Below are 72,089 nucleotides of genomic sequence, written 5' to 3'. Positions count from 1 at the left end.
AAAAAAGTTAGCACATTAAAATGTAAGGCATTCTACAAATCAATCCAACATCTTTCACATCTATACTAATATATTAAAAGGCGTGCATAACTCAGGAACGGTGCCACGTGACGCTCTCCCTAAGGAGTTTAGTTCATGTAATGAATGTACAATAAAAAAAAATAGAACAAAATTGCATAGTATAGGTTTTGATCCCGTGACCTCAAGTTCGTGTACTAAGTTTTAACCACTAGACCAAGTTGTATTTAGTGTTATCATATCAAAATACAATATTAATAAATGAAATTGTTTCTTACCCGGGGCATAGCCCGGGCCTAATAACTAGTTTTATGTTATTTTATGGGTTTTTTTTTTTTTGGGAAAATTTGATTTAATTAGTTCAAACATGGTCATTCACATTAAAGGTGATCATTTTGGCCCGGCCTGTTTTTGGGCCGGGTTTTGGGCAGAATTTTTCGACTCGCGAGACGGGCCTGGTCTGTCCATTTTTTTTTTTTTGCTTTGGGCGGGTTTTGGGCAAGCCAAATACGACTTTTTAGTCTATTTTTTGGCCCGGCCCATTTTGGCCCGCAAAAGTCTGCTAATTTAGGCCCGAAATAGCGGGCTTTAGGTACAAAAATTCGACCCGATTTGAGGCCCGGCCTGGCCCGACCAATGGGCAAAAAAAATTTCCCGGGGCCCGACCCATGACCACCTCTAATTCACATAAACAGTAGTCTCAATTATTGTTAGAGCTTTCCTCCCAATTTAAGATGATCCTAGATTGATTCTCATATCTGTTCTTGTGGCTCATTTGCACCAAAAAGAATTATTTTTTATCAACTTTAACTTCCTTTTATCCGCACGTGATGGTCCGATTACATTATTTACTATTGATTTTTATGAAGTTATTACTGATGTGTTATTAAGTAAAATTTTAATGCGTAAAAGGAATTTACATGTTGTATGCCTAAGTTTTTAACACTAATAAAAGTAGCTTACAAATTTGCAAGTTTGCATCCATCAGATTGCAGTTGTAGATCAAGAACTTTAACAACATAAGAATATAAGATAATTCCATTGGCGGCCCTTATGGAGTTATGGTACATTTTTTGACGAGAAGATGCATGTCCCTCGGCCACATATATGGATGAGGATGACTAGCTAATTCCATCAGCCTAAAAACTTTAGGGTAGCTCCCAAGTCCCAAGTAACAAGGATACTCTATTTGTTATGGAAGGACGAGAGGGGGCCATATATGTGTAAGAAAGAGGTGTACTTACAAAGTTGAAAATCAATGTAATATGTTGCCATTTTATATGCATTATATAAAGGAAAATTTTAAGATGATCATACTTGAAATATGATTATTAAAAATGTGGATCCTTAATGAATATGAGTCTTAAATTTAACATGGCCTATTTTCATTTTCTTTTCCTCAAAAACATTTCTAATATTTATAAAAATACCTTAAATTAATTTCTGAAAATCTCAAAAATTTTAAAAATTCCAAAATAAAAAAAAAATTTGAAAATTTATTTTTCTGAATATTTTTTAACTTTTAGGGTACTTTATTTCTCTTCTTCCTCCTACTTCATGCGGTTCCTCTTTCACAATTGTGAAATCCTCCTATCCCCCATGGAAATAGTCTCTTAGCTTTGTGCCGGCGTCGAAGAATGATGTTAGGCCGACGACAATCACTGCTCGGTCGGCGTCGATGATATTCGTGGAAAAGATTTCTCTGGGTCGTTTTGTAGTATGCCTTTAACTTCTCGTATCCCTATATGCCCGGAATCAAACCCTTGCGCCGTCAACGCTGGCCTCCACCTAAATTTGTATTTTTACACCAGATATTTTAGATTGTAGCTCGAAATATGTTATCGACGACGAACTAATATCAAAATTTTTCGACAGAATAAGAAAGAAAATATCAGGACATGACCCCAAACTTTATGTCCGCCAAAATATTTCACGTCAAGACCCAACATTTAGCACTCGATTGATTTCTAAGACATACCCATAATTTAGTATTAGCGCATGCCCTAACCTTCATGTCATGCAGTATATTTTGGGTGACGACGCAAATATTTTGCGTCGGTCGATCTACTCGATTTCTAGGAAAGCCATTTAGGATAGGACCTAGCTAGCTATAGCAATGTAAGACCCGACCAAGCTTTAGCTATTTAGGACACGACTCAGCTTTAGTCATTTAGGACACAACCTAGCTTTAGTCGTTTAAGACATAAGCACCGGTGATTCGGGAACACAACCAATCTCTGACACCAAATGGTCCACATGGCCTAATCTTTTCAATCGTATATCATGGAAGGGACTCAAAACATGTAGCTTATCATTTGGCTAAGCAAGGAGTATAAGTTTGTGTTTTATGGTTGGTTTTTTCTTATTGTGTATGGTGTTTGACTTTGAATGACTCTTTGTTGTAACTCTTTGAAGAGCTCTCTCAAACAACTCTTTGGAATTTTTTGGCTCTTTACCTCTAATGCTAAATTCAATTATTAAAAAAATTATATAAGCTTGAATATATATCTTATTAGACTTCCAATATACTTTCATTATTAATGTCTCCTACCTGATGATAAGCAAGTTGATAGAATAGAATAAAATATTATCTATTTATGCCTAGAAAATGTCATAGATGAGTGTAGTGTTAAGGATTATGAAATCCCGAGAAGGTTTGAAGATCCGAGGAAGAGGTTTCCGGCAATTCTGCATAATACAATGAAAAACTAGCTCGAGGGTGTTACCGGAAAAGCCCCTCTAACACTCAAGTCAGTTGAGATTGAGGTAGAGAAGTGAATAAATGTAGAGAGAGATGCTCTGGTTTTGTAGGTCATAATTCCATACCTTTGTCTAATGAGACAACTCTTATTTATAAAGGATGAGACCTCTAATAAATGAAGGTATTTTATTAGTCAGCTTCAATTGGTGGAGGATTATGTTCCCTGGAGGTAGGGGTATTTTATTAATTTCACCATAGATGGATTGGTCCAGAAAATGGACCCAAACATTGGCCATGTGTGGCAAATAAAGTTTAGCTATTAGAGTTTAGAGTTTGCTGTTAGAGTTTTAACTTTTTGTTCAACAGATTTGACTGCTGATTTGACAAATTTTTTTATAAATGTGTGGTAAAAATTAACTGATTATTAAAAGCTTATTGCTATTTGTTTGTGTAAAATGACATTTATAAACATTTTAATACAATGTGTAGTAGTATTATTAAGGGCAAAAAAGTCAATAAACATATTTCTACCTAATCCTCTAAAGAAAAAGCTCCTAATAGGAGCTTTTTCATTTCGACAGTTTTCATTCCAAAACTCTCTAAAACTCTCTTTTACCAAACACCCCTTTTAGACTAGTCAAAACTCTAAGTCCAAACCTCTCTTTTTGCTCCAAAACTCTAATTGCCAAAGACCCCATTATGTGTATATATTTTGTAAATGAATAGTCCTAAACTCCTAACACAAAGCAATCTAGTTGGAGGAAAATCCATCCTCCATTTTCCTCATCTTCGTTTCCCTCTATTTCTTTCAATCCAAACAAGTTGTTAACTTTTGAAGTACCTCGGTCTAATAGTTGGCGAACCTAACCACATCACGTAAGCCATTTTTGTTCAATAGCTTCACTCATATGATAAACTAACCCAAGGTACTTTAATGCTCATGATAAGGTTTCTAATACACACATTTTACGATTAACAAATAAATAATTTCTTGTAACATATAAAAATGATTCAAATTAAATCCATTGTGATAATATCATACTATGTCAGCTTTAAAATTTGAAACTCCTTCCATAAACTTATAATTTAAGGTGGACGATGATGATCAAGGTAAGATAATAAAACACTTGCTAAACCAATAACTCATTTCGACAATAATTTAACAAAAATTTGTTCTAACATAAAAAAAAAATCCTTCGTTTTATAATACTCGCTACATTTTCTATTATGTAAAGTTTCATATTACTTGCTACACTTCTTTTTTGGGCAATTAACTCTCCTCTCACATGGGTCCATTTTCTTTTTACTTTGTATCTTTTTATTCTCTAAAAAATACCTAAGGGCCTGTTCTCTTCGACATAAAACAGCTGAATTGAACTGAACTGAATTGAACTGAACTGAATTGAACTGGTCTGAACTGAACTGAACTGAAATGAATAGTGATATGTGAGAGTAAAAGTATTGTCAAGAGCTGAACTGAACTGAACTAAATCGAACTGGTCTGAACTGATCTGAACTGAACTGAACTAAACTGAATTGAACTGAACTGAACTGAACTGAAAATAAGCTGGGGAGAACAAACCCTAAGAGTCCGTAAGTTAAAAAGTGTCACGAGAAATATAGAACGGAGAAAGTATTTGTTCTCAACAGGAGTAATAACATACCCCAAATTCAACTTTTTTTTTTCTAAATAAATAAACAATATTTGAAAAAAAAAATCAATTAAATTTTGACACAAATAAGTCAGAAAAAGTATAGCGGGTTTTTCGGTGCAAGGACGAATAAGACCCTCAAAAGCTGATTCCTTGACACGTGGAAACCCTCTAACCATCCGATAAACCATCCAACGGTTGAAATCTTATATTTCAGTGACGAGATTCATGGCACTCCAAGATCAACTGTAGAGAAGTGGCAGTAGAAAGCTAGTAGTAACCAGTAACAGTAACCAGTGAGTGATAAAGAGGAGAGAGAAAATAACACAACCAAAAAACCAAACCCAAAACATAAAAACCCACAAATTTCAGAAAATTAAACGAAGAAGAATACTCCTATGTAAGTAAGAGAGAGAAAAAAAAGAAGAAAGTTTTTAATTTGCTGGTAATTTTGCTGTTTTCATGTTGCTGTTTTTGTCTTAAATTCAGAATTTACATTTCTTCAGCAAACAAAGAAAGAAGCTGCTAATGGCGGCGTTGCAGTCTTTGCTTTTATTACACTTCTACTACTTCTTCATCATCTCATAAAATTCTTATATTAAGAGAGAGAAAATCAAAATCAACACCAAAAACAAAAACCAAAAAAACCCTTTTTTTCAAATTTACCCTATTTTTCATTTTGAAGAAAAAATGAGTGAAAGATTACAATGGCTGCTTTCTTCTCATTAGGAACACCGGGGAGCAACAGTTCACAAAACCCGCAAAATAATTCTTCAAGTAATAATTCTGAAAATCAAATTCAAAATTCTTGGGTTCAAAATAATAATAATAATAATAATAATAATAATTCTCCAGGATTGATATTTTATTCAAGAAATAACAATAGTAATAATAATATTAATAATAATAATAGTGAGGAGATCTACCCAAAAGGAAGTTTTGAGATATGGCAACAATACGTGCAGGTCCACCATCATCACCATGCTCCAAAACTTCACCTCCATCAAGATTACCATCATCATCATCATCATCAAAATCAACAGCATGTTTTTCTAGGAGAATCACATCCGTCTATGGTGGTAGGTCCCCCTACTACTAGTACTAGTAGTAGGAGGATCTTTGGCATTGATGATTATCATCATCACAACGACAACAGTAGTAATAATAATAATCACAATAACAACAACAATAATAATAATAATAATAATACGATATCTAGTAGTAGTACTAGATCAGGGTTTCGACAATTCGAAGTCGGAGTCGGATTCGGAGTCGGAACTACTAGTAGTGGTGGTATGAATTGTCAAGATTGTGGTAACCAAGCTAAAAAAGATTGTATTCATTTTAGGTGTAGGACTTGTTGTAAGAGCAGAGGTTTTGAGTGTCCTACACACGTTAAAAGCACGTGGGTACCTGCCGCTAAGCGCCGCGAGCGTCAACAACAGCTAACTGCTCTTCAATTACAACAACAACAACAACAACAACAACAAAATCAACAACAACAACAACAAAATCCACAAATTATGAGATCGGCTAGATTTGGGGCGGAGAAAAGAACTAGACAAAATCGAACTACCTCTTCTCACATCCTTACTACTACTACTAATGCTCCAACTTCAGGTAATTTTTATTGTTTGCTTAAAACTTCACTTTCAAAGTTTTTTTTTTTTTGGGTTTTGTTTTAGGAAGTAAAACATTTATCCGAAATTTGTGATATTATATATAGTTGATTGTACATGTTTTGTGATGGACTGATGGTAAGTCATTTGCATGTTTACTAGTCTACTTCAATAGTGCTAACTCATCTAAAACATTTGCTTTACTCTTTTTTTTTTTTTTCTTTTTTTCACTGTTCATCTTTAAGAAAGAAAGTTGATAAGTATCATCTTAAAAAAAATTCACCGTTGTTGATGAAAATTTATGTTGTTAATTTGTTTTGTTTTTGTAATGTATGTATTAGGGTTAGAGGTGGGTAATTTTCCACCGGAGGTGAATTCTCCAGCGGTGTTTCGATGTGTTCGTGTGAGTGCAATGGATGATCCAGATGAACAATTTGCTTATCAAACAGGTGTTAATATTGGGGGTCATTTCTTCAAGGGTATTCTTTATGATCAAGGCCCTGAAGCTCGCTACGGCGGTAGTGGTAGTGGTGGTGGTGGAGGTGGTGGTGAGAGTTCTTCCGGGGGTAGGCCGCAACGACACAATCTTATGTTAACCAGGGCTACCACCACCAGCGACCTAATGGGTACAGTTGGTGGTGGTAGTATTGATCATACTACGCCTACAACAGCTACTGCAACCGCTAGTTTACTCGATCCAATGGGTGCAGGTGGCAATTCCATTTATCCAACTCCAATCAATGCTTTCCTGGCTGGTACGCAATTTTTCCCACCCCCAAGATCTTGAATATCGATATTCCTACACACATTCTCTAGCTAACTAATCAAATCCATCATTTGCTGATGAGAAAAAGAGGGAGAAAAGAAAAAAAAAGAAAGGAGTTGTAGCTAGCTCTATGGGAGATGTTCTAGGTGATTTCATTTGTCACTTTGGTCATTGGGAACTTGGAAATCTCACAAAAGAAATGTTTCTTTTCTTTTCTTTAGGTGATTTAATTTGCTAATATTATTGGATATTGTTAAAGATCATATGATGATGATCATTATCATCTTATTATTCTCCAAGACTTTATTTGGTTTTTGTTTATGTTAGATTATTGTTTCATACTTCCTCTGTTTCTAAATAAGTGCAACATTTCTTGTTTGCACGTTTGCCAATGCATTATTTTAACCATTAATATCTTCAATTATCAATAAGTAAAAATTATAAAAAGTTGATATTAAAAAAATTCACATCCGGACGAATCTAACAAGATCCCACATGACTATGTTTTTCCTAAAATGTAAATCACCAAAGCTAATTAAAGTTTAAACTGTGAATAGTAAACACTATGCAAATGTTGCACTTATTTTGAAACGGAGGTAGTATTTGGAATCAGTTTTAATTTCCTTAGCTTCCATTAATTACTACCTCTGTTTTTTTAGTTGCAACGATTAGACAATTTCTACTCACACTTTATATCTAGTCGTTGCAACTAAAAAAAATAGTATTACTCTAATGAGTCTAATCTCAATTAGATTAGACAATATAATTAGTCTAATATTGGTTGAAATTTAACTGATCTAGTAGTAGTTTAAATTATGGCAGCATGTGGATATGTGCAAAATCTATGAGTTTATTTTTTTGCTTTTTGTTTCATATTCATGTTTTTTTTCTTTTCAAAAATATACTACACATAAATAAATCCCTCTTTCTCTGAGTCTTTGGTATTGATTTCTTCTTTGCTTTCTGCTCTGGGTTTTGAACTCGAGGCAGCCACTTTTTCCAGCTTATCCGTCTGCTTGCCGGACATATAAATCCTACTACTGCACTCTTTCTTTACTACACTTTCTTCCATCACATTTAATTGTTGACAAGACCCTTAAAATTCCTTCATTCATTTGAAAACTCATTGTGCATTAAATTTGAAAACAAAACAAATGACTTACATGTAAATGTAACTCAACTAACCCTTTTATGTGAAGATCATGTATTGATGTATGTACTAATACTTAATCAACACACAAGATTAACTTAAACTCAATTGCGAAACCTAAATCTTCGCGTTGAACTTGTTACTAAAGTAGTACTCCTTGATAATTGATGTGATTAGTTGGTGGTTTATCATACTTAGGGCATGCGTAATCACATCTTTAGGATGTAGATAAACCAGCACTAAAGCACTTGATCCCATTATAATTATGTAGTATTAGTTAAACACATTATGATTAATTTAAGCGATTGAGGATTAGCTTAACTAAACCGATTGATATACTTATATCTACACGTCGTGTTTATAATTTAAACTTCCACACAATTAAACTAAAGGTTAGATGGTAGGTTATCATGAATTAGCGCATGCATGTATATAGAGTAAGAATAATACAAGAGAACGAGAGCAACTAGATATATTTAGAATCCGATTACACCAGCACTAATGCACTTGATTCCATCAGAACTACATATTTAATAGTGCATTGCTATTATTTTATGATAGCATTGTTATATGTATACCAATAAAAGAAATTAAATGATGGGTTGAAAATTATTGAAATAGAAATGCAAGGATGTGACCTCATGAAAAAGGGTAGCTTAGCTTTGAGGTGTGTTATGTGTAGAAGCATTAAACTTTTCTGTGAGTATTGCATGTGATTGTTTTAGTTGTAGTAGAAAGTGAGAGATTATAATTGGGTTTGTAATGTATAATGTCAACTACAAATAATTATTAGGGTACATGCTGCATGCAGCAATTAAACTAGTTAAGGTACAAAAATAATAACTAGATGATAGGAAGTGTAATAAAAGGAAAAGATGCTTTTATTTATATAGATTACTAGATTTAGTAACTTATGTTATAAAAATATTGAAGGTATATATATAAAGTGGACAAATTTTTTTATTTCCTTACTCATGAAAAACCCTTCTGACCTATATCATGTGCTCTCCTTTGATCATATCTTTTATTTCCCATCTAAATTTCTCTCTTTATATTGTCATATGCTGCTTATATATGTTTACATTTCATCTTCAACTTTCCTCTTTTCTTTGTTCTGTTTAATCTTCTCTCTCTTTTTGCATGCCCTCTTATTCTGGTTTATACCCTTTATCTTCTGACATCCTTTTGATTGCTAACACAGAAAACTCAAAGTGTTTTCTGATGGGTTCTTTCTGAAATTAGTTGTATATGTCAAATGGGTAGTTGTTTTCAGACAGAACTTGCAGTGGTATGAAAGAAAAGGACTGGGATGGATTATTTTTGGAGATAGTATTTATATGAAAATAAAATATATTATTGTAGGGTTCAGTAAAATTTTAAAACTCCATATACAATTATATATATGTGTGAAAATAGGGTTGAAGTTCATTGGTTATCATATGTGTTGAAAATGAATGATTGATAAAATTAGTAATTTCTAATAAGAACTTTCAAGGATCTTTTGGTGAAAGATTGGTAGCTACTTTTCCAGGGTTCATGCTTGTTGGCTCATGATTGAAGGCTGAATAATCTTTCCATTTTTCATTAGCTGTTTGCCTGTTTCTTCCTTTTTTTTTTTCATGGTCGAACTTTAATTTGAAAATTTTGATTGTAAGATCGCAAATTTTTACTAATATATAATAAAAATATCATCATGTGTTAACTTGTTGTTTCATGTGCATGTTTTACTTCTTTTTTATGGTTGAACTCAAAAATTATAAATGCAAGATTTGCAAATCTTTACTGATATAATCATGTGTGATTTTGTTTACTTCGTTTAATTATGTGCATGTTTTCAAAATATTAACTTCTAATCATAGTTCATTTTAAAGTTCACCCCTTTGCTTTTTGAAAATAAGATAGAAGTTCAAATTAACCATTTTTTTTAGTTAATCATGTCATTTCATTAATCAAACAAGGAGAATCAAAACCTCTAACTCAAGCAGGATATTCCTTCCGGGAAAGGAAACTTTCATAGTGCTTGGCACATCCTGAATTATTGAGGAGGTAATTATTCACCTTCAGAAAACAAAGTTAAAATTAACCTTAATCGCATATTAACACTAATATATTTTTTTTTTTGAAAGAAAGAAAAGGGATTTCATTAATATTTCGCCAAACGGCACTTACAAGTCATTTCTGAAAAACATAAAATTCTAAAAGAAATACATATCACCCTAGAAATGTAAACATCGCAGATTTGATTAATTTGCCTTAATAAAAATCTTCATCTGAAGCAATGCAATCTGTGAGTCGCTCTGATTCGGCATACGATCTGCAGATGGGAAATTTGGGATGAACGTACTCCAATAGTCTTCCTATTTTACAGAAGTTGTGAAACCCTAATTCTTCAGGCTGAATCTCGAACTTCAACCAATGAGAATAATTCTCATACCTAAAAACAAAAGAACTATACTCACAACTCCCATAGGGAGAAGGGATTTCCAAAACAGAACTAAAAACCCATAAAAGGGTTTGAGAAAATCTATAAAGAGATACTAATTTATTGAACAAAACAAGAAAATGAACTAAAAACTGAAAATAAAAGGAAAAAAGGGCTTACCATGGATGAAAACATCCATGGCAGCCCCCTAATTGATGAAGAAGGTAAGGGAGGCTAGGGTTTTAGAGAGAGAAAAGGAGAGGGGAGGCTAGTTTTAAAAAACTATTCTTCAAAAAATACTTCTATTAACACTAATATATAAATATTATCATATAGGAAGTTGGACCTTGTTAAATTAGTTTCGTTAGAATATGTAGATTTAAATTATCAGCTTTTTTATAATTTTATTACACCACAATTGAAAATGTTAACAAAAATGTAAAGAGGTAAAACTAATAACAAATCGAGGAAGTACTTTTATAAAGGATGTATACATATTGCAGACCACAAAAAAGCAAATAGGGCAAAAAATGGATAGAGTTATTTTATCACTAAAGGATAACACTACTTACTCACAAATTACTTGAAGTTTAAGTTCTGCTTAACTTTTTTCTTTAGGCCGGATGCCACCAGCTATGTGAACTAAATTTGTAGTTTTATTTGGTGTATATATATTTGCAGATATATAGCTAATATGGCTTGCTAGGAAGCAAGGTAGTAATAATACAAGCATATAGCTTTTTAGGTGATAGATCACTACAAGATACTTGCACTAAGTTTTCGTGTTGCAGTAGGAATTGGGGTTGGTTCAAATGATGAGTTTCCATTTTTTCTAACAAAATTTAAGGATCAATTCGTACCCCAAGCATTTTGCTTGGGATTTGGGGAGGGGATTTCGAGGGTTTGGCTTATAATGGCCTCTAGGTGGAGGCACTGTACAAGAACAATTCAAATGATTTCTTCTTACCCTATAGAAAAGATTTCATGTTACATTGCATGACATATATGATGTGGCGTTACTATAGAAGTTTCAATCAATAAACATAAAGGTTTTCTTATTATTGTAAGGAAGATTTGACTTGTGAGGAAAAATTGTCATGTGGTGTTATAGTAACAGGAAACAAGCTTTTAGAAGTACTTTTAGTATTAGATCAAAGAGCAGCTTATGAAAGAAATTTGCATAAAAATGTGATTAGGACCATTAGGTAACTAGTAACTACTAACTCCTCAAATTAGAAGGGTTGATGAATAATTTGTGAACCTAATGACATGTGATGTTTACGGCTTCACAAGTAAGCTAAGGTTTATGATTGACAGTATTTTAAACTTTCATAATTAATCTCTAGACTAGTAGACTATATTAATTAGTAGAGCTTGTTATGATTTGTTTGTTAGGTCTTCTAATTTCTAGAAAAGAAACGTGCAAATAAAAAGTTGATTGTTTCTTTGCCATGATTTAGGAGGCAAATAAAAAGAGACACTTGCATTCATGCTTTATAGTAGAAAATCAGAAATGGTGCATCAATTAACTAGATGAAGTTAATGTGTTGTCTGGTCTTTTCCTCCCAATTTTGGGTATGGATTAAAATTTATGATTTGATACTGAAAACTTGGATTTTATTTTGTTTTGTTTGAATTTATTAGCAATAATTACTTATATTTATAATAAAGTAATTAAGCTCTACTGCTCTACACATTATGATTTATGAATATAATATGATTTTGTGAATTTTAAGTAAGATATGAAGCATGAAACCAGTTTTTGGACAATACTGCCTCTATCTCAATCTAAGAGAATACTAACTTTTGTAGGTTAACTTATTAAAATTTCTGGACATATAAGGAATCGCTATTTATTTAGGGTTTATCTTTCAATATTCTATATCATTTTATATATACGTTATATTGTTTTATTGAAAGAATCGACTATCAAATTTGATAAGTCTGATCTTAAAAACCAAAATGCGCTTTTTTATATTTAGACAGGGAGATATATTTTATTGAAGATCTAATAAATACTAGTATGAAAGATAAAACCTCATAGTAGAAATGCAGAATACTCGTTACCAATATTTAGAAAACTAACACTCGAGCAAAACCCTATTTTCATTTTCTGGTAACGACTGGAACTATTGAGCTGCTTGCATAAGTTTTAGTGCGTTAGAGGTTGAAGAATGTTTACATTGACATCAAACATGAAACATGTTAGAAATGACTACTAATACAATACTATGGTGCTTTTTTCCCCTACATTGTTGTCCTGAAGGATATTTTGTGTGTAGTGGACAAACATGCATGGAAACTTGACGTTTAATAATCAATGGTACGTGTTTCACAGGTCATGCGTGTATGTCCGCAAGTCAAGGGATGTGTTTAACTGTTGATTTTCTTGACAACCTCCTGTTTCCTTTATCAAATTCTTTTGCCATGCATAACACCAACGATATTTTTTCTTTGTAAAGGTTGAGATAGTCATTGATTGTGTTGTGAGATGGTCAATATTATTTTATTTTTCGATTTCTAGAGAGATTTTGTTATTGGTACAAATTCAAAAGTAGTTTTAGTATAATTAAGTTGCACAAATTTTAGATCAGATGAGTGGTATTAGGTGCTTGTTTGGTTCAAGTTATAGAAACGAAAAAATGGAATCTAATAGAGGAGGAAATAATGTTGACAAAAATTGTTACTTATTAGGTGTTTAATTTGGTTCAAGTCATAGAATGAAAAAAGAATTGTAACCATTATCACAAAAAAAAAGATTTTGTTACTTAAAGGGAAAGGGAATATAACTAACTAAGGGATGAGTCTACTACCACCAATTACAAATAATGGTAATGAATTGAGGAGGGGTTGAACCAAATTAAACAAGAAGAAAGAGAATAGGTAATTGATTTTGATTTTCAGAGCCCACAAATGTTGAACCGTGATGCTCTAAATATTTTGCATCTATAAAAATATATTTAATGTGTGCTTGACAAAGTTTATGTACCATGTGGAACCTTCATCTTGTACTAGAATTATGCCACTTGTGCAATTAACCTACAGTAGCCAGGTCATCAAGATTTTTTTTAAAAATATGTTGATGTTTTGAATTGAACCCCTGACCTTTTAAGTAGTAAGAATTAAGATACATTATTTACCATCAAATATAATTTTTTTGTTGATTCTTATGTCCACAAAATTCCTTACATGTCTTTACAATGGTCGTAATCATTTCCTCTAGCCATGAAATTGGAGTGTTGTTCTCATTATTGCAATTAACATATATCTACTGTTCCAAAAGTATAAATAATGCTGAAATTTGGTCACGATTAGTTGTTTTGTATCGCAATTACATAATACATGGTATGAAAAAAGAAATAAAATGAACAATATGTTTTGCATAAATTATATAAACAAAAATTCAACTATGCAAAAAATAAAATAATAACACCGCGGGAAAAGCCGGATCACACACTAGTTTTTTTTATAAGTAATTAGTAACTATTTCACTTTGTAAGACATAACTTTTAACCTTTAGACCTATCTATACAAATATATTAAAAGGCGTGCATAAACAAGAAACTGTGCCACGTGGTGCTCTCCCTATGGATTTTAGTTCGTGTATTTCATGTACACTAAATTTTTTTAGAAATTGTGTAGTATAGAGATTTGATCCCGAGACCTCAAGTACATATACTCAAGTCTTAACCACTAGACTAAGTTGTATTTAGTGTTGTTATTATAAAATATTATATTAATAAATGAATTTTTTCCTTATCCGGGGCATAGCCCGAACCTAATAACTAGTCTATCTCTATTACATAAGGGAAGGGGAGAGCAATGGTGTCCTCCTTTGAAATGCCTATTTTGCCCCCCTTCCCTTTTTAAATTACAAAAGAAATGTCAAAATCAAAATCGGCACTCAAAGAAAACTACTGAAAATTAATTTACAACACTCACTCACAAATCACTTAAAAGAAGAAACTTTACAAATCACTCATATAATTGAGAAAATTACGTTATAAAAATCACGCAAATCACTCAAATAATCAGGTTATTTTAGTAAAACTTAAAATTAACATACAAACTAAAACTAATAACCTAGAAAGTCAATACATACAAAAACATTTACAAAAATTTACTTACAAATCACTATTCTCAAGAACCATTCACAATTAATGGTGGATCATGATAAAAATAGAGGTGTATTTGTAATGAAATCAGAATTTAGAAGTTAGACAAGGAAGAAAATTATTTACTTTTTTTATAGTGTTAGAATTTAGAAGTTAGTATTACTTAATTCAAAAATCAACTAAAAAATTATAATATTAGAAATCATATCATAGAATTCAACTTTGAAAAGAAAAAAAAAAGACAAAAATAATGGTGACAGACTTAAGTGACAGAAACTAAACCAATCAAAATTTACAACTAAAAACAATTATACTTCATATGTCTAATGTTCAAATTTTGACTTTTATGCCGAAGAAAATCGAGTTTCTGTTTCGAAAAAAATTCAAGCACGCATCGCGTGCAAAAAATTCTAGTACTAATATATTAGAAGGCGTGCATAAACCAGGAACGGTGCCACGTGGCGCTCTCCCTAAGGAGTTTTAGTTCATGTAATCCATGTACAATAAAAAAAAATTAGAAATTGCATAGTATAGGTTTTGATCCCGTAACCTCAAGTTCATGTACTAAAACTTTAACCACTAGACCAAGTTGTATTTAGTGTTATTATATCAAAGTACAATATTAATAAATGAAATTTTTTTTCTTACCCGGGGCATAGCCCGGGCCTAATAACTAGTTACAATTTTCAAAAGATAAAAGGTTGTTTGTGGACATGGAAATGTAAGGTAAACGAGTGATGTGGTTGCTGCAAACGTTATCTTTATGATCTGATTACATTGTAGAATTATTTAGAAGTGTGCATGTTGGATGAATGAAACTTAGGTATAAAACTAGAACGCTTCTGGTTGCTTCTTAGACCTTAGTATAGGGTAGCATCCAACGACCCAAGTTGAGTTTTAGCTTGAAGTAAGATTTAAGATTAATAAGAGTAATTGGTGTTTAAGCATGGCTCAAAGTCAAATAAGTTGTTAGTACATGTGATTTTTATGGAGAAAAAGGTCATAATGTTATAAAAAAAAAACACTATGTATAAAAGATGAGTAGTTATAGATCATTAGATTGTAATGGTTATTATGTGAGGAAAAAGATTACTATGTTATAAAGTGTAATTTTCATTATAATAAACTAGTGTAAGAAAGAATGACGATATGAAAAAGAATTCTCACGATATTAGATAAAGGTAAATTTGTGCAACTTTATATTGTAAAATATGGCTATATCTCTATATTTAGTCCACATTAATATTTATGTGAACCAGGTTCACGTAAAACTAGCTCAAATTTATGACATCATTTATATTTACGTGTATATATGTAGAAAAATCTATTGATTGAACAATGTCTCCATCATTTTTTAAATTAATTCGATTTAATTATCACGTATTCATGTGAATGAGGGTATGTTATTTAAGTATATATGTAGAAAAATCTATTGATTGAACAATGTCTCCATCATTTTTTAAATTAATTCGATTTAATTATCACGTATTCATGTGAATGAGGGTATGTTATTTAAATATCTTGTTCGAATTTTTCTTATTGAACATTTGTCTTACTCAGGCTTGATTCGCGAGCCTGCTCATTTTATTTGAGCTCAAGCTCAAACGAGTATGAGGTGGCTAGGTAAAGTTTATCATTCGATTAATTGTAATACTTGTGATGAATATTGGTAGCTACTTGTCAGGTTTCACTTATGCAATATTGTATTGGCTGATACACTTGTTGATGTACAAGTTTGACCATCAATATCTCGATTATATTATAAAAAATATATATTGAAATTAACCCAACAATAATTAAGGTATATAATGGCATTTATCGTTATACAATAGTAGTAATTAATTATGGCAAAGTTGAATTCTAAATATTGTAAAAAGTCAATGTGATGCATCTATTAAACGGAGAAAGTAGTACATAAAAGGTATAGCAAACACCTAAAGAAAACAATTGCATATAAAAGACTACAAAACAAGTTAAATTTACGATTAATTAGAGCTGATCAACTCCAGCCCGGCCCGATTCGATTTTTGGACGGGTTTGGGCAGAATTTTTTGGGCCGCGATTGGACCCGACCCGATTTTTTAAATTTTGGACAAGCCAAAAATGACTTTTTAGTCTCATTTTTGGCCCGGTCTGATTTGACCCGAAAAGCCCACTCATTTTCGCCTAAAATAACGGGCTTTGGGCACAAAATTTTGATCATACCGGTCAATGGGCATTTTTTAGACGCGGTCCGGCCCAAACCCGGCCTGACTCATGATCACATCTACGATTGACTACTAATTGAGTATTTATTCACAATACATCCTGGTGTACATATAGCATATATCAATTTACCCCCTATATTTTGAAGAGAAGGTATATATTGGGTCAGACGCGTCCGACCATAATATGTGGTCGGACGACTTTCAGTTGGTTTTAATTTTTTTCAGTTGGTTTCAAAAAAATTCAGTTGGTTTCAAATTTTGTTCAGAAGACCAAATGAAAGAAAAACAACACAAGTTGAAAGAATTTATACACCAACTGAAAGAACACAGAACACCAAATGAAAGAAAAACAACACAAGCTGAAAGAATTTACACACCAACTCAAAGAACACAGAAGACCAAATGAAAGAAAAATCATATCACAAGAAAGAAAGCATTATCTTCTTCTTCTGATTACTCATTCTCTCTCTCCTCCTTCCAAAAATTGCAAAAAAAAAAACACCAATTTCATACGTTTAATAATTGCTTTCTTTTTGTCCTTTGGTCATTGGTGGTACCTGGAAAATCATATCAGTTAATGGCAGAAAGACGATTCGATTGGTCCGATTCTTGACTCATTGAGGAAGATGATGACGTGGCGACAGTGTGAGTGGAGGAAGAAGACGTGGTAATTGAAGAAGAAGATGAAGAGTCATCTTTGGCGAGAGCAATGGAGAGAAGAGCTGTGAGTTGCTGTTGTTGATGGTGAATTCCTTGCATCTTCTTCGTCTTCTTCCTTGCGCTTGCTCAGCCCGTCCGACGGAAAGTATTGGGTCAGACGGTCTGACCCAATACTTTCACTATTTTGAATCATGTGTTGTGTACTCTGAGCACATGTAGATGGAGAATGTGAAAGGGTGTACGCGTGCACTCAAGTGTAGAATGTAAATGGTAATTGACATATTTTACGCTTTGGTTACCTTTAATAAAACTAGTTTTACATGCATGCTATGTATGCGGAATTATAAGCAAAGTTGAATTCGCAATAGAAGTAACTGATATGCAATATTAAGATCTCTTTTCCTATTTTTTAAGTTAATAATTGGTATATTTTGTAATTAATTTTATTGTTTGGAAGTAATATAGGTAAAATAGATGAACACCAAAGTTCTCAAAAGTTCTCATATTAATAAAAATTTCATCACTGTTAGAATGGTTAAGAAAATAGTTAAGTTTAATAGTGCAGTTGACCATTTATGAACACTCCGATCCTAGAAGGGAGCATGTGTAATAAAGTTGAGGGAAGTGGACCAGTAAAACGTTGTAGTCAAATATTATTTTCAATAATTATATATTTAGGTTACAATAAGTTATAAGTTGAGAAAATGGAGTTTGAGAAGTACAATAAAACTTTTTTTTAGTTAGGTGTACAATGGACACCTTGAGCTCGTCCCAAGCCTGAAGCCCACGACTTAAAGATACCCTGCCAAGTACCAATAGTACCATAGCGGTCTCTCGTGTGAGATATGGCAAGCGCACCACTGGAGCCATGGACCTTTTGTGAAAAAAATAATATTGCTTCTAATAATGGTCAATCCATGAGCTGATATTAGATAACGCCTATTACGAATTCATTTAATCAACTTATTTTGTCTTATCTTATTTTATATGATCTTATTATATTTTATATTATCTTATTTTATAAGATAGTTTATTGTGTGTGTCTAACCTATTATCTTATTTTGTTTTATCTAATCTGATATGATTTTATAAGATCTTATTTTTTCTGGAATAATTTAAAATAGTTGAAGAGAGCAGAGCCTAAATCATCAATTATATATCGAAATCCCTTTTAAAATTTATCCCATAAATGTTTAATGCTAGTTTGATTTAACACATTAAGCTGAATTTTTTTTTTTTTTTTTGAAGAAAACTAGCTTTCATGAAAATAAAATGGGAAATTCTACATGATAGCCTCCTACTTTAGCTTTTTCTACTTGGTGACAGGCCGAAAAAAAAGTTTATACAAAGTGACCTCCTATTTTGGCTAATTATACTTAGCTGGCCTTAATTCACTTACAACCTAGCTAACTTGTCATTTAAAGTAAATTTACTAACCTATCTCCTAATTAATTATCCTAATTAAAACCCTCCATCCCTCCTCCCTCAACTAAAATAAATTTAACAATTTGTAGTATAAGCTTATGACAATGTTTGAATTTCTTCGATAATAAGTGTATAGAGCTTAAACAAGGGAAGTTTAAGCTCAACTAAATAAAACATAATCCAAATTCCTCTTGAATTGAATGGACGCACCGCGCATGTATATGAAGTAATACCCCAATACTCAACTCGCCTGCAGCCCTATGCCAAGATGTAGAATTGTCGCCATCCACTGATTTCCCAGTAACGTCCTAATGTATTTATATAATTGCATAATTGCATTTCTTTTCTCTCTCGTTCCCTTGACTCACTCCCCTAACCCCTCCTCCTCCAATTTCAAAAACGGACTTCCCGCCCCCACACCATTATTACCACCACCACCATCTTCTTATCCATTTTCAAAAACTCCTCATCAAACCAAACAAAACCATCACAGACAAGGCGACTGATTTTTTTTTTAAAAAAAAAGGGGCGTCCACCAAAGACTCCCCACCACCGGTGTAGGCGCCTCATCCTATGGGACGTCCATGGTGGACGCCTCCTTTGTTTTCTATTGTTTTAAAAAAGAAAGGCAGGCGCCTCACCATGTGGTGGAGTACCTGCCATGGACGCCTCCACCGATAATGGAAACGGCAGTGGTGTGTTACACCGTTGCCCAATGTTATGTGGAAGAAGAGGGAGGAAAAGTGAATGAAGAAGAGAGAAAATCTAAAAATGAAAAAATACATTATATTATACGTATTTAGGGCATTATTAGGAAATCTTAGAATGTCGTTTAGCAATCTAGATAATTAATGAAAACTAATAGTCTCACCTTTCACACTTCTTCTTAAAACAATCCCACACTTTCGAAATCTGAAAACAAATAGAAAAAAGACTTTTTTTTTTTAGGGGAAATAGAAAAAAGACTAGTAGCAGCAACACACGAGCCATTCATAGATGCTCCTCCTCGTGCGACACCAAAATTTCTTCAACCTCCAACATTCTACTTCTTTTTAATAACTTGATTCTGTTGGAGTTTATAATAAATGTTTGTGAAGGAAACTCAAGAGTTGCTTCAAAAGAGAATGTGAAGAGTCCCACATTGATAGAATAATAGGTAGTGTAAGGGGTTTATATACATTACACTTTCTATACCCTTTGAGTTGTGTGACAAAAGGACTTTTAGTGGGCATGTGGTGAGTGGAGTCACCACACGCGCCCGCCCGGTCCGGTCCGGGGCTATGGGCCTTGGGCCTTGGGGAATAAACTTAACTTAACTAAAGTTTTGGGTTAAAAATCTGTTGTTTTAGCCAGTAACTAGGTTACCATTTTTCCCGGATTTCCTCCCTTAATGAGCCGTTATTTCCTAATTACGGGCCATTATCTCCTCCACTAAGTCGGCTGGTAACCACGTTTTAACCCTATTATCCTTTATAAATACGTAGGTTACTGTTCTCTTTAACACACAGAAAATCAAAACACCTTCTTCTTCCTCTCTCGAAAATATCTTTCTGGGCAATATTCAAGATCGTTCTCAATCTGTTTTTCCATCTACACTGGAAATCAGAGACCGTGTACCCCTGGAGGTTGATTGCTAAGAGGCCGTGTGTTGTAGCGGGGCAAATTCAACTTTAGGGCAGTGAATTCTTCACGCCACGGTTTTCCAGATAAGTTAAATTTATATTGTTAGCGGTTTTAGTTCCTACATTCTAAAGTTGAATTTTTCAAAATATTTTTTTATCCCGGAACTATGGCTGCTGATATTCCTAATGAAGGTACCCGTATTTTAAATGTTGTTCCTATAACCAATCCCTTTGTCCCTGATATGTCGAAGTTAGAACCTTTTGATGGGAAAAACTATAGGATGTGGTCTGATAAAATGGAATTTTTCTTGGGACAGATTGGTGTTGATTATTGTTTGTCTGTTGATGTTGCTCCTGAAAATTCTGTTAGGGATTTCGTAAAAGATAATAAGACCTGTCGTGGGATGTTATTGCATTATATGACTGCTTCCCTTTATCTGATTTATAGTAAGTCTAAAAATGCTAAGGAGATTTGGGATGGTTTGAATGCGAAGTATGGGACTGATGATTTTGGGACTAAAAAAATGCGTGTAGTCGTGTGAAATTTTCTATGGAATGATGAGAAACCTGTCCTTGATCAAGTTCATGAGTATGAACATTTATGTGCTGATATTGTTGCCGAGGGTATGGCTATTCCTGACCTTTTCCAAGCCAATTGCCTTCTAGAAAAATTGCCTGCTTCTTGGGAGAATTTTGTTCATTCCTTAAAACATAGGCAGAAAGATTTTACCCTTCAAGAGTTAGTGTCCCATATAAAAATTGAGGAGCAGAACCGTATCCAAATAAAGGGAAAATCAGTTGATCATTCTTCTAGTTCTGCTAATCTTGTGGAAACTAAGACTGCTGCAGGTAAAGGACCAAAAGGCAAAGGTCAAAATCAGTTTCATGGTACCAGGCAGAATAACAACAACTTCAAGGGAAAAGGCAAATTTAAGGGTAACTGTTTTGTGTGTGGTAAGTATGGGCATGCTGCCAAGGAGTGCCGTCAAAGGAAGGAAACCCAGTCAAATCCAAAGATGGCAAACCTCAAGCTAACCTTGCTGAAGATGATGATGTCATTGCTGCTGTGGTGTCCGAGGTAAATCTGGTAAGCAATGTTTCAGAATGGATCGTGGATACTGGTGCAACCCGTCATATCTGTGCCAACAAAGAAGCGTTCAGGAATACCAGAAAGTTCCAGAATCAGAGTGCATCTTCATGGGAAACTCAAGCACTGTGAGTGTTTTAGGCAAAGGAAAGGTTTTCCTGAAATTAACATCCGGGAAAACCATTGCTTTGCAGAATGTCCTGCATGCTCCTGATATCCGCAGAAATCTCATTTCTGGTTCACTTTTAAACAAAGCTGGGATTAAGTTATCTTTTGAATCTGATAAACTTGTATTAACCAGAAATGGTATTTTTGTGGGTAAAGGCTTTTGTAATGCTGGACTTTTTGTTTTGGATGTTGTTATTGATAATAAAAATCTGCTGCTTCTGTTTATATTGCTGAGTCTGTTTCTTTATGGCATTCTAGACTAGGTCATGTGAATGTTGCCTCTATTAAAAGGCTAAAACAACTTAGTCTTATTTCTGACTTTAGCAATACTTCTTTTGATAAATGTGAAGTGTGTGTAGAAGCTAAGCACCCTAAGAAAGCATTCAACAAAAATGTGTCCCGTTCCTCTACTTTATTAGAGTTAGTCCATAGTGACTTAGGTGACTTTAAGAATTCCATGAGTAGGGGAGGAAAGAAATACTATATTACTTTTGTTGATGACTTTTCTCGTTATACTAAGGTTTATTTATTGAGTTCTAAGGATGAGGCAGAAGAAAAATTTCTTATTTATAAAGCCGAAGTAGAGAACCAATTGGACCTTAAGATTAAAAGGGTGAGATCAGATAGGGGTGGAGAATATGATGGTACTTCCCTTAAGAAATTTTGTGAGTCTAATGGGATTATTCATGAGGTTACAGCCCCTTATATCCAGAACAGAATGGAATAGCTGAGCGGAAAAATAGAACACTTAAAGATATGATGAATGCTATGCTTATTAGTTCAGGTATGCCTACTAATATGTGGGGTGAAGCTATCCTTTCTGCTTGTTATGTCCTTAATCGAGTTCCCCATAAGAAGTTAGATAAAATCCCTATGAATTGTGGAAAGGCTTCAAGCCGAATTTGGGATACCTCAAAGTGTGGGGGTGTTTGGGAAAGATAGGACTTCCTGACTTTCAAAGGAGTAAAATTGGACCTAAGACTGTAGATGGTATTTTTATTGGTTATGCGTCTAACAGTGCTGCATATAGACTCATTCTTAAGGATGCATCTGGTTTTGGTCCGATTAGAGAGTCAAGAGATGTTGAATTTTTTGAGCATATATTTCCTATGAAAGTTAGTTTGCAATCATGCTTGCCTGCTGCATCTTCTTCTGTTTTGCATCGTGACATTGCATCATCTAGTGAGACCTTAGAACCTAGAAGGAGTAAGAGAGCTAGAACTGAGTCTAGTTTCGGACCTGATTTTATTCTACCTTTCTAGCTGAAAAAGAGTGCTTAGATGAGCAAGATATCAATGCTTTTGTGTTAGAAGAGAACCCGAGAACCTATGCTGAGGCCATGAGATCGGTAGACTCAAGTTTTTGGTTAGAGGCTATTAACAGTGAAATAGAGTCTATTATGAGTAATAACACTTGGGTTTTGACAGACCTTCCTAGAGGTTGTAAGCCATTAAGCAGTAGGTGGATTTTTCAAAGAAATGCAAGCCTGATGGGTCTTTGGATAAGTATAAGGCTAGACTTGTAGTTGGAGGGCATCGCCAAAAACAAGGGTTAGACTTCTTTGATACTTATTCTCCTGTGACCAAGGTAGCCACCATTAGAGCTTTAATTGCACTTGCATCTATTCATGATTTAATTGTGCATCAAATGGATGTGAAAACTGCATTTTTGAATGGTGAGTTAAACGAGGAGATCTATATGAAGCAACCTGAAGGATGTGAGGTTCCTGGTCAAGAGGACAAGGTATGCAAGCTTATTAGATCTTTGTATGGTTTAAAACAAGCACCAAAACAATGGTATGATAAATTCCATCAAACTATTACTTCAAATGGTTTTTTGGTAAATGATTCTGATGCTTGTGTTTATTCCAAAATTGATGAACTTGGTTGTGTTTTCATATGTCTATATGTGGATGATATGTTGATCTTTGGGACCAATATAGACGTAGTAAATACAACTAAGTGCTTCCTAAATTCTGCTTTGAGATGAAGGATTTAGGAGAGGCTGATGTTATTCTTGGAATAAAGATTACTAGAACTTCATATGGGATATCTTTAAATCAATCTCATTATATTGAGAAAATATTAAAGAAGTTTGATCAATTTGATTGTGTTCCTGTGAAAACCCCATATGATTCTAGTATTCATTTGAAAAAGAATAAAGGTGATAGTATATCACAAGAACAATATGCAAAAATAATTGGAAGTGTAATGTTCTTGATGAATTATACTAGACCTGATATAGCTTATGCTGTTAGTAGATTGAGCAGGTATACTCACAATCCTAATCGGGAGCACTGGGTTGCCTTGATTAGATTGTTGAAGTATCTAAAAGGCACTACCAATTGGGGTCTACATTATCAAAGGACACCTTGTGTTCTTGAAGGATTTTGTGATGCTAATTGGGTGTCGGATAATGATGAGATACAATCTACTAGTGGTTATGTTTTCACTCTTGCTGGAGGAGCTATATCATGGAAATCATCAAAACAAACATGTATTGCCAAATCTACAATGGAATCTGAGTTTATTGCTTTAGAATTGGCAGGTCAAGAAGCTGAATGGATAAGGAGTTTGCTTGCTGATATTCCATTGTGGGGGAAGCCAGCTCCATCAGTTTCTATGCGGTGTGACTCGCAAGCAGCAATTGGGGTAGCGAATAATCAAGCCTATAATGGAAAGAGAAGGCATATTCGCTTAAGGCATGCCATAGTTAGAAATCTAATTAGAGAAAATGTGTTGTCACTCGAGTATGTAAAATCAGAGAGGAATATTGCTGATCCTCTCACCAAAGGCCTTTGTAGAAAAATGGTGCTGGAGTCAGCACAAGGAATGGGTTTAAAGCCTATTGGTGAGTGAATTGTGATGGATACCCTTCTTAGGAATTCCTAAGTTCAAAGGGTCAAACGAAATCACAAAACAACTCAAGTTATTATGTACTACTACCATTCCTATTAATAAAAGTGATGTAGTATTTTGTTTTAAATTACTGTTATATGTGTAAGGTTGAGTATAAGCTCTTAATAAGTTCATAGCCTTATTTGAGGTGGTTTGTGACAGTACAAACTTGATGAACTTACCTATGTGAATGTGGGGGTTACGCCCAATCCCCTATGAGAGTCCAAAGGCTTAGGCTCTCTAGAGCATTCACGAGAATCCAGGCTAATTGTGGGGCATCTATATTATATTTGCGAGAACGTATCTTGATTTGAAAAAGGTTGAGTGCGCAACTATGTTTTGCTAACATCATGAAAGGTTCAAAGAGAAATCTACCTCTTATGACAGTAAGACATATTTGTATGCACTGAGTGTCAATTCAAGTCCATAAGACATTGATACTTCAAAACTCAGTATCTATTGCCCAGATCATCTGTTTTCAGCCCTGTTTTTTCCTGTTTTCCTCTTTTGAATCATGTGGGGATTGTTGGAGTTTATAATAAATGTTTGTGAAGGAAACTCAAGAGTTGCTTCAAAAGAGAATGTGAAGAGTCCCACATTGATAGAATAATAGGTAGTGTAATGGGTTTATATACATTACACTTTCTATACCCTTTGAGTTGTGTGACAAAAGGACTTTTAGTGGGCATGTGGTGAGTGGAGTCACCACACGCGCGGGCCGCCTCGGTCCGGGCCAGGGCCATGGGCCTTGGGCTTTGGGCTTTGGGGAATAAACTTAACTTAACTAAAATTTTGGGTTAAAAATCTGTTGTTTTTAGCCAGTAACTAGGTTACCGTTTTTTCCCGGATTTTCTCTTAATGAGCCGTTATTTCCTAATTACGGGCCATTATCTCCTCCCACTAAGTCGGCTGGTAACCACGTTTTAACCCTATTATCCTATTATAAATACGTAGGTTACTGTTCTCTTTAACACACAGAAAATCATAAACACCTTCTTCTTCCTCTCTCGAAAATATCTTTCTGGGCAATATTCAAGATCGTTCTCAATCTGTTTTTCCATCTACACTGGAAATTCAGAGACCGTGTACCCCTGGAGGTTGATTGCTAAGAGGCCGTGTGTTGTAGCGGGGCAAATTCAACTTTAGGGCAGTGAATTCTTCACGCCACGGTTTTCCAGATAAGTTAAATTTATATTGTTAGCGGTTTTAGTTCCTACAGATTCTATAATTCATTCTTTATATTTAGTTTCAGCTGCATAATTCACTATTAATTCGATCTTTGTATTGGGTGTTAAAGAAAATGAAGAGGATAGATATATGGCTAAACTCTTTTTGAACACCTTACTTGGAAGAAAAATGGAGAGTTGAGTCAGTTGACTGAAAATTTCTCTTTTTCTTGATGAACGGAAGCCATTTATGAGTATATGGGGTGTACAATTATATAGTCCTAAGCTGGATGGAGTATTAGTTGGTAGAAAGGAAGCCGAAGAACTCAACTACAATTCAGAAATAATTTGGAGCAGTTAATTATATGACTGAAATCAAAAGGCCCTTTTCTAATGCAACTCTTAGACCTGTTCTCTTCGGTATAAAAAAGTTGAATTGAACTGAATTGAACCGAACCGAATTGAATTGAACTGAATTGAATTCAACTAAATTGAAATGAATAGTGATATTTGAAATTAAAAGTATCGTTCAGAGCTGAATTGAACTGAATTGAATTGAAATGAATTGGCCTTAGTGCAGGTAATGTTGGATGATTTGTTTAGATATCCTGATTGTTGGTTTTGATGGCATAAGGATATTGATAGAGAATATGAGGAATGTCAGGTAAGCCGGAAGTCAAAGGAAATTCTTTCCAATTCTTTTTTCTCCTAAAAAAAGTGATATTAGTTGTGGTTGAGTTACGCAAAATTTTACGGCTGTATCTAGCCTTTTTTTTTCTTGTATATAACACACATGTAAAACTCTTGATTTAAAGTTTTATTGAATGAATTTGACAACAAATATTCCATCTGCAATGGACTCGATACATATGATATGGCGGTGCCTTGCATTTAAGTGAAGTATAATATTAGATGAGTAGGGAAGAAAATGACATGAGTGCTAGTTCTAAGTACTATAGTAAACCGTGTGATGAAAGAATAATTGAAAGAGACGGGAAATTAGGTCCATTAGAGGTGATCATGGGCCGGGTTCGGGCCGGGCCGCGGCCAAAAATTTTTGCCCATTGATCGGGCCGATTTTTGTGTCCAAAAGCTGCTATTTCGGGCCTATATTAGCAGGCTTTTGCGGGCCAAAAAATAGACTAAAAAGTCGTTTTTGGCTTGCCCAAAGCCCGCCAAAGCCAAAAAAAATATGGCCAAAACCCGGCCCAAAAACGGGACGGGATGGGCTCGCGGGTCTGGCCAAAATGATCACCTCTACTCTAAATTAGAATGAAGGATAAATCAAAAGAAAAAATAAATCCACAACATTACAAAAATAATGTTCTTTTTTAAAAAATAAAAATAAATAAAGTTAACAAATTTACTAACTTAAGTTAGGAATAATGTCCTTGACAATAACTTTTTAGGCTTCAAATCCTTAACAATAAGTCAATAACTAGTCCGAGTAGTTCCTTATGTTATGCTTAACTCGTGATAAGTCTCATAGATTTATGTTCGTTGGTTAATAGTATACAAAAGTGAAAGCTTTCACGATATATCAATTATTAATTGGATTTCTATAAATGTGTCAATTGCAGCATCTTAAATTATCATGTTATTTAAAAATATATTTCTAAGTACTACCAAATTGTGAAAAGTTATAAAGAAGTGATATAGTATATATTTAGTAAAAGATTAAATTAACCTATTTAAATGATTTTGTAGATATAGAACAATAAATTAAATTTTGATAAATTTGTGGGGTTTAGTTGTCCAAATAGGTTGGTTAGAAAAATTGGATCAAATAAGGCAAATCTTATTTTATTTGGTTCAACTGAATTATAGTTGAATTCGGGTCCGTCATAAACAAATTGGCCTGGACTGGGTATTTATAGGGCCTAATCGGGTTTTCGGTTAATATCTGATTGAGATACGATTGGTTTCGTGTTTGAATGCAGGTCTATATGGTTAGGTCATAATATAATCTTCATGGCGTCGGTCAGATTTGGGTAATCCCAAGTCAGGTTTCGATCAGGTATGATTGTATGAAGACTGACCTTCCAGGTTGAACCAGGTTCAAGTCAAGTCAGTATCAGATTGATCCATAGATCAAATCTATTTATGACACTACTAGTATAAGTTTAAATCAAGTATAATAAGGTCCAAATAACAACAACCAAATAGTTTGATTGTAAATGGATATTTTAATTACACTTAGGCTCCATTTGGTAGGGCGTAAAACATTTTTAGTGTAAAATGATTTTCATGGAAAACATAATTTCAAAATTAGTTTTCCGTTGTTTGGTTTCATGTAAAGAAAATAATAAAATGAAAGGAAAATGGTTTTCCATCATTGGGAGAGTAATTTTACCCAAAGGAAAAATGATTTTACACTTTTCTGCCAACCAAACAATGTAAAACTGAAAATAGAAGAAAACAGTTTTCCGCAAAAACGTTTTACGCCCTACCAAACGGAGCCTTAGAGCAGCTCCAATGGTGAACATTAGGGACTTGCTAGCAAAAAATAAAAAGTTAAGCATTAGCTCAACCATTGGAGTGAGCAGCTAGAATTTCATTTGCTAGCCAATGTAACTTAACTAAGCCAATTGGCTTGAGCTAAAATTGTGGGCCCATGTGAGAATTTTGGTGAACAATGTCTATACTCTTCTCTAAAAAAAAAACTATCTTACTTAAAGTGGGACCTAATCATATTGGCTAACCATTTGGAAAGTTTTGACTAAAATTGGAGTTAGCTAGAAAAATCTATGTAACACTCTAAACCAATTTTCATTTTGATTTACCATTAAAGTTGATCTTAGTATATCATAAACTTAAACCAAAAATACGTTAGTAAAAAGAATGTCGGCGGGCATTGAAAAATAATAAAATATAAAAATAGTGAGTGGAAAGTACATGGTTGCTTCGCGCTCTCAGTCTGTCTGCAAATCGTACTGGTTTCGTCAAGTTCAAACTTGTAACTTAAATAAAGCTTTCATGCTTTTATTCCAAACTTTGGCATATTTTTATCAAGCACACACATTTTTCTTTTTCCATTGGTCGGTCCATCGTCAAAATAAGAAATTAAACTATAGTAGAAGGAGATCTAAAAGTTTATGTTATGTGATTGATTTTAATCGCTTTAAAGCTATGGAAATTTGAAATTTCATAGCTGAAAATATTTCTGAAATTAGGGTTTCGATTTTCGATTCTTTTGGAGAGAGAAAAATATGTCGGAAAGAAGATGTTGGCCGACGATGGATCTCATGAGATCAGAAGAAATGCAGTTGGTGCAATTGATTATTCCGATTGAATCTGCGCATCGTACCATTTCTAAATTAGGCGATCTCTCCCTTTTCCAATTCAGAGATGTATGTTTTTTTTTTTCCTTTTTTTAAATATAATTTCTGTTTATTTATGAAATTGTAAAGAATTCGAATAATGCTGTGCTTTTGATTCGGTTTTTAGAGTTGTTAGGAGTTGGTAGGTTGCGGATCATGTGGTGCATTTTCATTGTTGATGAAAGATCTTTAAATCAAGTATAATGTGGCATATTTCGCGGAGTTTCTGATTAGGTGTATATTGATTTTGGTTTATGACATTTGGTTTATCATATTGTATTGTGGAATGTTTGCTCGGATTTTACAAGGCTAATTATGACTGATTAGGGGCTGCATTTGTTGTTTTAGTTTTTTCCGACAGATTGTTAGATTAGAGGATCCTATGAATTGAATTGGGTTAAAGTTTGTCGGAAGGAGAATATGGAAGTTTACATTGGATGAAAAGCTTGCATTTACTTCAGTTTTTTTGGCCTGGACCAATGGAGTTTATTGAATTGGAGCGTAATAGTTTTGGCTGATCTGACTTTATAAGTTGAGTGATTGGTTATGTTATCCTCCTTATTTGAGAAGTTGTTCGCGTACTGAAGAGAAGGCTGCGGAATGACATGGGTCAATGAACAAGAAATTACTTGTTTCAGCATGGAGTTCTATTTTGCTTTTTTTTTTTTAGGGGTGGAGAAAGTGGGATATAAAATCCAAATTAATGTGAATCATATTCGATTTCTTTTGACATAGCATCACACTTATTGCCATTATCAAAAAATGTGTTGTCTTGCCCTGTTGCCATCTCTTTTTGGGAGTATAATGAGGTTGCCATACTTAGATCTTTAGGACTTGAGGGATATATGATCAACATTGTTTCTATCGTACTGGGAATTCTTGTTCTGCTTTTCATTCTTGTGTATTCAAGCACTAGTACCTTGTATCTCATGACTTGGAGGTCTTGGGATGAAAGCCTACTGAGGCCATTTGTGGATGAAATTCCCGTTTTCTCTCCTCTATTTTCAAGGGGCATGAGTATGACCCACTAATGGCTAAATTGGGGGATCCTTAACAGCTTAGATTAGTTATATAATTCACCTTACCTAGCCCCCCAAAATTATGTATTTAAGTTGTGGTTTGGAATAATATTGTAGTGTGATATTCTTTCTTACTCTTCCTGTTTGCTTCTGTTTCAGCTCAATGCTGAAAAGAGCCCGTTCCAGAGAACTTATGCTGCTCAGGTACATTCTGATCTCTATTTCATTACATGCTTTAGATATCAGTATGCATGTATCTGTGAAATGCTTGTTAGTATTTCCTTCTATGCATGATTTTCAGAGTGAATATCTCTTTTAGAGTATTTGGCGTTATTCTGCAATGTTATAAGGTCTTCTCTGTTCCTTACCCGTTAGTCCTTCCTGATGATGATAGCTACATCATCAGGATCAAGTATCAAGTCTTGAGTCTAGGCCTGAAAATAATGTAGCTCTATATGTCAGTATAGCTCATTTATCAATGATAGTGATGTTTGTTAAAATTAAGGTCTTTGAAAAGCCTATCAGCCCAACTCAAGTCGACGTATAGTTCCTGAATCTGTATTTTATAACTAGCAAGTTTTGATTAACCATTGGTGACGATTTCTTTGTTGTCTTTCTTCCTTTTACTTTAAATTCTTTATTTTGTTCATTGATTTAGATAAAAAGATGTGAGGAAATGGCTCGCAAGATAAGATTTTTCAAGGAGCAAATGACAAAAGCTGGTTTACTGCCCTCAACAAGAATTCTTTCCAGAGACGATGTACATTTAGATGTATTAGAGGTATGCTTAATCTGGTTTTTTTTTCTCTTCCCTTTCTTTATATGGCTTCCGCTTCTAGGGATTAACTTCTCACCTTTACATCCAGGTGAAGCTTGGTGAACTCGAGGCTGAGCTTCTAGAGATGAATGCAAATAGTGAAAAACTAGAACATTCATACAATGAGCTAATAGAATATAAGTTGGTGTTGCTAAAGGTAAGTTCATCTTTTGTTGGCTGATCCTTGTGCACTTTGATGACTCATTAGATCACATTTACACTGATTTGCATCTACTATATGCTGATCTTTGCTTCTCGCTACCCTCACCTCTGCCAACAAAGTGTAGCTTAACATTTTTTTAAGGAATCCGTGCCTATAATGAGAAATTCATCGAACTTTGTTACTTTTTTCAGGCTGCAGAGTTTTTTAATTCAGCTTTTAGCACAGCAGCTTTAAATGCAGAAAACGAAGCACGTCACTTGGGTGAAAGATCAATGGATAGTCCCTTATTACGAGAACAAGTAAAATTCTTTGGCATCACTTTATATTTTAGATTATGATCTTCTTAATATTCTGGAACGTACCAACTTTTGCTTATGTTCAGGAAATGATGGTAGATCCATCAAAACAAGTTAGACTTGGGTTCATCAGTGGTCTGGTCCCTAGAGAAAAAGCAATGGCATTTGAGAGGATTCTTTTTCGGGCAACTAGAGGAAATGTTTTTCTGAAACAAGCAGTACTCGAATATCCTGTTGTCGACCCTGCATCAAGCCAAAAGGTGAATATGATAGCTGTTAAGATATTAGTACTTCTCTTTTACATCTCTTATCAAACTAGAAGTGGAAAATGAAGGTGATTGTTAATTTGTTATCCATGTAATACACTAGCTTTTTCTTTATTTTGACAAAGTGAATAAAGTTGCAAACAAGTCGGCCACAGGAAGCACACTTCTTGATTGTCTTCATACTTTGCAGTTTGCACTAAGTTGTTGTTCATTCAGGATTTCAGCTTTTCTTTAACAAAGATTCTCTGTCTGGATTATATGACCTTGCAGGTAGAGAAAAATGTGTTTGTGATCTTCTACTCTGGAGATAGGGCAAGAAACAAAATAGTAAAAATATGTGAAGCTTTTGGAGCAAATTGTTACTCTTTCTCTGATGACCCGGAAAAACAACAGCAGATTACAGAAGAGGTATTACTTTCTTTTAGATGCAACATTGGCTAGGTTTTTTTATATTATAATTTCTGCTGGAACACTTTTAGGTGGTCATGGACATTGATGCTTGGTTGTATTGGAAGTTCTAGCCAGGTTTTTATGGGAGGAAAGATTTTGACTACATACTCCATTTGATGTGAGGTTTTATGTTAGAGAAGTGTACATCAACTAGAATCAACTAATTAAAACCAAGCAATCTACAATTACAATATCTGTACTTTCAAAGCAATGCTCAACGTCTAATTGCCCTCTATATTAGGTTGATCCCCCCCCCCCCCCCTTTTAGTTTGTATCTTCCAGAGAAGTTTCATTATGCTGGGGTGGGGGCCTGGGGGCATCTTGGAAGTAGGGAGAAAATATATGCGAGGGACTAAGTTTGTGGACCAGATGAAGTTAATTTTTCTAGAAACACAAATAGGTAGCTACATCTAGCAGTTATGTGGGAGGGAGCCTGGTAGGATTTCAGAAAGAGAGACAAAATATATGAGAAGGCCTAAGTTTGTAGACCAAATGAAGTTTACTATTTTAGAAACACATAGAGGTAGCTACATCACATGTAAGGACCTATGTGGGTCCACCTCTGATGGAGACTCAACGTTCAAGAAGGTGTTAAGGGCATTTGTTTGCTTGTGCCACATATTGCAGCTATGAGAATTTTTGTAAACTGATAATAATGACAATTTGAATGTTGGGTTAATTTAAGTGAATCTTTAAGATAACTATTGAGTCATCAACAATTTCATTTGTAGGTCACTGCAAGATTGGCTGAGCTAAAGACTACTGTAGATGTTGGTCATGTGCACCGTGACAATGTCTTAAGTACAATTGGATCGCATATTGAAGAATGGCACCATTTGGTTAGTATTTGATTGAGCCTCCAGTTCATAGCTTTATGTTAGTTTCCCCTCTTTTCCTTTATTCATCCTGATGCTACTTTTGTCGTCCTTAGTAAAATATTTGTTTCATTGACCTACATTCATGCAATGAATCTTCTTTTTTTTTTTTTGATATTTTTTGGTATATCTATAAGGTTAAGAAGGAGAAATCCATATATCACACTTTGAATATGCTCAGTATGGATGTGACGAAGAAGTGCCTTGTCGCAGAAGGTTGGTGTCCGGTTTTTTCAACAAAAGAGGTCAGAATTGATCAATGTCATTGTTCAAGCTATGATGATAAAGTGTTGAAATCAGCTCTTCACAAGGCTGTGTCCTTAAGACAAATTGTATTGTAATTTGACTGGTCTACAATCAACCTCACAGATTCAAAATACACTACAACGGGCAACATTCGAAAGCAATTCGCAAGTTGGATCAATATTTCATATTCTTCCGACAAAGGAATCGCCACCAACTTATTTCCGGACAAACAAATTCACTAGTGCATTTCAAGATATTGTGAATGCGTACGGGTGAGTTGTGTTACTGCCTGCAAATTTCGAAAACTTGCAATGACACTATGTTACAAGTTTGTTGAAAATTTTGATATCCTTGGTAGTTTGTTGCTGATTTTGATCTCCAACTCCAATGGCTTTGCATTTAGCATCAATGCTCACAAGTTCTCTATATTTATCTTTTGGTAGGTTAGGAATAGCCTTTTAACCCACCTAGTTCCTGACTAAGGCCTGGAGTTAAGCCAGGTAGTGGAAAAGGATTCACTGTCCAGTGGAAGGATTGCTATGAATTCAGAAAAAGACTGAAAAACAAGCAATTTAGGAGCAAGGGGGATAAGATTGTGTTACTATTGATCAACAAACCAACACTATACTGTTCTCAACATTCGAGAGGTTGAGAGCTCTCCCAATGATTCTTTTCTCTCACTACTTTTCTGCTACCTTCTTTGAGTTCTCTCTCAGTCTCACTACAGCTGACTTATATTACACCTCATACCTGCTACTAACAGAATTACTAGGAAATGACAGATTTGCCCTTCTAGATACTAGGATATTTTCAGTACTATTCTCTGTAATTTTCTTCTCAGCATTTGCCTTTTTCCCCTTGGCCCTCCTTTTAGCAGGAAGGTTTTACCGTTTAACGGAAGGTGAGGTAAGCAAAATTTATACCTTGTGGTCGGTGACGTAGGTAGACTTGAATACTTCTTATTCTCATAAGCTTGAACTACTCACTTAGAGATATACTCGAGTTGAAAAGGTGTTGCATCTTCTTATCTTGTTTAGTGAAACCTTTTCTTCCTTTTCAGAATAAATTTTACTTAGAATTTGTTGTGTTTAGTCGACCATATATATTTTGGATTTAGAGATATACTTGACTTGTATACCATATATGTTGGGACGATCTACCATAGAAGCCATACATCTTGTGTGACAGAGGATGAACTATTATTGGGTCAGGAAAGAAGATTTGGACGTGATCCTCACCAATCTAATGAAGGCTTATGATAGTTACTGAGAGACGTACTTTGGTGAGTAATGTCAAATAAGGATATACTCCGTAAATATAATGACTTGGTAATGATATGTATCGAGACTCACAAAAAAAAATCATGACTTGTGGAGGAGTGACGTATGATTTCTATCAGGATAGGATTATGCTATATATATGCAGTTTGTCCTTTTATGTTTGCAATAGTAATAGACAAACTAACATGGCCTGTTTGGAATGGAATTTCGTGGTGTATGATGTATTGGTGGACAAACCTGAGTTGAGATTATGCAAAATTTGAGAGATGGAGACAGTCTTTAGAATCTGGAGGGTATAAGCTAAGTCTAAGAAAACAAGTACATCAAGTGTAATATTAGTAATGATAGGAAGTGTAGCGAGGATGTAAAAACATTGGATGATGACATAAGGGAGTGTTCGAAGTACCTTAAGACAATTTTACTCAGGAATGGAGATATTAACATATACTTGGTAGCTAACTGGATATAGTCAAGTTGGCTCAATTGGAGAGGAGCAAGTGGATATCGTACGACTGCAGTGTTTCCCTAAGGTTAAAAGATTTTTTTTTAGCGGGTCAGAGTGCTGGGCATTTAGGAAGGATCATATTAGAAAAATGGGGGTAATGAGAGTTTTGTTAAGAGGTAACATTCAGGATGAAGATATTTGATAAATAGTTGGAGTCGCTGATATTGGGGATATGATTCGAGAGAACAAGTTCAACAACTTATGATACTTTGGGCATGTGAGATGTTGACCTAATGATGCACCTGTAAGGTCAGTGGAGAGTTGGGATTATGGAGATTTTGGAAGAAACTGAAAGAGAGCATAAATGATTTAGATGAGGGGCCTAAGAATGATACGACAACACCAACAACAATAAAGCGTTACTCCATTATCATTTGGGATCAGTTTACATGAATTGTCATAAGAAATCGATTCCGTGGCAAATGAAATAATAAAAGTGAAGTAATAAGTTAAATAGAGTAAAGAAAGAAAAATGATAATGTGAAAGTGAGGAAAGAGGACGAGAGTGGACAAAAGGAAGAAGAAATCAAATGAGGTGTAATGCACAAACTAGAATTTGGGGATATAAAAAAAAATTGAGAAAGTTCATAAAAAAAGGGTAAATAGAGAAAACCGAATGTGAAGAAGACAAATGGAAAGGTTTGAGAAAACCTCTAAAGAAGAATACACAAAAATGGTTTAGGAGAAACATAAGCACAAGGAGTGAAGTAGGACCGTAAAAGAACAATTGTAAAGTCAAATTGTGTCACCAACATAGACTCTTCCCCTCCACCCCTCCCTATCCAATGCCATATATTTCTCAATCCCATGTAGATTCATATCGCTCTCAATCACCCTTATCCAAGTTTTCTTAGGCCTTTCCCCTATTCTTTACAATATCATCACTTTGCCACTCGAAGCCTCCTAGCTTGTGCATCAGTCACGTGGTTCTCGTTTGACATATCCAAACCAACTTAATGTGAAATCTTGTCATAATTGACCATTGACTTCTCCAAAAACTTAAGTCTTAAGTTCGTGATTCTTGAGAGATAAGTGCGTGAAATTTAAGAATTTCTTTGTCATGTGAAATATACTTCTGTTACATTTATCCTACAGTTATTTCCTGTAAAATCAGTATGCATGTGTGAAGGGCTATCTTGAATTAATTGTCGGTACGAAAAGTTGCAAAACAAGTTTAAGTAGTTACTCGAAGCAACTAAACTACGTGCTCTTTTGTGCAATTGGATGTTTACTTCTCATCTTCATATGAATACAACTTGATCCTTGAGCAAATTTGGTGAATAATACTCTGATTCTGCTATTACAGGGTTGCCAAGTACCAGGAAGCGAATCCCGGTGTATACACAATCATCACATTCCCTTTCTTTTTTGCCGTAATGTTTGGTGATTGGGGCCATGGTATATGTTTGTTTTTAGCAACATTATACTTGATCTTGAGGGAAAAGAAGTTTTCCAATCAGGTATGATGCTTCCCTTGTTTGTGTTACAACCTTAATCAGTTGAAGTTCTGGAACTTTCTGCTAATCTATCCTTAAAGCCTTAAGACCAGCAATTGGGCGACTTTCTACCTATTTTGCTTTGATGTAATGTTTTTATTCTAACTAATACCTGGGTGGACCAAACTTTCCCGGTCAGACTGTCTGACCCAAGAGTTGGGGTAATCAGGGTTTATGGTTCCCAGTCCCCTATCTTTCTCCATTTTGAATAGTGGAAATGAAGCTCCATTATTCTTTAGCTATGGATTATGACGGACTGATGATTGTTGTGTTAGATTTTGGGTAAATTGGAACTAGCCTTTATGAAATTGGAATTAGTCTCTATTACTGCTTTGAGCTTCTTCACCATAGCAAGGTTTGCTAAGAAGTTTTATACTATAACTTTATCACCTGGCTTGCCGTAGTGAGTAGTGACATGTTTCTAATGGGATTTACTTATTAAGTTTAACAGACAATATGATTGAGAAAAGCTTGGCTTCAACATCCCTCTTTGATTGTTTATGCTTTTTGCCAGATAACCTTACAAATTGCCTTCTTGTGCTGCTTGCTGATGGATTGGTTTTGTTTTTGCTTTTCTTGCAAGCAGAAACTTGGAGATATAATGCAGATGGCATTTGATGGTCGATATTTAATTTTGATGATGGCTTTGTTTTCTATATATACGGGATTGATTTATAACGAATTCTTTTCACTCCCATTTGAGCTATTTGGATCCTCTGCCTATGCATGCCGTGAACTTTCATGCCGGTACCAACACTGACCTTCTGCACTGTGCTTTTCTTTCTTTTAATCCTCAGTAATAGATGTATTAGTACTTTCTTTGTGGCAGGGATGCTTCAACAGCTGGAGTAATAAAAGTACGTGATACTTACCCATTTGGGGTGGATCCTGTATGGCATGGCAGCCGTAGTGAGTTGCCATTCCTGAACTCTTTGAAGATGAAAATGTCAATACTTTTTGGAGTGGCACACATGAACCTTGGAATCATTTTGAGCTATTTTAATGCAAAGTTCTTCAAAAATGATCTGAATATCTGGTAAATGAAATTATGAGTTATAATTTTGCGTTGACATTCTTCGGATTATGTTGATTGTGCTAACATCACTTGTGAAAACTGCTTGTCCAGGTATCAATTTGTTCCCCAGATGATATTTTTAAACAGTTTATTTGGCTATCTTTCACTTCTCATTATTGTCAAATGGTGTTCTGGCTCTAAAGCTGATCTTTATCATATACTAATATACATGTTCCTTAGTCCTACTGATGACCTTGGGGAAAATCAGTTATTTTTCGGTCAGAAATTGCTTCAGGTACTCCTGCTTTCCTTCTTTCATTATTGTTCTTCGAGAAGACTGCTAGACATGACTTCTGACATTCTTTGCCTGGTTTTGGCAGATTCTGTTGCTCTTTTTGGCCCTTATCTCTGTACCATGGATGCTATTTCCGAAACCTTTTATTCTGAAGAAGCAATATGAAGAAGTATGCCAAATCTACATCTTGTCAATGATTTATTTAGTGCCTTTTTTCTGTCAATTTTGTGTGCATCGTAATAACGTCGATCTTCACTGCCAATGGTGATCCCTGTGATATGACATAGTTTTTTTCCCCCTCAGCGGCACCGAGGGCGCACGTATGCACTTCTTGATGATGCTGATGATTCCTTGGATTTTGAGATGGAGCATGATTCACATGGGCATGGTGAATTTGAATTTAGTGAAGTTTTTATTCACCAACTCATACACTCAATAGAATTTGTGCTTGGAGCAGTGTCAAATACAGCTTCATATTTACGGCTATGGGCACTCAGGTAGGTGATAATTGATTGATATTCCTTCCAAATTTTACTTTATTGACTTTGGCTCATTGACTAATACTCGTTCTAAATTTTCATTTATTTGACTCCATGTTTAGAATAGTCATTGCTTGTAGATAAACTAATTGAAAGTGGATTGAGAGGGGAAAAAAGTAAGAAATAGTGTAGTGATAAAGAGTAAAGGGTTGATGTGGTGAAAATAGAAAAAGGGGGGGCGTAAAAATAAAACCATTGACTTTAAGTGTATAAGGAAAATGGAGATTTTTTTTGGGGACATCCAGATATAGTCAATTAGTCATGTGGGGTCTTATTGTAGGATAGAGGATTATCTTGGAGGCCTTTGCTTCTGTTTGCAATATTAGCAGCAGCGGACATAGCTGTAGTATCTCTGGTGGAAATCGCTGCCAAAGTCTTCTATATAAGTTCTATATAATCTGTTGTTTCTTAGAGCTTGTACTCTGAAGCTGCTAAACATAATTGATGATACCGCACCTGCTTTACTACTTAGCAGTTTTTGCTTATCAACAATGACTCCACTGCTCTAGTTACTTTGCAGTTTGGGATCTACAGCTGGTCTTATTTGACTTATATTACTCTTTTGCAGTCTTGCACATTCAGAACTCTCAAGTGTCTTTTTTGATAAAGTGCTGCTTCTGACATGGCGGTAAGATTCTTATACTATAATACTTCTATTTATATATGATCCTGTTTTCTATAATGAGAACATTCAGATTACTAGTTCATGTCATGATTCTAGGTATAACAACATATTCATCCTCGCCATCGGCGTAATTGTTTTCATATCTGCCACTGTTGGTGTGCTTTTGTTGATGGAAAGTCTTAGTGCATTCCTGCATGCTATGCGACTTCACTGGGTGGAATTTCAGAACAAGTTCTTTGAGGGAGATGGTTACAAATTTCAACCATATTCATTTGCCAGCCTTGACGAAGAAGATGAGTGATGCTGCTAGAGTGCTAGTACATACTTGATTCAGTTCATACCTACACACTTTTGCGTCGGCTGGCTTTGCGTCTTGTGTAGTAGTCTACATTTGAGATAGTGGACATTTGCTTGCCAACTGCCATCCTGATTAATGCTGGTTGCAGATTATATACATTGACATCACTGGGTGGAATCACACATACACGAACCAAGCATACTGGAAATTCTCCATATACAGTACGTGTCTGTAGTTGTCTATACATGTAACATTTGATTACTACATGTAACAATGAAAATTCATATTATAGATGTAGCAAGAAAAAAAAAGAGAAATTTGTTATTGCATTTGCACAATTGAAGAAGCTTGGTTTTGTAAAGTGTTATAGTTGTTAGCTGTTAGCTCCATTGGAGACTTGTTAAGATATGTATACTATGATTTTGTAAACACTACCATTTATCAAATACAATACATTTGTGATTCTTTATTCAACTTCATTGTCCATTGAAATGGCAATAAGGTCGGATTAGATCGGATTCCTAACTTCATATATAATCCATCCTTAACCAATTTCATATTTTATTTCCAGATTTTGGCTCGGGTAGGACTTGAATCACATTCGCTACTCAAGATCACAAATATCAAAGTTCAAAACATACCTCCTCTGTTTTTTTATTGCACCATTTCGTATTTCATGTTTGCCGATACGCTTTTTTGAACGTCAATATCTCTAATTGCATATAAGTACGAATTACGAAAATTTGATAATGCAAAATAGCTTAACAAAGTTTATTAATATTACCAAAAACGAAATGGTGCAATTTTTTAAAAAATAGAGGTAGAATTTATTTTATTGTACTAGTTCATGAGGTGGCAATAGTAATCAAGTTCGGATTTAGATTTCTCGGATCTTTGCACAAGAATTTATCCACTCTAGAATTTAGATAGCCTCATTCATTCAAATTGGAATTTTGTTTTCCCAGATTTGGATCAATCTTTTCTACGGATCGCGTTTAATTTGTGGACATAAACCACTCCTCCTAAGTCCTAAGATCTCTAGGCATGCATTAATATCGTACATACTTTTCATTTTGTAAATGTTGTAGAAGGATATATGTCCAAAGCAGATGCATCCAAACAACAGCAAAGTAATATAATCATGTGCTGAACACAATAATACTAGAACAAGTATTAGTTACATACTCTCAAAAAAAAAATACTTGAGGAGTTCTGTTTCCTAATAAGTTACTCAAAGCTCGAAAGCTTCTCTGAGTACTGAACTTTAAATAGAGAGTTTCAACACATTTTACTGTAACTGCAGCAAATTCATCTTTGGTATTTACAACGGGTGTTGTCCAATAACCTAATCGACAACACCAACATAGCCACTTCAACTTTACTGGGTAGCGTGAATGTTCACAGCAGCAACAGTCGAGACCATGGAATCCACGCCACAAACATTGTGGCCACGACAGATCTTGTAATAACCTTGATCTCCCCAGTTAGGGCCCCAGGAATTCTTAATGATCCAATATGGCTTTTCCTTGAATCTTATGGGAGCGTAGCCAGCAGACCCGTAGCCAACCAACACCACGCCATGGTCCAAACTCCTCAAGCAAACCAATGGGCAAGAAACCCCACCAATATATGTCTGCATGTAACCTGCATGTATACCCACTGCAACAAACAAAACAAAACAACCACTTAAGTATAATCTCACATTTGATTGATTGACCGTAATGATGAATGCTATTGTAATGAGACATTCAAGCTTGAATGTATACCTGCAAGGGGACCATTCTTCACCAAATTGGCAGCTATTTGGTCTTCATCAAGGGCGACTACACTAAAGTTGGCCACTGTTGCAGCAACCTTGCTTTTGTCAAATTTGCAGGTACCGTGATCAGATCCAGTGTAAGGATAGTCTTCCTCTCGCTGAACACCGCCAGACTTGAGTATGTATTCAAACGCATTATTCATCAACCCACCATTGCAGCCAGAGTCACATGAGTTCCGTTCTTCAGGATCACACTGCAAATAGAAAACAAATATTGGTGGGTAAGAAAAACAGCCAGCCTTGATCATGATTTTAGAGCAGAGATGCTCATTTCATATATGCATCGATAGGAAACTCTAGGTCAGCAGTTTCCCCACCCCCACCCCCACCCCCTCCCATGGATGCCATGATAGCCCCAAACCTATATTAGATGCCCAACTTGGGTTCAGTGACATATGACGACCCACAAATTTTGTATTAGAAAGACCATATATAACCAGACTCTGATTTCTTCAAAGTAACTATGCCACAAGCACGAGCACATCAACGACAAATGACAGGATACAAAAGGTGCACGTTTATATGATAAAAGATTAGAATCCAAAACAGTATTTTTCAGGTAAGTAGGCTGTGCACGTATATGGACATTCAATGCTAAATGTTAGGTTTCACTAACAATAAAGTTATTACCCTGTGAGGAGGGTATTGGTATGCCTTCAAATCTTCAGCAAAACTTTTCAAAAGTTGTCTTTAAATTATCAGTATGCAATCCAACAGTATCCTTCTTAGAAGGTGCCTCCTTTGTTTCTTTCTTATGTTCAGTCTATTGGCTTTTATGTACCCCCACTGAGTTTGTATTTTAGTTACTTCCATTTTGTACATTTGGCCAACATTATTTTGTTTCTTTTGCCTAAAAAAAGTGGGATTACAATTTGTAAGTGAACAGATCCTCTTTAATAGTACTCATAAGTCCTAACCCAGAACATTATCAACAGGCAAGACCACAATGATAGATCTTTAACATCATAAGCTTATATTTTCGTCGAATCACAATGAAGTTCAATATCAACAAAATTAACATCCAACCATATATGCAACCAATAGAATTGTAACTGAAATTGAATTCAGAAAATCAGCAAAAACACTGACCTCATGATCACAATCAACTAGCTGTTGCTCGCTTAAACTAACTAGTTTCCCGGTTGCAAGATAATTAGCACCTTCTAATGCTCCAGTGGTACTAAAAGACCAGCAAGATCCACATTGACCCTGAAATATTTCCACACAAATAACTTCAACATTAAATTACTAGTACTATAACTCTATTTTCAACCAAAAAAGTTAAAACATCAAGCATCAAAGCATAACCCTCGCTAAATCATTTCTACAAACTATAGAAATTTTGTTACTAATTCTACAAAATAACATATTTTCAGTTTTCTTGCTTCAATTTGATTTTGACGAGCACTGGTTTAATATATTTTTTTCAATGTAAAAAAACAGTGAACAATCTCAAAAGTCAAAATCGATCATATCAGGATAACCACTTTCAAAATGGAAAAATCACTTCTCCAATTCAAAACTAAACTCATTCATAATTACAACTTTCACATCACCAAAAATAGAAAAGAAAAAGAAAACGTCAAAGGTTAAATAAAAAATCTTAGGAGCCATTCAACATCACGGTAAATTTCCAATTTTTGGTTTTATGAATATAAATTAATCATACTTATACTAAACATGTCAATTTTGAAAACTCACAAACGATAACAAACAAACCCTAGTAAGGCAGATAACCATAATTCCGCAACAAGAAAAAACATAACAATTTCAAGCTTAATTTCCTCAGCAGATAATTTCGAAACAAGAAAAGAAAACACAAAATTCAATCTCAAAATATTTGACATCAAATTCACAAATACACAAATCGAATTAATATCAACTAAGAGCGCAAGAACACAATCAAGTGAATCAACAATTTCAAATTCACAAAACAAATTAGAGTCAACTAACAACGCAAACAAAACATAATTAATGAAAAAAATAAGAAATCATATACCTGATCTTTGACTTCAGTAACAGCGCCATGTTCACGCCAATCAAAATCCTCAGGAAGACTATCAGTAGGCAAAACAGGAGCCTTATTAGCATCAGACGGAAGTTTCAACTTCCTTTTACCTCCATTAAGACCAAGATACTTTTGTCTAAACTCTCTGGGAGTAAGATCAGAGAATTTCGTAACACCGTGAACAGCCGAAGGATCAAGCGTCTGATGACGACTCGCACGGCGTAGATTCGCCTTAAAAATCGAGAATCGATTATCATGTTCTTCCTTAGACGAGTAAATCTTATTGAACTTCGATTTGAAGAGAGAGAAATGATGATCAGCGTTCAAAAGAAGGTCGTTTGGAGAAGATGAAGATGAAGAAGAATCTTCAGTGGTGACTTGACGAATGAGGAGGTCATCATCGGCTATGGCGGAGGAGAGGGAGAGGATGATGAAGAGAGAGAAAGTGAGGAGAGAGAAAGACGACGCCATTGAAGAAGAAGAAGAAGGAAGGTTTGGTGGTGAAGTAGTTGTTGTTGTTGCTTGTGGTTGTGGTGTTTAATAGTATGGGTTGATGAGGATTTAGGGGTGTTGATGTTGGAGAGTGTGAAGCCGGTGAGATTGTGACACGTGTTTGTGTTGAAAGAATGAATGGTGTGTGATTGGAGAGAGAGACTGAGAGGTAGGAGTGGAGGTTGGGGGAAGGAGATTGGTGCAAGTAATCTGATTTCAGATATTTTTTTAATCTTCTTTTGATATTTTCTTTGAATAGAGGATAACTTTTTTTATTGGGGGTTCGCTATCTTAAACTTATTTTGTTCAACGAAAATTATTAAAAGATACGGTCTAATTTTAGTGACTAAATAAATTAAACTAATCACCGAAAGAAATTAACCTAGTTACTATTGGGTTAATTCTCTTTTTAATATTGAGTTTATCATTACCTAATTTTAATTAGTAGGTGATGTCTTACAAGATAAATTCTTTTGTTATAATTGGATCACTTCTGATATTAAATTCAGAGTAGAAGTTTTACTTCTGGATGAGATCATTTACAAAATTCATAGTAAACCTACTAGGTTCATGGTGCATCCATAAATTTTAAGTATGAATAAACTTTTTTCGCTTGCAAATGCTATATTGATTTTAAATGTAAAACTAAGTTCATTATTAATGAAATTTAAGTCTTTAATTTTTGTTTTTGTCATTGATGAAGCCTAACTTTCTCATAATCTATAAATTTAATTGACCACGATAAATTTATTTGATGAAGGCAAATTCATATCTAATAGGTCCATATAAGTTCTTCAAACTTTAAATAAGTTTAGATAAGCTCAATTAAATTTTAACACCTTGTAAAATAAATTTCATTATGCTCTAATAAGTTCAACAAAATTCACATAAATTTAGTTGAGTTTAGATAAATTCTTTTCCTTCTTTTTTAATGACATCATTTTACACCAACTGACGTTACTTGAGCTACTATCGTAACATACAAAAATACCCAGGGATATTGCTCTGAGTACTAAATACTAGTTTAATTTAAAAGGGAACAAATACTCTATACTAGTGTGTGTAAATGGCATGTTCTAAGAGTCTTATATGCTTGTGTTTGATGCATTTGCAAGCTTTAAATTTTTTTGTAAGGTAAGATAAAGATTTGTTACAAGTGAGGGATTTGAGGATCCCAGGTTACAAGGGGAAAGAAGCATATTTTTTATCAAAATGGTGGAAGGAGGGCCTCCAGGCTTCAATTAATTAGGCCAACCTTGAGTCTTTTAAATATTTGCAAGCTTACAATAAGCATGAGTTATTAGGTCCGAGCTATGTTCGGGTAAGGAAGATTTTCATTTATTAATATTGTAATTTAAAATGGTAATATTAAATACAACTTGATCGAGTGATTAAGAATTTATTATATTCTTTTTTTTAGGGGAAGAATTTATTATATGAACTTCAGATTATGGGATCAAAGTCGCTATAATGCAATTTCTAATTTTTTTAAGGACATTTCTTTTACATATTTATACCTTCCCAATACGTATGAATACTCCATAGTCTCTGCAATAGTATTTTATTTTATTTTTTTGCTTGTATATGATTCATTTAGATATTAGTAATTTGTTATTGAGAAAACAAAAAAGTTATTAAATTTGGTTTCATATAAGCATATTCAGGCCCTTGGAAGTCTTATAGTTGAAGCAATCCAAGCTCTGAGCCTATTCTCCATAAATAATTGGGGCACTTTGACAAAATTGATCGTCTTGTTAGTTTTTACCAATAGCTTGTACAAGACTCGTTCCCAGAAAATATATATAAAACGTGTAAAAGACATGAATGTCGGCAGATAATATCTTGAAGTTGAAATTAGCTGATTTATCTCTACTTTTTTTTTTAGGGGAAATTTATCTCTACTTTAAAGGTTAGTTTGATTCCAAGTTTTTCTAAAATTAATTTCTTTTACTCAATATAGGGCTTTATCAATGACCGAAGAATATGAACTTTCCACTTATGATCGTCACGAATTAAATTATAATCAAATTGCTATGGGTCGTTTACCAATAGCAATAACGGATGACTACACAATTCGAACAATTTTGAATTCGCCTCAAACAAAAGAGAAGTCTCGTGATTGAAAAACAATTCGCAATCATTAAGGTTCTTTTTTCTTATTGTTCAATTTTCAATATTGAGCAGCAGGTTATATCTAATAGTACAAGCATCACTTTCGATCTCAAAAGTCTTAGGATCGAGTCTCACCGCTTTTACTAGAAGTTGATTAAACCTCCAATATAGAAGTTGGAAGGTTATATTCCTTTCACTATGCCAAATTTTACTTGGTATATTCGTATGTATATTCAGGTAAAATAACTTCAAAAATTTATTGATTACCCACTTCGGAAGTTATAAAAGATATATTTAAATGTCATTATCTCCTTTAATATGAAGTATGAACTTTGGGAGGATGGGCGACACATAACTAAAGCAATTATGGAGTACACTAATGTGAGTTAGAGAGAAATTTATTGTAGTATTGCGTGGACAAATTTATATCGTATATGTGCACTATCATATTAATGACAATTTTTTTTTGTTTTTTTTTTTTTTTGACAGGAATGACAATTTTGTTAATGAACAGCACTCCACAAAACATTCCTGTATGTGATTCTATTAAGGGCATTACTGTAAATTCACCTAGCTGATAACTCACCTCTGTACTGGCACTGGCACACTGATTATTCCCTGAGAATACCGTTGCCAATATTCCTTTACATTACACTTTTAGTCCTATATAATATGTAATAAGGTGACAGCTATGTTTTTTGAGCTTATCAATGAAATAGAAACTTCTCTCCCTAAAATTCTGTGCTCTACATTTTCTCTGCAATGAATGAATGATTTGTTGTGACAATACAAGTCAGATACCATGACTTGTATTGTCACAGCAAATCAACCCTTGGAACAAACCTTATAAGGCCCCCAAATATCCATGCGGATGAGATCAAATGGTGAGGGAGCATGAGATTTACTGAGAGAGAATGGAAGCTTTGTGAACTTTGACATTGGACAAGTGATGCAGACCTTAGTGTGCTGTTTCAGAAAGGGCTGGACACAAGGAATGTGTTTTAGTTTGGAGAGTGAAGCATGCCCTAGCCTATGGTGCCATAGGTCCAAGTCACTTACTGAGTCAGAGGTTTGTTGATGTGTTGTGGTGACAGTAAGGCTCATAGGTGTGTATTTATCAGCAGTTACATGGTTAACAAGATAGTACAAACCTTGTTTTGCTTCACCCATGCCCCTAACCTCCTTGGTGTTACTATCAACTATAACACAGTAAGTAGGAAAGAAATTGACTTGACAGTTGTTATCAGTGATCAATTTCTGCACTGATAACAAATTATGTTTAAAATGTGGTACACACAAAACATCATTTAACACCAATCCAGTTTCCAGGTAAACAACACCAATGTGAGACACAGCAGCTGTTGCACCAGTGGGCAAATTGATCTTAGAAGAGCTGAGCGCTGCAGTGGGGTGACTCAGATTACTCACATAGGGTGTCATGTGATCTGAGGCCCCTGTATCTATGATCCATTTTACAGTATTCCCTTCATCATTATGAGATGATATCATTCCTGAGAAATGATGATTAATCTCTTCATCAGTTTCAGATCCTTTTCCAGATGACATAAGTTTAGGCATCATTTTGGCTAGTTGGGCTAGCTGTTGGGGTGTGAACAGAACCCCTGAGGTATCATTGAAGGGTTGTTGAACTGTTGTATTGTCAGTGGTTTGGGCTACAGCTGCCAGTTTATGGTTGTTGTATTTAGGTGAGGGAGTCCATCTTGAACCAAAGGGTGCTTGAAAGGGTTTTGGTTTGGTGTAGGGGGTGTTAGGGAAAGTGTTTGGGGTGGAATTGTGTTTAGGGTGATTTTTGGGAAATCCAACAACAAACCAACATCTGTCTCCTTTGTGTCCTCTTTTTCCACAAACATGACAGGTTAGAGGTTTCTCCATTGCTTTGCTATACATAGCCACAGCATCATTGTCAACTTTATTGAGGTGCAGAACCTCTCTTTGTGCTTCCTCCTGTTGCAATGCAGCTGTTGCAGTCTCAACAGAGGGTAAGGGGTCTAACAAAAGCAGTTGGCTCCTTTGAGGGTTATACACATCATCAATACCATTCAAAAATTGAAAAAGTTTAGCTTCCTCTCTTTGTTTTTCAATCACATTCAAGAGATTTTGGACTTCTTCAGTGGGGTTTTGGATAGCAGGTAAGGCATTCATGGCATCTAGTTCTTCCCAAATAGCACTCAAGGCTGTATAATGATCATTAATAGGCACAGAGTTTTGTTTAATCTCATAGAGTTCTCTATTCAGTCTATATTTTCTAGACCCATTAGTGAGGGAAAAACGTTTTTCTAGGTTTAGCCATATTTCCCTAGAAGATGTCATGTACATCACAGATTTTTTAATAGAAGTAGAAACATTTTGAGTTATCCAGGCTATTACCATGTTGTTGCAAGCATCCCACATTTCTGCTTTGATTTCATCATCAGTAGCTCTTGTGACTGTGCCCTTCACAAATCCAAGTTTGCGTTTTGAGGACAAACTGATCTCCATTTGTCTGCTCCAGGCTCTGTAGTCAGTAGAACCTTGCAGCTTCTCCACTTGCACTGTGTTTGCACCATCAAATGGGTGCAGAAACAAGGGATTGAGCATATCTTGGAAGGTAATTCTTCCTCCATTTGTTGTCATTATGAAGCAGAAGAAGATTTTTTTAAGAGAGAAGAAGACAGAAGAGAGATGAAGAAAGAAAAGAGGAGGGATAAGATCAAGAAGGGAATGAAGAGTAAAGTTTTGATTTTTTCTCACTGCAATGGGAGCTCTGATACTATGATGACTTGTATTGTCACAGCAAATCATTCATTCATTGCAGAGAAAATGTAGAGCACAGAATTTTAGGGAGAGAAGTTTCTATTTCATTGATAAGCTCAAAAAACATAGCTGTCACCTTATTACATATTATATAGGACTAAAAGTGTACTGTAAAGGAATATTGGCAACGGTATTCTCAGGGAATAATTAGTGTGCCAGTGCCAGTACAGAGGTGAGTCATCAGCTAGGTGAATTTACAGTAGTGCCCTTAATAGATTCCTCCAAACAAAAATTATTAAAAGAGACAGTCTAATTTTAATATGAAAGTAGACATAGTTACTACTTTGACCTTGATTGATTGTATATATTATATAGGAAGTTATTTTTTCCATATATTTAAAATTTCTAAGAAGTGTAAAATTGTGTTTGGTTGATAATGGGAAGTAGAACTTCCTTTAGGAAGCTCTACTTACCTAGGGGGACCTAGGTAAGTAACTTCCTCCATTATGGAAGAAGTAGAACTTCCTAGGAAGTGCAAATTCTCATGGTTTTGCCAACCGAACAACTTCATATACTTTTACTTCATAAGAAATTGCACTTTTCATGATTTGTTTTATCAACCAAACAAGGCCTTTGTATATACGTAGTAAAGTAGTTCAAGCTATGTTGTTATGGAGTATATCATATGATGTAATCAATTGTGTTCTTATAAAAATTTAGCATTTGGACTGGATAACCACGGGTTTGTAGTATACTTCCTCCAATTCTAAATAAGTGCAACATTTGCATTGTGTTTACTATTCATAGTTTAAACCTTAATTAGCTTTGGTTATTTACATTTTAGAAAAAACATAGTCATGCGGGATCTTGTTAGATTCGTCTGAATGTGAATTTTTTAAATATCATTTTTTTATAATTTTTACTTATTGATAATTGACGATATTAATGGTTAAAATAATACATTGATAAACGTGAAAACAAGAAGTGTTGGAGAATCTTTATAGTAAACCTGGGTGTACCATGCTCATGGTACACCCAAGGCTATTTTCGCCAAATGAGCAAAATGGGCAAATGAGCAAAATGAGTATATGAGCAAATTAAGCAAATAGTCAAATGAACAAATGGGTAAAATGAGCAGATGAGCAAGTATTTCTACTCATTTAAGAAAATGAACAAACTTGGTGCAAATGAGCACTTACGAAAACGAACTAATTACAGGTGAGCAAAAAAGAAAATGAAGAAAGAGATGAAATGAATAGAAAAAAAAAGACTAGAGCAAGTATAAGAGTTGACTAAGCAGCAATAATCATCCAACACAAATTATGGAAATGAGCACATAATCTTCAATCATTCTAAATAAGCATAGATGCTTGACTCATTTGAACATTAGAATTCAAAATTATTGCAAAATACATTTGCTCATTCCTACAATGATAATTCAAAATCAGCACCCATAATTTTGTTCATGTTCTGATCATGTAAAACAAAAGCATCTGGTTTATGCAATACGAATAACTGAGGGGAAATGAGAAAAACATCAACAACAAAACAAATGAGCAAAAACATAATCAGATCTGGGTCGTGGGTCTTCATCATCGTCGTGGATGGGTTGTGGGTCTCTTCAGTCGCCTCATCATCATCATCTCGAGTCTGCGTCATCGTCATCTCATCGTTCATCTCGCGGATTTCAGATCTGGAATTTTTTTTTCGCGAATTTCAGATCTTCATTGTTGTGTTTGAAAGGAGGAGAGAGAGAAGAATTGAAAATCAGATTTTCTGGTGAGCAAGAATTGAGAGAAATGAGCAAGAAAGAAGAATTGGATTCAGATTTTTGCTTTTTGTCATTTATTGCCCCGAAATTACCAGCGTGCCCCTTAACTTGCAATTAATTACAGAAATGCCCCTGGGTGTACCATGAGCATGGTACACCCGGGTGTACCATGAGTGGACTCGAAGTGTTGCATTTATTTAGAAACGGAGGAAATATGTTGTAATCTTAAAAGTTGGCAAACATATTTTGTTACTTCCTCCGTTTTTTATTAGATGTTACACTTTCCTTAAATTGCATGTTTTGAAATAGATGTTACACTTTTTGTATTTCCTAAATTGGAAAGTTTTATGTTGCAAAATTACTCACTTACCATTACTTATAACAATTAACCAAAATTAAACTAACTTAATTTAACCTTATTATATACTAATCTAAATTAATTAAACCTCCTCCCTCTCTTCCACCACCCCTCCCCCACCACCTCAGCTGCCCAATCCCTTCCCCCACCTCGCAGCCCCCTTCCCCACCACCGCAGCAGCCCACCCATGCAAAACCTCCCCCACCACCCCCACCCACGAAAACCTTTCCCACCACCCGACCACCCCCACCCACCGAAAACCACGCCATCTTCTTTGCGCAAAACCACATGTCCTGCCATCTTCTTCGCGAAAAACCACATGTCCTCCATTTTCGGCGGTAGAGGTGGGATTTTCGAGGCTGGAGTGGAGTTTTCGGCTGTAGAGGTGGGGTTTTCAAGGCTGGAGTGGAGTTTTCGGCGGTAGAGGTGGGGGTTTCGCGAGGCTGTGGTGAGGTTTTCGACACGTGGTTGGGGTTTTTGGGTGGGTGGGTGGGGATTTCGGCGGTGGGGTGGGGTTTTCGGGTGGGTGGTTGGATTTCGGCGGTGGGTGGGGTTTTCGGGTGGGTGGGTTGGGATTTCGGCAGGTGGGGTGGGGTTTTCGGTGGGTGGGTGGGGTTTTCGGGTGGGTGAGTGGGTGGGGATTTCAGCGGGTGGGGTGGGGTTTTGGGTGGGTGGGTGGGGATTTCGGGTGGGTGGTGGGGGTGGTGGTGGGAGTTCGCTGGGCTGCTGGGGTGGTGGTGGGGTCGTGGGGAACCAAGTTGGGGTCCTCTTTTCTCTCTCCTCCCTTCCCTTAAACCCCATGTGCAATGGTCCCCACATGCTTAATCCCCTACCCTTATTTTCTCCTAATCACTCCTTCAATTTTTGCCCAGGGAACCCAAATTTTCAAAAGTGTAACATTTAATAAAAAACGGAGGAAATATTTAAGTTAGAACATGGTGTCAAATCATATAATTGGATTTGCAATCAACTTTGTTCCAGGTTCATGATCCTTTCTAATCTGTCCTAATCTACTACATTCGACCACTATCAAAGTACAGTTTGGGATTATGAATTTGTAAAAAATTATTGATTTTTTCAAAATTTAACCCAAATCACCTTATTCAAATCTTGATCTACCAAAGCCATCCCATTCACAATTAATAAACCCCCTCCAAAACTTTACAAAATTCAATAGCTCTAAAATGAACAAAATGGCTTAAGCATTGTTGTTAAAATCCCGATCCGAATCTTAGGATCCTACGTTTCTACGATTCGGAAGGAGCTCACTGATCCCGATCCTACGTAGGATCTTAATCTTGTAAGATATTTCAATCCTACCCAACCTCAAAAAATCACATGATAGGATCTTAATACGATTCTACGATCCTATGATTCGATTCTATCGTAAAAAAATCATAAAGTAATTTCACATTTTATATTTCTCCTATTAGATTTTAGTTGCATGTTACTTCAATCTTATAATATTGAAAAATTATCACCATTTGTCAATGAAATAAGTTGTTAATGTAAATTTTAACCTGAGTTTCTGATCATATTCTAGCATAATTATCTCTATTTTACGAAATTACAGGATCTTACGATCTCCGTCGATGCAATCCTACCAATCCCTATAATCTAAAGTAGGATTCAGATCCTGATAACATTGGGTTGAAGACATATGTGTAAATGTAATCAAGCCCATTAAACACTTTCACCCTTGAAACTTCTGTAACAAAAACCATAAACCCAAAACAAAACTAACAATAACCGCCTTAACTTAAACCTTCCTTCAAAATAAAGAAAAGAAAACGAGTCCAACAAATTCCTGAATTCTGACTCTAGTCTCATCGCCCCCAAAACTGCCTAAAAACAGGAGAGAGAAAAACTAAACCCAGGCGAAACAAACACAAAACACAAACACAGCTAAAACTAATATAGTCTAATACTACGACAGTTCCAACAAAAACTCCATTGTTGTTGCAGAAAAAAGCTCGAAGAAATTGATAATGGAGGAAGAAAATAGTGAAAATAGCAACGGAACAGTTGATACAGGGAAAGCGGAAGGATCGGTTTGGTTGATGAAATGTCCACTCGTCATATCAAAATCTTGGCAAGCACGCGCTTCTTCTTCCGATCCTCAACCTTTAGCGAAAGTTGTTCTTTCGCTTGATCCTCTTCGTCCTGATGATTCTTCCGCCGTCCAGGTTTTTTCTCTCTCCTCTTTTTTTTTTTTTTTTTTTTTGAGGTTAATGATTTGGAGTAGTAGTAGTAGTAGTAGTGATTTGTGCTTTTTGTGTGTTGTTGTGTTTGTTAGACTGAGTTTTAGGTCTTTAATTGAGGTTTTGTTAATCTGATTTTAGTTGAATTGGTTGATTTTGTGGTTTATAAGTTGTTGTAGCTAAATCAAACTATACTACTATTAGATTGTGTTAGGGATGAATTTAAGTAGGTTTGAAAATTATGGAATTGGACAAAAAAAGATAGTAGTACGATGCTACACTTACACATGTTTAGTTTTTGTTTGATTTTGAAAGAGTAAAATTGAGAAGATTAGCTAATGTTGTACTCGATTGATTTTGCGTAGATCATAAGATTTTATGTTTGTAGCTTTTGTGATATGAAGTATTAAAGGTAAACTTACTTTAGAATAGACATTTGGCATGAATTTAGCAAAAGTAGAGTAAAGATGTGAGGAGAAGTCTTTTGGATTCATCTTTTGGGACAAATTAAAGAGGTCAAAATTGGACTTAAATTGAGAAGAATATCACTATTGTTAGAGTTCAATTATTGTTTTATATGCATAAGATTTGTTTCTTGTGCATTTGAATGGGCATAGTTATCCACTTATCTTTGCACTTTCATCAATGTTGAGCAGTTTACAATGGAGATGAATGGCTCCGATGTCGGTCCTAGGAGCTACTCCCTAAATATGTTTAAGGACTTTGTTCCGATGTGTATATTTGCCGAGTCCAATCCAGGTGAGGTTTAATAAGAACGGTAAATTGTCTTTGATTCAGTTGAGACTTGTGTTATGCGTTCGTTCGGTATATATGTTTTTTCCACTTGTGTTCTGTTCTATTATTCTTCAACTTTTGCTTTAGTCAGTTTATGTGAGTTGGCCAAGGTTCCTCGGCCGAATCACAGGGTTATTTTAATGTTTGACTCTTTTAATGTTTGACTTAAATTGAGTGCTTGAAAGCTAGTATATTAGAACTTGACTTGAATGATGGAGTATTTTTCTTCAGCATCACAAACCTTCTTTGTGGTATTGCTTGAAGTTCACTTTATAACTTCCGGTTTTTATGGTGTTGGCAAATTCAAATTTCATTCATTGTTTTATTCCAGCATGTATATTCTTTTTTCTGATCTCTATACCTTTTACTAGTTGACTTGCTTGACTCTCTCGTTGCTCCGCACATCTTTCTGCTGACAATTATCATTCATGGATTTCCACTCAATTATACTTAATTCAAAGACGCTCAATTTTTGCAAACATAGTACGGAGACGCATCATATACCTTTTTCGGAATTTGGTTCTGATGTATGTATTACTAAGATGCTTTCTTAGATGTAGTAATTTATTATATGAAATGGGAAAAACTCATTACTTTACTAGAACAAGTAAGCTTAGCTGAACATACATATTGTAGGGAAACAAATCGGAGGGGGAGGGGGGGGGGGGGGGGGGAAGTGGGACCTCTAACTTTCTACTCTCTGTCTTTCAGATTTGTATGTCGAATGGTAGACCTGGTTTTTTTGGGGGTCCTAATGCTAGCTTGAAAATAATATTCACATAAGTTATTGTAGGTTTTCTTGTTGTAGAAAATCTCATCTGCAGAGCTAGCGTAGAAGGTTTCTCAACTTCCAGAGTGGTAGATCGCGTCTCCAAGAGTTTTAGGATGTTGACAGATTGTATGAGTACGTGGAACCTCATACTTGGTATCTTGGGTATAGGAGAATTAATTAAGCTTGTTCATGCTTTAGCCCTCCTATGATGAAGAGTTTCGATGATATTAATGTTCAAGATCTTAATTGTACGTAGGAAAGCAACTTGGTACGTGATTCGATGGCACAAACAAAAGAACAAGTGAACTTACCAAGAATTTCGAGATCCTAATGCATGGTTGCTTTAGTTAGAAGCAACAGATAATGTATTGCTCGTCAATTGCCCTCATTAAGTCTCTAAATCCATGCTAGATTTGTACTCCCCACCTGCCCCTAAAAAGGAGAGAAAAGGAGCAAAGAAGGAAAAAAGAACCTTCTTTTTTGGTTGCATCACGCCAGTGTACGCGTATATACGCGTTTGATCATTGATGTTCATGATAGTTTCACTACCGATATGTGCACTACAACTTTGTTTGCATGCATTGTGGTGATACAACTTTGTTTGCATGCATTGTGGTGATGCTCTCTTCTTAGGCATTGCTTTTAGGCTAACTAGCTCTAGTATGTTCATGCAAAGGTTAGTTTGAAAATTCTGAGATCAGATGTTCAAATTCAACTGAAGTTCAAGGAAGATGTGTTTTCAGTAATTTAAGTCCAAGGCTAATAATTTAGTTATAAGTTTGTTAATAAGCTCGAATAAGTTTAGGGTTTCATAGTGAAAAGAGAACAGCCTTAAGAGTAGATTCTTGGCCTGTTTATAACCCTGCTCCCCATTTTCTCCTTCCTCTTTTCTGTTTATCCAAGATGGTTGTGTGTCCTCACTTCATAGGTTCTACTAGGTAATACTACTCCAACCTCTTCCCCCAATCTTAAAACTCCTGTTCTTATATGATCGAGGATTTCCTATTATTACCTTGTTACTTATTATTCTACACAGTTTTACTTTAACATTTGCCAACGTAGAACTTGGACCAATAATATCTCTAATTATCAATAAGTAAAAGTTCAAAAAAGTTGATAAATTGAAAATATATGTTGAGCAAGATCATTTATTATGTTTTCTTTACGCACAAATAACCAACAATGGTCAATGAAGTATGTTAATAGTACAAAAGTACCGAGTGTGTAAAATAAAAAGAAACAAGGGAGTACTACTAGACATGGTAGCGCAATTATTGTATCTGTAAATCCCCCTGTCTACTACTACTACCATATTTGTAAGATTACCATCACTGGTGTTTCAACCGTGTCTTCCCGTAGTAGTTTTGCTACAGGTTATGCCATTATAGGACTTTATATCTGGACTTTCCTGAACTGGGTGGATTTTGTTGTTCTTGCCCCTTTTTTCTTTTGTTTTCTTTGCATGGAGGCATTTACCTGAGTTTATTTATGAATGTTGCCTGTGTAAATGTGATATTGCCCCTTTAGGTAAGGTATCGGTGGAAGGCAAAGTTGAGCATAAATTTGACATGAAGCCCCATAATGAAAATTTTGAGGAGTACGGAAGATTGTGCCGTGAAAGGACTAACAAGTCCATGATTAAAAACAGACAGATTCAGGTAAGGCCTATATGTTATTGTCTGTCGCCCACTTTGTTAACTCCTTTTGCCTTCCCAGTTTATGATTGAAATTGTTTTGATCATGGGGAAACTTTGTTTATTCCTTGACTTCTTAAACAGGTAATTGATAATGATCGTGGTGTGCACATGCGGCCTATGCCTGGATTGGTAGGACTTGGTGCTAATGCTAAGGTATTATTGCATTACTGTACTGTCTCATTATCCTTCTCACTTCTCATTTCACTGTACCTTGCTGCAAATATGTGTGGTAGTAATCTCTTTGCTCTATACTTTGTTCATATTTTTTGGCTGTTGAACCTTTATTATTGTATCAATTTGCACTTGTTTAGGGTTTGGCCTTTTGGTCTTTGATGTAACTTGTTCTTAACCTTGTTGTTCATCATGAAATTTAAATTGTCAAGCATAACTCATTTGTACTTTATGAATCATGCTTAGGCATCATGAACTCAAATTAGTTATCCGCTCAGTTCTTTTTTGTAAAATTTAGGGAAGTAACTTAATGGAGTTGGGAAGTATTAGACTATTGGTCAATGAATCTAATATCAATGCTCCTTTTCTCTACTTCCATACTACTGTGCTGATTACATTTTCGTTTGGCCCAAAATAAATGTCACTCTTTCCTTTGAAGTATATGTCAATTATTTTCCCCTCTGTGTTTCTATCACATCAAAGCCGTTTCTCTTTCATAACACTTTCTCATGCTTGTTTCCCTCTTCTCTTCATCCACGTCCAATAATTTCAGTCACATTTTATAACTACTTTAAAACCAATGTAAATCATGAAGTTTTTTTTTTCTTTTCTGTTTCTTTTGTGTTGGGTCTGAGGGGTTGAGCTGTTGGAGTATCGCTCTATGGCCTCTTCAACATTGGTGCCTAATAAATATTATAGGGTTTTCCCTTGAGTTGATTGTGTAACACATAGAATGACCTTAAGGATGTCCATGGATGATAATTTAATTGTAGATCAAAAAGTTGAATTCTGAATAATTTTGTTTCAAATACGTGATTGTATGAGTGTCTCCAATGCATCCAAATCCATCTCTTGTGAGATTTTCGGAAGAGGCTATTGGAGTCTTACATTAATAAAGGCATAGGGTGTCACAGATCTTGCCTTCATTCTTAGGAAGGACAATTCCTTGACACTCAAATTATGATGACTTTCTTCACTGTAGCAACAGCTCTTCCACTTAATGGGGAGGTCTTGTTCTTCCTTCTTTACCCAGATCTGCAATTTTCTTCAACCTTATGCAAGTGTATAGGATACACCATTTGGAGACCCTGTCAAAAGTGTGATCAACTCTGGGGGAAGTGATTTTATTTCAGACAACTTGAATTCTGCTTGAACTTGCCCTTTTTTGTGTCTTGAATAACTTGTTGTTTTAGTGTTTTGGGGATGAGGAAAGGGTTGATTCAGGGCTGTTTAGTGTGTTACTGGTGCCTGCCTGGCTGGCTCACGACAATGTTTTTTTTTAATCCTTGATCTCACGTTCTTTTGATTCGCACCATGCACATGCTCATGAAGTCATAAGTATGGTTGATTCTCATATGGCTGGTTTCTTCTGCCATCAAAAGCATTGAAAATTTTACCTTTTTATGTGTTTCATGGTATCCTCCAGGAGAAGAGAAAGGCAGCACCAGTTAAGCCACCAGAGATGAAGAGAACAAGAAGGGATCGTGGAGAATTGGAGGATATCATGTTTAAGCTATTTGAAAGGAAACCTAACTGGGCACTGAAGCAATTGGTCCAAGAGACAGATCAACCTGCTGTAAGTTTCTTCTTGTTTAATCATGTAAAATCCCCTTCCTTAAGGACTATGCTTCTGGCATTCCAGTGGAGATGAATATATTTTTGGAGGTTTCTATGCCAAGGTTCTTCAGACAGGCATGACAAATGATGCAGCTGGTCTTGTATGAGACCAGTCTCACGCAGTGTATGAATGACATGTCCAGCAAATCACCTTAAACAATACTGAGGCTCTAATCTCTTCAACTTTTCAAACAAAAAAAAAATCTGTAAAAATCAGTTTTTAATAAGTAGAAAGCAGTTATATTTGGTAAAATTTAGTTTCAAACAGTTAATATTAATAACATCGTAGAAAATGCAATGTTGAATTAGTAATGTTTAGTTTCAATCAGTTCTATAGGAAAATAATTAGAGTTTAGTAATATTTAGGTGAGGAAAACAGAGTCTAAGTCACTCTTAACATAACGTAATCAACAAATATAAGTCTCCCTTCTATTGCATAAGAAGTCACCCTCCACAATATAACAATATATCCTTCTCGAATTTATAGGTGGGGCCAATTGCATTGTATGTTTGCACAAACAATGATTCATCATGCTTTAATAGGGGAACTCAACTGGCTAACCTCTTTTTCTGATATTCTTATTATTTTTGTTCAGCAATTTTTGAAAGAGATACTGAATGAGCTGTGTGTGTACAACAAAAGAGGAACGAATCAAGGTACGTACGAGCTTAAGCCTGAATACAAGAAAGCAGTGGATAATACTGGAGGCGACTAAGTCGTCTTCTTTTGCTGTACACTTCTGTGTATCATGGAGCTGACACTTACCGCAACAGAAATTTCTCAACCCTACCTTAGTGTTTGGAGGTGCGGTAGAACTGCTTCATCTTGCGGTATCTGATTTCTCCGAAGTTCATGAATAGACTTGGCAGACAAATAGTAACCTCATGTCGCGCTTGCATACACAAGAATCCTATATATCTAGTACCTACACTCGTGATCGTAATGCATGTATATTTTACCTGTCTTTTATTTCCTTCCTACTCTTTCTCTATTTTTTTTTTTTTTTAAAAAGTTCTTCTATGGGTTTGTCCTTTTAGTCATACCAGGGGTACATCTTGGCAAAAGCTTCTTTATTTTACATTCACAATATATGTATTAAGTTAGAGATAACTCGAACTAGACTAGCTGTTTGTTCCGTAGTACTCACAAGTGCTGGTCATCAGTGAGCAAAGATATGCGAGGTTAAATCAGGTCAGGGTTGGGCTAACTTCAGGCACCCAACCTCGTCCAGCAAAGCCTCAAACAGATTGCCTCTAGAGTGGATAGGTTGTTATTGCGCCAGTTTACTTGGAAAATCCATAGTGCACTAGGATATAGTATATACCATGACTTCGTGTGTATGGTATACCAAAGTCTATTTTGTTTGATATCATGCAGAACTTTCTCCGACATGACTTAACCAAAGGTTAAGCAAGTGAGCACAACATTGATATCTCAATCACTTCCTTCTATGACTATGCACTCTCATGCTAGTTGATGTCCTACAAGGGTATAACAATACCAATTTTGTCAAAAATATTCAAATACTGAATAAGGTGGAATTTCATTTCGTCATGATCTGGGTAGAGCTGGAGTAAATTTGTGTGCCGAACTCTCCCTACCTATGTAGAGGTACAATATTGTCTCCTAGTCCGAAACTTGGTTGAAACTAGGTTTTGTCTAGAAAACAATTTAACTCGTCTAAGAAAAGTTCATAGTAGACAAGTTGGGTCAACCGTAACATTAACGAATGCGGATAGCAACGAAGTGTTCAATTCGTTGAGTATTTATGGTTGGTGAATCATTAACCAATGGTGGAGCAATAGTGTGTATGTATTGTAATGGAAATGGACAAAGTTCTTAAAGCAAACACATAAAATTTATCTCCAGCTTTTTCTATAATGTCGGATGCTGATAACTATATGCCTTATTTTCGAGATCCCAAGTTGTTGGAGGCTTTCAAAATTTAGATCTCTTACAACGTTTTATAAGATTATTAATTAGAGTAACACGATCCTTTAATTGTCAAGTTAGTTCAAATAAGTCAAAATTAAACTTATTTAGAATGAATTGAGCAAGTTGCTGGAATCGATTTCAAACTCGACATCCTTGAACAGGGGAGGCATAAGTTTTCATATGAACGCTATTTTTGGTTTAAATTGTATCGATTTGAAGTAGGCTTGTATAAATGTGCATGAAAATATTATGGTTCTGAAACGAAGTTTGAACTCAAAAGTCGTAAGAATTCGGATATTGTTCGATTTGTAGTCTTTAAGAATTTTTGTTTGACATGTCAGACATAAGTTCTTTAAATTGTCATTGACTTTATTTCACCTCTTGGCTTCATCAAATTATTAATTTATCTTGTTCTAAACTAACTTATGGACTTTCTTTCTTCTTATCAATTTCAACTTATTTTTAGCTAGCGTTATAAAAAAATAACCTAAAATTTCAAATAAATGAGTACTTATGAAAGATCAAAGATTTCAATTTTTTTTCTCTTCATTTATGTAATGTAAAGATAGTTAAAAAAAAAATAGTATTATAGATGAAATTCACATCCATATCTTAGATACTAGCCAAGGATAAGAGTTAGCTCAAGTGGATAGAGCGCTCCCTCTTGACCCTTGAGGTCAAGGGTTCGATCCTTACCCCCAGCATTATACTGGGGTATTTCCTTAGCATGTTATGCATGCCTTATCAGCCAATGTGCTGGTGTTTCCTACAGGCTAGTAGCCTTTGGGCTGACTTAATTTTCTAATAAAAAAAATCTTAGATACTAGCCTTCTGAACTTGACTTACCATCCACTCCCACCTATTTGTCAATTCTTACCCCATGATATCCATGATAATGCTTATCAAAAAGCTAGTACATCTCTATAAAAAATTAAATTGCATGGCTTTTAGCTTTGACAAAGACAAATCATAAGATGAAAATAGTACGTAAAACAAACCCATGAATTTGACTGAAAGAAGTTCTCCTATGACCATGAGTGTGAAAGTTGAATTGCAAAAATATGCATTTATAAAAACGACCTTGATTTGAGATTTACCAATAACCCAACAAGAGCACAAATGGGTACTTTTGATGTGTTACCCACTTAGTTTGGCACGTCAGAAGCATCAACAACATACGCATCTTCTTGGTAGGAAAGAAAATTTCGACGTACGAATTTGGGAATCTTCTATCATGCTTACTATATGAATGATTCTTCTAAAGTGTGTTCATTTGCCTTAAGAATAAAGTTTACAAGGAGATTCCAATACTATCATGTATCATTCCACAATTGGATGAAAAAAATTGATAGAGAAAGAGAAGGGAGGTGCTAACTTGGGAGGATATTACTTGCAATTGGAGATAACTAAAAATTGTACTCCCACAAGTTTGGACCCTCCAAAAATAGTGCTATATTTTCAGCTTTTGGTCATGGGAAACATTGTCATTTTGATGCCATGATAAAATACGTGGTTGCCGAAATGTGGTAAACAGCAAATTATGGTGGATTGTGGGGTACTGCATATGCCATATGAGACTATTGTACTACTCTATAATGATGATTTTTATGGCATCTAATGAAGGTTTTTTGATAGATATTTGACAATTGGAGAGTCATTATCAACGTGATTGAGCTAGCTAGGTTTCTTTGTAAAGCATGAATCTAGCTAGTTAGCTAGTAGCTACTCTATTTAGCTACCCAACGACTTATCGGTGATTTAGTTACACAAGGTGATGGCCTTTTTGTTAACTAGTTATTAGGTCCGGATTATAGCCCGGATAAAAAACAATTTCATTTATTAATATAATATTTTATGAAAATAACACTAAATACAATTTAGTTTAGTGGTTAAGACTTTAGTATATGTTCGTGAGGTCTAGGGATCAAATCCTATACTACGCAATTTTTTTATTGTACATGGATTACATGAACTAAAACTCCCTAGGAAGAGCACCACGTGACACATTTGCTTGCTTATGCACGCCTTTTAATATATTTGTATAGATAGTCTAATATTATTATTATTGTTTTTTAATAAAGGAAAGAAAGAACTAGGGGGGATCCCAGGATTTGGGCCATCCTAAAGCATCCTTGCTGGATGATTATGGCAAAGAGTAAATCACGAACTTCAAATCAATAAGTCGTGTTGGTCGTCGAGTGACCACGATGCGCCATCCAATCCGCAGCCGCATTAGCTTCCCAAAAAACATGATAAATTTGAACATCCTCAAAATAATGTAGATCTTCACCTACATCTAAAATAATAGTCTAATATTATTATATATAGGTAAAGATTGATTATAACTTATTTTGGGACAATGGAAACAATGTACATAGAGGTGTCAAATTAATGGACTGGGTCAATAACAATCGGTTAATGTTGATAACTATAAACTATATTAACAAATCATAATGATATCATATTGGGTAGCATACTAGCATTTGAAGTAGCATTGAGAATGAAAATAAACTTTCCTAGATAAATGCCCTTAAATTTCAACTCCAACGTAATAAATTTATACTTTTTCTATTCTTTTATAATTACAATATTTAAACTTCATATTCTAGCTCTGACTGTTTTTTTTTGCTAATATATATGGATTAAAAGTTATTATATAATATGTTGTTTAATTAGTGTCAATGTATGATTTCAAAATAACAATTTTTTTTTAATAATTTTTAGTATCACATATTTAAGATGTTAACTGTCAAAGTCGTATTGGAAAGTGTGAAAATCCAAACAATTATAAAGATGAAGTGTCTTACATAGAAAAATCTCATAAGTCAACCCAACCCAACTATATAGATTCTTCCCAAAGTAACCTCCGATAGGTCTATTTCATGCAAAGATGACAAAACAATGCTCGATAAAAAAGGAAAAAAAAAAGTAACATACTAGGTGGCTACTCCTATATATGGGTACCCATACAAACTACCAGGAATATTAGCAACTTTAAAATCGAGCTAAACTTGGTTAAGTGGAAAGAATTACACTTTTCATTTTTAAGGCGAGAGATTCGATCTCCACTAATGGTACCTTGAGAGAGGTTGGAGAGGGATCCCCTTTATACTTCTCCGCAACTCCCATAGTATCTAGCTATTTAATTCGAAATAGATTGACTTGCAAGAGATTATATCCTGATAAAACTCTTCACCTTACCTATATAAATATATAAAATTACCATAGTTTTACTTGACAAGCTCTGTATCTAACTCAAGAAGATATCCTAATTCAAATATGCAATTACATTTTCTGGAAAAAGAAAACCAATTCCGGAACTGGTGCGAATTGTCACATGCATCAAGTTGCTGAATTGAGCATTGGCCTAATGTTTTTCACTAATTGCCATAGACAAAGAGCTCAATGAGATATAACGTGTATTTGGTACTTCGGTAGTTTGGCCCGCTATCATGTATTTCTGTTAGCGACATCTAGCAAATGCACAAAGGAAAATGGAATATTATGGTTAGCTTCATTAGCATAAACTCCTATATTCCACCAGCAACAGACATTAGCTAAAAAAGTTCTTGGATGACAATGTGACAAACATAGCTTCATTAGAAGTTGAACAATGCCACACCTATTTATTTGATTTATGTTCTATTTAAAATTAATGTACATCTCTAATAGATATCTTTCGCATTAGGTAAAAAGAGTTTTTTTCTGCCTTTACGATCTAAGGTACAATTTATATACATTAATACATATCCATAAAAAAAAATCAATTTTACGTTTGTTTTAGTCTTTTTGACACTTGTTACTGATTTCTTGTTGCAATAGGTGATTATTAAAATTTTGGCAATAATTTCTATGTCTCTCTACGGCAAAATTAACAAAAAAAAATCTCAATTATAGTTCAAATCCTTTGCGTAATATGAGATGAAGGTAGTGTTTAATCTCTTAATTTTTCCCTTTTCAAACTCTTTCAATATCTTCAAACCTCCCACCCCCACCTTCCACCCAAAAACAAGAACTGTGAAAGGACTTTAGAAAATTATCCCATAGAGAAACATTCGTAATCAAATGTCAACCATGCCATGCCATGCCAGAAAAAGTTGTTTCAGCATCAAGTATGTTCAACTAAAGCAGGTCATAATTTGTAGCAGTGTTGTACCATAGTGTAATCAAAGGTCTTTCATGTTAATCTTAGGATTTAACATAATTATTACTAAAGATCAGATGATATTTATCATAGAAATTGGTCTAATGACGTGGGGAATAAATATTGGTCAATTATTAACTGACGTGTCAAAGCCAAATATGTCAACTTACAACAACGACAACAACTAATCCCGGTAAACGACTAAATGAATCAAGATTTTATATCCATAGCCATTTACATAAATTCTCAAACTCCATTCTCTTTTATCAAGTGTTATATTCTTGTGCAAACCTAGTTCTTTATAACATTCTCATCCGCGTCATAACTTTTCTACAATCTTTCGCATGCTGACCTTCCACTACTTTAATTAACTAGTGCATCCTCTACACGACATGTCACATGCTTAAACCACTTCATGTAGATCTTTCTTATCTTACCCTCAATGTGCAAGTTGCAACTACAACCCTAATTCAATATCCTCGTTCCAAATTCTATCTTAAAGTACTCACACACATTTATCTCGCCTCATTATTCCCATCTTCCTAATACGATACTATCTAAGACAAAGCACTCAAACCATATAATAGTGCTGGTCTAATATCTCATATCTGTCAAGTCAATTGACGGAAAATCCACTTCAATTCTGTGGAATTTTATACGGAGAAAAGGAGAGAGCTTTATTGAGCAAAAGAAAGGTAAAAAAAGATGAGCAAAGTGAAGAGTGGAGAGTGATCATCAGTACAAAGAAAAGCAAAAGCCATGCAAATCTTGGCCTAAAATCAAATATCTGATAGCACAAGTCATCATATCACGAAAATTCCAGTCAAAAGGTGCAAAAATCAATAAACACCGATTGGTACCTTATTCATCCACTGATTTTTTCTTATTATTATTGCATCTCAGTAGTTTTACCACATGCAAATGCAATACAGTAGACCTTCACACTATACTCAATATTCTTTTACAGTTCTCTTTTTCTGGTAAAATCTACATTTCTGATACAGTTAGCTTCACCACACAAAATCGAGCTATGTGCTACAATGCTACGGGCAGTCTAATATACTCGAACCTATGACGTCTAATATACTCGAACCCATGGCCTCTCATTTGATATGCTAATGCACTAACCAACTACGCTATAATACTCATGTTGGTCTTTCTGAGTGAAAAAATCATTTAAAGACAACATACTATTTCTATTTTTGAAGACTTTAAATGCATGTTGGTAAATAATACGGAGCATACCGCAAGGGCAAGAACTAGTGAAAATTGAAAACCGTCGCCCGAATTGTATGAAATTCTATTTAAAAGACAAATCGAACTTTAGTAGGACTGATATCCTGATGACCGCTCTCTAAGGCCATACTATTTTGTCAAAAACTTGAATATTAGCTAATCCGTGCTCCTTCCAAAAGAAAATTGTCTTCCTACTCTCCACACTCCAAGTCCAAGAGCAGATTCCAACAGTTTCTTCATTGGAGTGCAAAAGGTCATCTATAAATTGTAAAAGTTTCCCCTCTCTACCCTTTGATTGGCATACAAACCCAAAAATCCAATGCATACATGCACATCAGGTCTTTAGAATTTTAAATATTTTTGAAATTGAGAAGGCTTAAATCTTCAAAACTGGTTATATCTTACATATATATATAGAGAATGGGGGTGTACCAAGAACCTAAATCTATATAATATATAGATCATCTCCAAAGAAAAAATATAATATATAAATAAGTTCACATGAAAATACATCTTTACGTGAAAAGTGTGTTGTAACTCCAACCGCTAAAAACAACTTGGTTCTTTTGTTTGTGGTTGTAACTCTAAGTAAGAAGTAACATTTTTCTCATAAAAGCTTTTTCATGTGACATATATTGCATGTGTATTACAATTAATCGTAGTTTACTTAATAATGATTAGACAAAATTGTCTCGAAAACTCATCACAAGTCTAAACCCATAATGGAAATACTTTCACCTTAAATTCATAAAATTCAATATCAACAAAATATAGCCTCAGACAAAAGTATATTAACTGCACGTTTGGTAGTTGGTTATAAATGGTGGTAATGGGAATGATTTTGTGTATAAATTTGTGAAGAATATCACTGTCCATTTCCATGGTAATGCTAATTTATACTAAAGTATTCACTTTCCATCTTGATTTTTCATTCCCATCCAATACCACCTTGTAGGTGGTAATGAGTGGTAATGAAAAATGTTTCCCCTTGGAGACAAAAACACAAGTTTGAGGGTGAGATTACTTGGCCATGGAGAAAAAATGTGTCCCCATGAAAATTTTAAGGATACCTCCTTAATAAAATTATACTTAAAATTCATTCCCATTACCACAATTTATTAACGACTACCAAACGAGCCGTTAGTTCTAATTAACTCCTAGAGCAAAAATAGAAATAGTTTCAAGGTGGGGCAATGGTTAGGAATAACTTTATTATCTAAAGGCCAAACAAAAGCAATAAAGGATTAGTAAAACTACCTACTAGTACTAGTAGCATGGAGGTAGATATGTGCCAAGCCACATAAAGCTAAAGGGAACCTCCCAAATAAGAGACATGAGAAGGTTGAATACATCTGAAGAAAGACCTACAAATCTGCAATGCCAAGATGCATTTTAAATGCCAACTTCATATAAGAAATTTAGAGATAAAGACAATTAGCTTTTTGTAACTGTTCATGCTCTCTCAGCTGACTGGAAAAGCTATAGAATTGAGTTAAGGCAAATCATTTCTTGAGACAGTGTACTAACCATAGTGGTTCAAGCCTCTTGGACTCTTGCTCAGGAATTCTTTCCTCTCCATTATGTTCTGCTCGTATCTAGTTTATACAAATTAGGTACAAATGTCATATTAATGTCTAATTCTACATTTCTATCATACTCACACCACTGACTATTGGTTGCAGGACTGATTCAAAATTCAGTGACAAATTAACTTCTTCTTGAGCTTGAGTAGGACCAACTTTCTAGAACCAACACCAAAATTTGATCCGTGTATATAGATGCAAGAAGTACGAACGATTAGTTGGTTACATTCAAGGCGATGTTGCGATTGGAGAGTGAGATGACGTGAGGTAAAATTTTCCAACTCTAATGGAAGTAAAGCTTAAGTGCTTGTTTGGTTCAAGCTATGGAGTGGAAAGGAAATGGAATAAAAAGAGAAGGGGAATAGTAACAACAATTTTTACCTTCATATGGTGTTTGGTTCAAGTCATAGAATAGAAACTAGTAAGGATTTTGTTAATTGAAGGTACGATAAGGTAACAAACTAGAGAAATCCGTTATCATCAACTAATGGTAATGGATTGAGGAGTGGTTTGAATCTAACACTAAGAAACTGAATAGGTAAATTAATTTTGTTTCTACCACCCCAAAAATATTGAACCAAACATGCGCTAAACCTATATAATCTTTCTGTTTTGCATGAATAGATGCCTCAAAGAAGTATATGGTCGATCTGAAGTCTTGAACAAACTGAATCTTTATATTTTGAAGAGTTCTAGTCCCTAGCCAGCTTTTTTTTTGAGGGACCTTAAGGATACTATGCAAAAGGTTGATCTTGACGTACCACGATTAGTTTTTTGAATAGATCCATTGGTATCGGAATCGTTCTTATGCAACCAAAGCGAGAGGAAAGAAATTTTAGCCTTCCTAAGAGCCTGTTTTCTCCCATCTTATTTTCAGTTCAATTCAATTCAATTCAATTCAGCTCTGGACAACACTTTTACTCTCACATATCACTATTCATTTCAGATCAGTTCAATTCAGTTCAGTTCAACTGTTTTATGTCGAAAAGAACAGACCCTAAGACAGATCATGCAACACAGATAATTTTTTGTCCAATTATACCATGCTTCAAAAAGAATGTACTACTGCCGGTGTATGTGATCCACACGCCAGTTTGTACAAATACTTGTATCACATGTGCTAATAATAATACATTTTTGGGTTATGATATAGCCTCCCTTAGAAACCTAAGGTGATCCCAATAAAGATTTGCAATAATTCAATGTGAGAGCTTAAAAGTCAAAGTTTGAAACAGATAGATAATTTGACAAGCATGCAGCAGAGTTAAGATTGAGTCCTAGTCACTACCTCGTTAGCAGCCGAAAGAAACGCTCACAATAACAGCAGCTTCCCCTACAAGAATATCCAATTGAAGATGGAGTTAACAAAAAATGACAATCTTTGTTGTTAAATTAGGTGAAAGGGTAAAAAGAATAATCTAAGAGCTAAATGGCTTTATGGCATGCAATTATAGACAAAAGTTTCAAGATAAAAAAACTAATTTGAACAAGCATTGTTTACATAAAATGTAAACACGCCACTTTCTAAGATACTAATTTGATGCAATTGTGGACAAAAGCTTCACAAACAGTAATACCCAATACATGCAATTAGAATTCAAAGCTACACAAACATGACAACTTGTACAATCATCCTTGAATTTCTGAATCTCACGACAACCTTTTTTGTGTTAGTACATATTTAGACTATTTCAAGAATTGAAGGATCAAGAAGTAATAGGTTATATGTTATTGTACTAGTAAGTTTGCAACAAATTCGATCTTCAGTTGTTCAAGTTGTAATCATCTCTAAGAGAGTGTTTGATTTTGAGGAAAACTCTTTTAAGAAAAGTGGTTATCCCATTTCTCTTTATTATTTGGTTTGTAGAGTTTGGAAAATAGTTTTCTTAAGGATGAAAGACATTTTCATTCTATCAAGGATGTCTTGGCCTAGTGGTTAAGATTGAAGTGCTGTGAATGATAGGTCACATGTTCGAATCTCCCCTCCCCTTCTTTGTACTTTGTACCGCCTTCATGGCTCATATGGATAAAAAAAAAAAGACATTTTCATTCTTCCTACATATTACTTATCTTCCTCTTTCCCTCCTCCTATCCATCCTCTCCCTTCCGTTTCATTCTGTTTTTTCTCTTTAACTACTATTCAAGAAATAATCCATAGTTGTGTTATGTCCTCAAAAATATCTCCGTTCAATCAAAAGGGGCCTTAAGGTACTAAACTTGTTATTTCTTATTGTTGTACTTCTAACATTGCTCCTAGGAGATTCCATCATTAGAGTGTAAATCTAACGAGAGAACAAATACAATCTATGATATACTTCCTCCGTTTCTTTTTACTTAAAACGGTTTGACTTTTAAACTATTTATTACCAACTCTACTTTGTTTATCATTGGTGATTTATACCTAAGGAAAAACATATTCATGTGAGATCTTGTTATATTCATCTTAATGTATATTTTACGGATATTTTCATGCACTTCTCATAGTTTTTAATTATCGATATTTAAAGATATTAATGGTTAAAGTTATACATTAGCAAGCGTGAAAATCAAACAGTTGCAAGTAAAAAGAAATAACGGAAGTAAGTATTATTTCTCACAACAGTTACTATAATTTTCGAAGGTGAGGAATAGCCGAATAGTGTACCCTAGTATTCTAATTTGCTATGAGTTACCGCCGAATAGTGTACCCTAGTATTCCAATTTGCAATGAGTAACCCAAAGTATCAAACTATCTTCATATTTTTCACTCACCCTAAAAAACCTCTTATTTTTCCCTTTATAATTCCCCACTCAGAAATGAAATTTTTTGGTTACAGTTAGAAATTGGGAGTCTCTCAGTTTGCAAATCAGAGTAAAGCATAAAGAGAAGAGGACAAAAGAAAAGAATATCAGTTGTGAAGTGAATATCCTGCCTTTCCACAGTTTGCACGGTGAAAGACTGGATTTTTTTAAACCATAACAAGACCATTCATCAAGAATTGAATCCAGATGAGAAAAGAATGTTAATTTTACAATAAAAAAATTGTAAAGAATTACTGTCAACTTCATGAAAAGCTTCCTAGAAGTGAACGCAAGGGCTCACTTTTTACCTTGAAGTTCAGATTGCATTTCCATAACATATTCTGAAAAGACTAAAATCAATTTCTTTGGAATCAATAATAAAGCATGAAAAAAGGGAAGAAGGCTGATAGAATATACTGGAATTTTTTGTCAATGTCGGTACCATTGAACATTGTTATTGATCACTACTTATGAGCAAATTAATATATATTACTATAACTTATAAATGTAATTGATATATTTAAGAGTTGAATTAAATAAGACTATGCTTGCTTGTAAAACAATATATTGTTTGCAAAATGAATGGTCAAAGTTAACTAACTTTAAGCCTTTAACCCCAAAGTTCAAACATAATCTATAATTTTAAGAGAGGGGAGTTACATAGACATTTATTTTCATATTATAGCTTTACTCCTAAATTATCCATTTCACTTGTTTCGATTAATCCACACCTAATATATTATGACCTACTTAAATTTCAGTGGAGAGATGATATTGTAAAATTTATAAAAAAATCCACAAAGTCAATGATAGTATTTTAAGAAATTATCCCAAAAATAAGTTTTTGTTGTAATCTAGAAAGATTCAAACAAGACTGAGAGATTGTTATTGTTGTAGTTTTGTTGTATATATTTTCTTCTACAAAAGTGAAATATATATAGTGTTGAGTGAATAATTCACCCGAAGATACATCATTATCACTGTATGGCTGCACTGAAATATCTCATTCACCTTATAGTTTTGGACGGTACACACCGCATCCTTACATCTAGTCACTGTATACATATTATATTGTAACAGTTTTAAAAAAAAAAAAATCGCATCCTAATCAAGTCCCACATTTATTAATTTTGAGTCACATGGGAACGAAATTCACATAAATATTTATGAAGGGACAAGCATAACCTAGTTATTACGATCTCTCACGTTTCTCAACCCTCAAGAAAAGGAAGTTCGAATCGCTTGTGACAGAGTGAATAGTGACTAGTGAATACTAATACTATTTTTGTAGTAGCCACATGAGAAAGAGTACACGCACACCATAAACTTGTTAGGATCCTAACATAACATAGTTACCCCAAGAAATTATAACAATGCTACAGTCTGAGCCGACCAAAAACAGGTCGGATCCTGTATAGTCTTATTCTCCAAAATCCTACTCATAAACTTGACCATAGAAGCAATCCTCTCGTGCAAAAACTAAATCAGCTATAGCTGTCAGCCATGTACTTATGTAACCCCAAATAGGAGGAACTTGTGCAGATAAGTAATCAATACCACAACCTGTATTGGTCAGGGTGGTGTCCGACCGGTTCATGCAGGCCGGGTCACATATATATTATCCCCTTTCCTCACCTTCTACTATTAATTCATACTGAAATGTCTACATTAACCTTCTACCATACTTAATGCAACACCAATATTCAATTTTTGTGTGGTATACACATAATAAAGATTGGTTTTTAGGTAGTTTCCTTTTTAGTTTAGATTAATGATAGTGGTGTTGATTTCGGATTCACATTAGGTGAGAGATTAAGGTGTATTGTATTATTTGTATATAGCTCCGTTAATCGTCTATCTTTGTAGTCTATTCACCAAGATACAACTAGTTTACTTGGAAATGAGGCTAAGTATGAGTCTTATTGTATACTTTGATCTTAATTTTTAATGTAATCCAAGTCAATCTATTTCATCTAAAAGGATAATTCAGATAGTACGCGTGGTTTTATTTTCTTATTAAAAAATTGGTAGTCAAATAATAAGAATACTTTTCAAAGATTATCAAATAAGTAAATATTCTAATAGAGAGGTCCAACTTTTATCTAAAAAAAAATATTGAAAATTTTAGTGATCATGGTGGTGTTAAAGAAGAGAGAGAGAGGGGTCACTATGTCTCTTAAAGTAGAGGAGATGATAGCAGAGCATAACCCACATTAGGGGAACACCTCCTAAGTGAAGAAACATTAGTGGAAGTACCTCAATTAAGCTTTCCTTAAGATGAGGACTAATAATATTCTTAAGAAGGCCTTATAAAGAGAAAATGACTTTTGATTATATTTGAATATAACCTGTGGGTAGTTATACAAAAAAGATTGTGTTAGATTTATGATTTTGAAAATGTCTGGTGGTAAAAGGTGGATTCTTCTTGTTGGCTTTACTTTTCTCTTTTACATAGCATGGTGCTATACCCAGTTAAAAGGGGTCTTTATGCAAATTTGGGATATAAAGATCAATGATGGTGGACCTTCTTTTCCTGAATTTATGAAAAGGATTAAGCTGATTAAATTTAAAGATGTTTATTATAATGAGTTTAAATTGCTTTTTTGATATTATTTGAAACTTTTCCCAATCTACATAACTTATCAATTGAAATATTAATGTA

The 72,089-nt window shown here is 34.7% G+C and overlaps 4 protein-coding genes across 4 annotated transcripts; 3 read left to right on the top strand and 1 right to left on the bottom strand.

Annotated features, from left to right (window-relative positions):
- The first annotated feature begins 4,639 nt into the window (after nt 1-4,639).
- LOC104888947 (protein SHI RELATED SEQUENCE 1) lies at nt 4,640-7,082 on the top strand. Its single transcript, XM_010674065.3, has 2 exons — nt 4,640-5,991; nt 6,332-7,082. Exons 1-2 carry the CDS (start codon nt 5,079-5,081, stop codon nt 6,775-6,777), a joined length of 1,359 nt encoding a protein of 452 aa, XP_010672367.2. The 5' UTR covers nt 4,640-5,078; the 3' UTR covers nt 6,778-7,082.
- A 21,481-nt stretch (nt 7,083-28,563) lies between these two features.
- Nucleotides 28,564-39,654, top strand: LOC104888955 (V-type proton ATPase subunit a3). The gene is made up of 18 exons (XM_010674072.4): nt 28,564-29,025; nt 30,174-30,218; nt 30,673-30,795; nt 30,881-30,988; nt 31,186-31,293; nt 31,377-31,550; nt 31,827-31,964; nt 32,738-32,845; nt 33,019-33,126; nt 33,251-33,399; nt 36,219-36,372; nt 36,995-37,155; nt 37,238-37,444; nt 37,535-37,718; nt 37,804-37,887; nt 38,022-38,215; nt 38,826-38,885; nt 38,979-39,654. The coding sequence occupies exons 1-18, from the start codon at nt 28,885-28,887 to the stop codon at nt 39,181-39,183; spliced, it is 2,451 nt and encodes an 816-aa protein (XP_010672374.1). The 5' UTR covers nt 28,564-28,884; the 3' UTR covers nt 39,184-39,654.
- Nucleotides 39,655-40,290: 636 nt separating this feature from the next.
- Nucleotides 40,291-43,608, bottom strand: LOC104888961 (cysteine protease RD19A). Its single transcript, XM_010674077.4, has 4 exons — nt 42,999-43,608; nt 42,089-42,208; nt 40,947-41,193; nt 40,291-40,839 (listed from the first exon to the last, which is right to left on the bottom strand). Exons 1-4 carry the CDS (start codon nt 43,476-43,478, stop codon nt 40,559-40,561), a joined length of 1,128 nt encoding a protein of 375 aa, XP_010672379.1. The 5' UTR covers nt 43,479-43,608; the 3' UTR covers nt 40,291-40,558.
- An 8,645-nt stretch (nt 43,609-52,253) lies between these two features.
- LOC104888968 (uncharacterized) lies at nt 52,254-58,858 on the top strand. The gene is made up of 6 exons (XM_010674086.4): nt 52,254-52,680; nt 53,352-53,454; nt 55,790-55,920; nt 56,041-56,112; nt 57,557-57,706; nt 58,344-58,858. The coding sequence occupies exons 1-6, from the start codon at nt 52,483-52,485 to the stop codon at nt 58,461-58,463; spliced, it is 774 nt and encodes a 257-aa protein (XP_010672388.1). The 5' UTR covers nt 52,254-52,482; the 3' UTR covers nt 58,464-58,858.
- The last annotated feature ends 13,231 nt before the right edge of the window (nt 58,859-72,089 follow it).

The sequence above is a fragment of the Beta vulgaris genome, chromosome 1, assembly GCF_026745355.1.
Source record: "Beta vulgaris subsp. vulgaris cultivar EL10 chromosome 1, EL10.2, whole genome shotgun sequence".
NCBI classification, from domain to species: domain Eukaryota; kingdom Viridiplantae; phylum Streptophyta; class Magnoliopsida; order Caryophyllales; family Amaranthaceae; genus Beta; species Beta vulgaris.
This window is presented reverse-complemented; position numbering and strand designations above follow the sequence as displayed.

Bases quoted from the DNA above. Each gene is read 5' to 3' on its own strand.
- LOC104888947 (XM_010674065.3), top strand. From the start codon at position 5,079: ATGGCTGCTTTCTTCTCATTAGGAACACCGGGGAGCAACAGTTCACAA. The intron at 5,992-6,331 runs GTAATTTTTATT...TGTATGTATTAG, and splicing joins TACTAATGCTCCAACTTCAG to GGTTAGAGGTGGGTAATTTT.
- LOC104888955 (XM_010674072.4), top strand. From the start codon at position 28,885: ATGTCGGAAAGAAGATGTTGGCCGACGATGGATCTCATGAGATCAGAA. The intron at 30,796-30,880 runs GTATGCTTAATC...CTTTACATCCAG, and splicing joins TACATTTAGATGTATTAGAG to GTGAAGCTTGGTGAACTCGA. The intron at 38,886-38,978 runs GTAAGATTCTTA...TCATGATTCTAG, and splicing joins GTGCTGCTTCTGACATGGCG to GTATAACAACATATTCATCC.
- LOC104888961 (XM_010674077.4), bottom strand. From the start codon at position 43,478: ATGGCGTCGTCTTTCTCTCTCCTCACTTTCTCTCTCTTCATCATCCTC. The intron at 42,209-42,998 runs GTATATGATTTC...GAAATATTTCAG, and splicing joins TTACTGAAGTCAAAGATCAG to GGTCAATGTGGATCTTGCTG. The intron at 41,194-42,088 runs GTCAGTGTTTTT...TTCTATTTGCAG, and splicing joins TAGTTGATTGTGATCATGAG to TGTGATCCTGAAGAACGGAA.
- LOC104888968 (XM_010674086.4), top strand. From the start codon at position 52,483: ATGGAGGAAGAAAATAGTGAAAATAGCAACGGAACAGTTGATACAGGG. The intron at 55,921-56,040 runs GTAAGGCCTATA...CTTCTTAAACAG, and splicing joins TTAAAAACAGACAGATTCAG to GTAATTGATAATGATCGTGG. The intron at 57,707-58,343 runs GTAAGTTTCTTC...ATTTTTGTTCAG, and splicing joins AAGAGACAGATCAACCTGCT to CAATTTTTGAAAGAGATACT.